At 35.6% G+C, this 71,393-nt stretch overlaps 5 protein-coding genes across 8 annotated transcripts; 3 read left to right on the top strand and 2 right to left on the bottom strand.

The window, feature by feature from the left end:
* The first annotated feature begins 33,272 nt into the window (after positions 1–33,272).
* LOC104100598 (kinesin-like protein KIN-14E) lies at positions 33,273–43,965 on the top strand. Of its 3 annotated transcripts, none has more exons than XM_009607863.4 (24): positions 33,273–33,450; positions 34,104–34,357; positions 34,481–34,553; positions 34,724–34,855; positions 34,935–35,173; positions 35,292–35,619; positions 36,544–36,643; positions 36,720–36,901; positions 37,013–37,128; positions 37,297–37,399; positions 37,819–37,971; positions 38,070–38,216; positions 38,323–38,523; positions 38,837–39,001; positions 39,076–39,180; positions 39,282–39,422; positions 39,511–39,705; positions 39,999–40,125; positions 40,249–40,451; positions 40,553–40,735; positions 41,018–41,113; positions 41,260–41,457; positions 43,030–43,301; positions 43,487–43,965. In XM_009607863.4, the coding sequence occupies exons 2-24, from the start codon at positions 34,212–34,214 to the stop codon at positions 43,677–43,679; spliced, it is 3,798 nt and encodes a 1,265-aa protein (XP_009606158.1). In that variant the 5' UTR covers positions 33,273–33,450; positions 34,104–34,211; the 3' UTR covers positions 43,680–43,965. The 3 variants fall into 3 exon arrangements, with proteins under 3 accessions (XP_009606158.1, XP_070051429.1, XP_018627762.1); XM_070195328.1 differs by having other exon boundaries at positions 33,273–33,525; XM_018772246.2 differs by lacking the exon at positions 33,273–33,450 and adding an exon at positions 33,627–33,645.
* Positions 43,966–46,472: 2,507 nt separating this feature from the next.
* On the top strand, positions 46,473–48,505 carry LOC104100597 (2-oxoglutarate-dependent dioxygenase DAO-like). 2 transcript variants are annotated; one of them, XM_009607861.4, is made up of 3 exons: positions 46,473–46,939; positions 47,592–47,928; positions 48,025–48,505. In XM_009607861.4, exons 1-3 carry the CDS (start codon positions 46,599–46,601, stop codon positions 48,271–48,273), a joined length of 927 nt encoding a protein of 308 aa, XP_009606156.1. In that variant the 5' UTR covers positions 46,473–46,598; the 3' UTR covers positions 48,274–48,505. The 2 variants fall into 2 exon arrangements, with proteins under 2 accessions (XP_009606156.1, XP_009606157.1); XM_009607862.4 differs by having other exon boundaries at positions 46,475–46,939; positions 47,613–47,928.
* A 1,573-nt stretch (positions 48,506–50,078) lies between these two features.
* Positions 50,079–54,437, bottom strand: LOC104100596 (probable L-type lectin-domain containing receptor kinase S.5). Its single transcript, XM_009607859.4, has 2 exons — positions 52,967–54,437; positions 50,079–51,137 (listed from the first exon to the last, which is right to left on the bottom strand). Exons 1-2 carry the CDS (start codon positions 54,204–54,206, stop codon positions 50,311–50,313), a joined length of 2,067 nt encoding a protein of 688 aa, XP_009606154.1. The 5' UTR covers positions 54,207–54,437; the 3' UTR covers positions 50,079–50,310.
* Positions 54,438–60,046: 5,609 nt separating this feature from the next.
* Positions 60,047–63,590, top strand: LOC104100595 (uncharacterized). The gene is made up of 2 exons (XM_009607858.4): positions 60,047–60,240; positions 62,976–63,590. The coding sequence occupies exon 2, from the start codon at positions 62,995–62,997 to the stop codon at positions 63,436–63,438; it is 444 nt and encodes a 147-aa protein (XP_009606153.1). The 5' UTR covers positions 60,047–60,240; positions 62,976–62,994; the 3' UTR covers positions 63,439–63,590.
* A 171-nt stretch (positions 63,591–63,761) lies between these two features.
* On the bottom strand, positions 63,762–68,397 carry LOC104100594 (subtilisin-like serine-protease S). Its single transcript, XM_009607857.4, has 11 exons — positions 67,932–68,397; positions 67,691–67,788; positions 67,484–67,581; positions 67,199–67,357; positions 66,482–66,593; positions 65,878–66,406; positions 65,707–65,801; positions 65,364–65,606; positions 65,171–65,285; positions 64,727–64,916; positions 63,762–64,630 (listed from the first exon to the last, which is right to left on the bottom strand). Exons 1-11 carry the CDS (start codon positions 68,010–68,012, stop codon positions 64,068–64,070), a joined length of 2,283 nt encoding a protein of 760 aa, XP_009606152.1. The 5' UTR covers positions 68,013–68,397; the 3' UTR covers positions 63,762–64,067.
* Positions 68,398–71,393: the final 2,996 nt, after the last annotated feature.

Here is a 71,393-nt window from a genome sequence, read left to right as displayed (position 1 = left end):
AATTGATTTTTTTTTGAATTTTTACCTTCCTATACACTATTTGAAACCTTATTACCCTTCCGACTCAAGTTTCAATTTAATTACATGGTCATATAAATTTACCAATTATATACAAATAAGTTTTAAATGAGTATCCCTTTATATTATGAATTGAATAAGGAATATCAGTTATTTCCTTATCCCTTTATACTTGTCCACTCTCTCTCTCCGTCTCTCTCTCTCTTCGTCTCTCTACTCTCCTTCTCTGTTTTTTCCCCCAATTTTTCATCATTTGATGTTCTCAGTTTTTTTATGTTTTTTTGTTGTATAGAGTTTTAATGGAATTCATCAATGGATTTCAATTGTTTTAACTTAACAATTTCTTTTCATGTTGCACAATTGGTGTTCAAATTGAAATTGTCAATCAATAAATTTTGAAGGTATTTGACTCTCCACCATTGATAGTCATTAAAAAGCTTTGAAGCTTTGAAATCGAATTTGGGTTTTCAAAAACCATTATTTGTTTGGATTGGGTGTTGTTGCAAACAATTGGAAATATTGTTTGGAGTTTATATCTCAATTTTGAGGGTATTTTGGTGAAGATTAGACTTGATTTTGGTTGAATTTCAGATTGAAACTCGAAGAAGAAAAAGAACACATGACATCAATATACTTACGAAATTGTAGTAAAGTTGTATTATAATTGTATGTAAATTGTACTCTGTTGTAGTTATATATTTTTATTATTTGAATGTTGTATGAAAGTTGAAAAATAGTTGTATAATGTATGAATCGTTGTATAAAATTTATATTTAAGTTATCAATACTATCTTTTTACATAAAGTTGTTGATATGTATCAAAATTATATTAAGAGAGTAAGTTTTGATTGAAATTTTAGAGAGGAAGAAGCACACACCACAGGCAAAATATATACAAATCAGATACAAAATATATACAAAATATATACAAAAGACATATTGTATAAAATTTGTATTTAAGTTGTATGATATTGTAGTTGTATTTAAATGGGTAGAAATAATGTATGAAAGTTGTAGATAAGTTGTAAATAAGTTGTATAATATATAATTAGTTGTATGAAATTTATTTTTACTATGTATAAATCAGATACAAAGTATACAAAAGACATATTGTATAAAAATTATATTTAAGTTGTATGATATTGTAGTTATATTTAACTAGATAGAAATAATGTATGAAAGTTGTAAATAAGTTGTATAATATATAATTAGTTGTATAAAATATATTTTTACTATGTATGTTGTTGTACATATTTAAATTTGCGTTAAATTTGTACAAAATTTATTTTTAATTTGTATGTTGATGTACCATATATTATTCTTAGAGATAGAGATTTTACGTGTTTAGTTTGAATATAAATATGCAATGAAGTTTAGATTCAGTAGAAGTTCTCTTTTAGATCTTGCTAAAATCCGTCCCAAATTCTCCTTAACTTTCTATATAAAACAGTTCACAATATGCAGTTAAAAAAACTAAAAGCAAAATGTGCATCTTTTTTAATAAAAAAATTTAAAATAAATAAACTTGCAAACTTTATTAATTTGCATGTGATTCTTCTTCAAAAATATCTATGAAATAATAAGCAAATTTATTTCAATGGTAATGTAAGATACTATATGTGCTATCAACAGTGAGCTTTTTTCTTTGGGATAAGTCACTGTTTACCCGAAAAATCGGATAACGTTAGATTTGTGTATGGTTCTAAGGATATGCGATACAATTTGATATAAATCGTGTAGAGAAACAAAAATACGTGTATTCTTAACTATGAGAATGAAAATAGTGAGTAAAAAGAATGAGTAAAACAAGCCCCAGGGATTATTTTTTTTCCCCCGTGATCTTTTGTTGCCATCCCTCTTATAGTAAAGGGATCCTACTTTATATACAATAAAAAATACGTAGTGGAGAGCCCATGATATATTGTCTTTTCCTCGATTTCCGTCAAGATTCTCTCCCATAGTGCGGTTGCATCGGCCCTAATCTGCGAGCTCGATACTGGCTCGAGCTCGGTGTTAGATCGAGCCCTCGGCCTTGGTCCGAGCTCGATTCTGACTTGGGGTCTCGGTATTCAGGGTGAATGTTGGTTGGTCCATGCATCTTCGATAATCTCCGCTTTGCCTCGTAGTTCGATTTGGATATAGGCTCGATAATGATATTGAGCTTGTCATTTGATCGGTCTTAGAGCTTGAAGTTTGCCGCCCTTACTTCGGATCTTGACCGAGCTTGTCATGCAGATATCCTTTGATCGAAACATTATCGTCTCGATCAGTCCGTACGACTGACTCGAATCAGTTTTGTCCGTATACAGATAGTCCCCTTGTTTCTCAGAAAAGGATGTGGCGAGAAACGATATGATTTCCCAACAGCTCGATCAGATATATACTAACATTTTCATCGATCCCGACCATGACGTATGTGATAGTTGTCCCATCGGTTCGGTTTTATCGAGGCATTTAATGTGTCAGACGGTGGTCGGCCACCTCTGATATTGAACCGTCTTTGCTTCAATTTATAAATAGCCTTTCCTTCCACCATTCATCATTTTATGTCTTCAGTCTTCCAAATTTTGCAAATTCCTTTTTTGAGTTTTCTGCTTGTAAACCTGTGAGTTTTACTGCAAATTCTTCCATAGAACACCAAATACTTCTGTCCTTTGTTTATGAAATTTTAAATGGCAAAAACGTCTAAAACTGTTCCGTAAAAAGAGACCGCTTCTTCATCTCGACCTACTGGTGGCGACGATGTGGAAGAGCCCCGCCCTGAGGAATTCGTTCCGATTGGGTGTTCGACCGTAGGCGATTTTAAAATTGAAAAGCCTTCTCCGATACCGAGTCGGTGTGAGCCGATGTCGAGGTATCAATGTTCAATCACGAAAAAAGTTCTCGATAAAGTCATATAAGAATGCAACTGGGATAATAAATTCGTAGTAATCCCATCACCCGATGAATCAATTACTACGTAATTCGAAGGGTTCTTAAGTGTTTATACTTATCCTTTCACGCTGGGACCCTTAGACCCTGTCATCGTCGCCTTTTGTAAGAGGTACGATGTGACCCTCGGCCAAATCCATCCTTCCTTTTGGAGGATAGTGATTATTCTTCGATTTTTCTCGAGCAAGGTCGAGGGGCGTGTCTTCACCCTCGATCATCTTATGCGTTTTTACAGTTCCCGACTTTATCGAGGAGGGCTGATCAAGCTTGCTCGTCGAGCAACCAAAGCGCCTTTCTCGAGCATAGACGAGACCCGGGATCGGGGTTGGATGGGCCGTTTTGTTCGAGTCAGAACCTCGAATCTGATCCCTGCCGATAACTTGCCATTTCTCGAGAAATAGAATATGAGCCGTGAGTAAACGTTTCTCTTTGCCCGTTTTGATTTTGTGATTGCTTTCTATTTTGCTGATCCATTTTTCCTTATCACAGTCGTAGCTCGAATGCCGGAACCGATCCCGGATCTTAGACAATGGGTCGAAAGCCTGGTGTTGTAGAGACCGTACTCTGAACGTGCTTGGGTCGAATTATCAAGGGGCCGATGGGAGGCCAGCAGTCATGGTAAATCTTTTTGTCGATTTGTCTCTTCATCAGTTTGTATGGTAAATCTCCCTCTTACCTTTTGTAGGACTTGGGAAAGATGTAGTCATGAGGCCGCCGTCCGGTGGCGAAGAAGTTCCTGTCCCGAAGCAGGTGAAAGAAAGGAAGAGAAAAGACGTATCGGGCTCCTCGAACTCGAAAAAGAAGAAACTGGCTAAGAGATCTCGGAAGCCGAAGGAGGGCCCTGGTGTTATGTCTTCGGAAGCGGTCCGCCATTCAAGGGACTAGCCCGAAGAAGAAGAGCAGAATTTAGCCTGCGTACAGGCTAATTTTGTGATTCAATAGTCTTCCAATTTGGTGGAAGCAAATCGGGGAAACTTGGCCATAATCCCACAACAAGAAGCCAAGATTATCCCTTCTCGAGCTAAGATGATTAGAAGGGATACCGAGGGTGGATCTTCTCAGGCAGTAGAAGATATTTCAAGGGATGAGTTCAGGATAGTTGACATTGGCGGATCCCCTCAAATTTCGGATGCCATGATTCGAGAGGCCGTCATGTTGGAGGATCGGTCCTATGAGGGTATTCAGGAGTCGGCCGATATCCACGATTTTCTAGAGGGGCTCGAGTCAGGTGCCTCGGAGGAGGTACCTAGTTTCGGTGGAATGACGGTACCCAAAAAAGCATCGTGGTCGGGTTCCACCAAGCCTTCATCGACTCATAAACTGGTGGACCGATTTTCGGTCCCGAGTATCGATCCCGACCGAAGGCGGAAGATAGTGCTCTCAGTACCTGCGGATACCCGAATTTTTTCTTCCCCTATGGGGATTGCTAGTTACCTTCGGTCCTTGGTGATCGAAGAAGATCAATCAGTGATGAACGCGGTGGGGTCCGCCTGCCTCTTCAATGAGGCCCAACATGCTTTGAATCGGGTAACTCTGATGGCATTTTTGCCGCTTCTTTTACACAGAGTTGCAGGTAATTTTAATGTTTCTCCTTTTGTTTGCAAGCTTTGGTGTTGCATCACGAGGCCTTTCTTCGAATCATGGAGGAGCATGATGCCGAGGTTCGGAGCCTCACTGAGAAGAGTGACTCGTACAGGCTTCTTAGTGAAAAACTTCGAGCAGATTTGACAGCGGCTCGGGAAGAGCATGAGGAGATGGCTGAGCAAGTATTCCGCATGTTCCATGATAGTGAAGATGAAAAAGAGATAACCACTAACGATCCGATTCTGCAGGTGCGGCAGAGGATCGAGCAGATTGGACGGCTTAACTCACAGGTAGATGCGCTGATGGCCTAGGCAGAAGAATTTAAAAAGTGTATGGATAACCTTTCCTCGAAAAAGGAAGCCGTCGAAGCTCAGTTGGAGCTGTCAGATGCCCAACTTCGATCTGTGAAAGAAAATGTTTTGGGGCTGATTGAAAAGATAAAAGAGCTTCAGCATCAGTTGGATTTGGCCAGTTTAGATAAAGTGGATTTGGCCAGTTTAGTTAAAGCAGATTTGGCCAAAGAACTCGAAGTGGCCAGATCTGAAGTAGTTGAGGTCAACAAAAGAGCCGATGCCAAAGTGGCTTAGTTCAGGATCGATGTCGAGGTTAATCAAACCAAAGCCGCGAGCATGGTCGAACATGAAAAGTGGCAGGCTCGGAGAGAGGCTCTCGAGGAGGTCATAGCTCAGGGCTTCGATGTTGGGGCCGAGATCGAAGTCACCAGGGCGGAAGAGAACAAAGCTCGGAGGTTGGCCTTTCCTAAGGAGGACTCCGATGACTCGGGGGAGTCTGAAGACGAGGATGATGCCGAGAATACGGCCTCCGATGAAGATTGAGTCATTTAGGGCCTTAGGTTGATCGATGTGTTCTTTTGATACCGCTTTCGGCTTTTGTATAAAGAACTTCCCTTTGGAAGAGTACTCGCCTCTGTAAAAAAATTGTAAATATAAATCTTTCTTCTTTTTGAAGAAAAATAGCCTTTCAAACTGAATAGAAAGTTTGAATTTAAATTACTGTTGCCTTCGGGCTTTGTGGGTAGTCCCCTTCGCTTTATCGAGCTCGAACATCCTTTAGCTTAAATAGTCAAGTGTTCGTTTTAACTCAAATAAAATGAGTAGTTTTGCTCGAAATAGAAATAAAAGTAGCCCGCAGGCTTAGTAATAGAGTAAATGATTCGAACTCGATACAATGCAGCCCGTAGGCGTAATGATCGAAGTAGCCCGTAGGCTTAGTGTTCGAGTGAGTGCTTGCTCGAACTTGAAATAAAAGCAGCTCATAGGCTTTAGTAGTCGAGTGAATGATTCGAACTCGAAATAATGTAGCCCGTAGGCGTAATGGTCGAGTGAGTGCTTGCTCGAACTCGAAATAAAAGTAGCCCGTAGGCTTCAGTAGTCGAGTGAATGATTCGAACTCGAAATAATGTAGTCCGTAGGTGTAATGGTCAAGTGAGTTCTTGCTCGAACTCGAAACAAAAGTAGCCTATAGGCTTTAGTAGTCGAGTGAATGATTCTAACTCGAAATAATATAGCCCGTAGGCGTAATGGTCGAGTGAGTGCTTGCTCGAATTCGAAATAAAAGTAGCCCGTAGGCTTTAGTAGTCGAGTGAATGATTCGAACTCGAAATAATGTAGCCCGTAGGCGTAATGGTCGAGTGAGTGCTTGCTCGAACTCGAAATAAAAGTAGCCCGTAGGCTTTAGTTGTTGAGTGAATGATTCGAACTCGAAATAATGTAGCCCGTAGGCATAATGGTCGAGTGAGTGCTTGCTCGAACTCGAAATAAAAGTAGCTCGTGGGCTTTGTAGTCGAGCGAATGATTCGAACTCGAAATAATGTAGCCCGTAGGCGTAATGGTCGAGTGAGTGCTTGCTCGAACTCGAAATAAAAGTAGCCCGTAGGCTTTAGTAGTCGAGTGAATGATTCAAACTCAAAATAATGTAGCTCGTAGGCGTAATGGTCGAGTGAATGCTTGCTCGAACTCGAAATAAAAGTAGCCTGTAGGCTTTAGTAGTCGAGTGAATGATTCGAACTCGAAATAACATAGCCCGTAGGCATAATGGTCGAGTGAGTACTTGCTCGAACTCGAAATAAAAGTAGCCCATGGGCTTTGTAGTCGAGTGAATGATTCGAACTCGAAATAATGTAGCCCGTAGGCGTAATGGTTGAGTGAGTGCTTGCTCGAACTCGAAATAAAAGTAGCCCGTAGTCTTAATGGTCGAGTGAGTGCTCGATCGAACTCAAAATAAAAGTAGCCCGTGGGCTTTGTAATCGAGTGAATGATTCGAACTCGAAATAATGTAGCCCGTAGGCATAATGGTCGAGTGAGTGCTTGCTCGAACTCGAAATAAAAGTAGTCCGTAGGCTTTGTAGTCGAGTGAATGATTCGAACTCGAAATAATGTAGCCCGTAGGCATAATGATCGAGTGAGTGCTTGCTCAAACTCGAAATAAAAGTAGCCTGTAGGCTTTAGTAGTCGAGTGAATGATTCGAACTCGAAATAATGTAGCTCATAGGCGTAATGATCGAGTGAGCGCTAACTCGAACTCGATCCTGTTTGCATAGTAAGTCTTGAACATAGAATATCGGTAAAGAAGAGGGCTTTCTTTGCAAATCATTATACATGGGTTCATGTTTTGCGTCAGGGCTCGGGCCAACTACATAAGCATGGTTCGTTTTGACCATTTGGCTCTTACAACGTTTCCTGTTGAGACGTTGTTTGTCATGAAATAATGAAGTAACTTCCTTTGCACCGAACTTGATAATCATCACAGATGCGTTCAATGATAAAGCCCCCTAGTATACGAGGTTGATTTTAAAAAGGCCTCGGATACTCAGCAGTAGTATCGTTCCCATTATATGGCTGGTATCGATCTCTGGTCGACTTTTACTTTTTCGTAACGGACCTAGAAATCAACTGGTCATCTTCGACTCTTATTTTGGATTGATATCGATTGTGCACATCGGTCCAAGTAATGGCTGGGTACTCGATCAGATTTTGCTTCAGCCGCCGTGAAGCCATCGAGCTCCGCTCATTTAGACCTTGAGTGAAAGCTTGAACAGCCCAATCGTCTGTGACTGGTGGCAGATCCATTCGTTCTATTTGAAAACGAGCTACGAACTCCCTTAGCATCTCGTTATCCTTTTGTATTACCTTGAACAGGTCCGACTTTCTGGTTTAGACCTTTATGGCTCCGGCATGTGCTTTTATGAAGCAATCTGCAAGCATAGCAAAAGAATCAATAGAGTTAGATGGTAAATTATGATACCATACCATTGCCCTCTTTGACAGGGTTTCACCGAATTTTTTCAATAATACAGATTCGATCTCATCATCTTCCAAATCATTGCCCTTGATGGCACACGTGTAAGAAGAGATGTGCTCGTTGGGGTCGGTCGTTCTGTTATATTTGGATATTTCGGACATACAGAATTTTTTGGGGATTGGTTTTGGGGCTGCACTCGAGCGAAAAGGCTTTTGAATGATTTTTTCCGAATCTAGCCCTTTTATCATTGGTGGAGCTCCCGGGATCTGATCGACCCTGAAATTATATGTTTCTACTTTTTTATCGTTGGGTTCGACTCATTTTGTGAGTTCCTCGAGCAATTTAGTAATTTCGGGAGTAGTCCCCGATTCTGGCTCGTTTGACTTCACTATGGCTGGTTCCGTTCTGTGGGTGATTTCTCGAAGCGGATTGGTCTCCGGCCTGCTTCGTTCCTGAGTTTGGCTCTGCAACTGAGCTATCGTTATTTGCTGGGCTTGTAACATCTCGAAGATCACCCGTAAGCTGACTTCGATCTCCTCCACGTTATGGGTGTCTCGAGCTACGGATCGAATACCGCCCTGAATGCTTTTTTCTAGTTCGGAACCTTGGTTCGCCTCAAGAGCCACTTGTGAATGGACATCTAGCGGTACTTCGACTCGAGCTTTGGTGACATCATTAATTCGCCTTCCGGCCCTGGGTGTCAAGTCGTTGGTTTCATCTTGAAGGTCGGCTTCGTGGTCGATAGGTATAGCCATCAATCGAGGGTTTGCCATTATTGATCTGAAGTTGTAAACTGGTGTGTATTGCAGATTTGTATCAAACAACCACTATTACCCTTATCCCCACGGTGGGCGCCAAACTGTTTACCCAAAAAATCGGATAACGTTAGATTTGTGTATGGTTCTAAGGATATGCGATACAATTTGATATAAATCGTGTAGAGAAACAAAAATACATGTATTCTTAACTATGAGAATGAAAATAGTGAGCAAAGAATGAGTAAAACAAGCCCCAGGAATTATCTTTTTTCCCCCGTGATCTTTTGTTGCCATCCCTCTTATAGTAGAGGGATCTTACTTTATATACAATAAAAAAATACGTAGTGGAGAGCCCATGATATATTGTCTTTTTCTCAATTTTCGCCAAGATTCTCTCCCATAGTACGGTTGCAACGGCCCTAATCTGCGAGCTCGATACTGGCTCGAGCTCGGTGTTGGATCGAGCCCTCGGCCTTGGTCCGAGCTCGATTCTGACTTGGGGTCTCGGTATTCAGGGTGAATGTTGGTTGGTCCATGCATCTTCGATAATCTCCGCTTTTCCTCGTAGCTCGATTTGGATATGGGCTAGATAATGATATCGAGCTTGTCATTTGATCGGTCTTAGAGCTCTAAGTTTGCCGCCCTTACTTCGGATCTTGACCGAGCTTGTCATGCAAATATCCTTTGATCGAAACATTATCGTCTCGATCAGTCCGTACGACTGACTCGAATCGGTTTTGATCGTATACAGTCACAATGAAAAATTTTATACTCCCTGCATCCTATTTCGTTTTTACTCCTTTGTGTTAAAATTCGTCCCAAAATATACAATTATTTGATTTATTTTGTGGAAAATGTTGACTATTGAGAGTATCTTTTGTCCAAATATTCTGGAGATAAGTTGTTTTTGGAGTAAACAACCTAGGAGTATTTGTTATATTTGCAATGAATAAATTAAAGTTAATATGGTTAATTTCATTGTTAATTAATGCTAAGAGATAAATTCATTAATATGTGTGAAAATAACAAAAAAAATATCAATTGAAGTGGACGTGAGGGAGTATGTAATTGTGCATTGATCTTCTAAAATCAAATGTAATTTACTTAGAAACTCACCGAAAGCCACAAGCCTTTATTATTCATTTTTTTCGTCTGCAAAAGCAAAAATACACGTCAACACTGTTGATTATAGACTATAATGGAGTAAATACTGAAAAAAAATCAAGGATGTTATAAGAAAAATTAAATTATGGTGGATGTCTACTCTTTCTCCATGATCTTCTCAAATGCTTAATGACATATTCAATGACATATTTTTATGCTTAATGACATATTCAATGACATATTTTTCTTCACTTTTCATGCATATATAAAGGCCTTGTAATAGATAGAAAAATACACACAATTGAAGAAGAAAATCTCTTCCTTCTCTCTATCTCCATTTCTTGTTCATGTTTTACTAAATTGCTTTTATTTCATAACAACATATCTTGTTCATGTTTTACTAAGTTATTTTTATTTTATAACACGTTATTAGTACGATGCCCTAATCAATTGAGTTACTTACATCTACAAAATTGTTCCACATCATAAAAGGCATGTTCCTGCCATGCCTAATATTCATTTTGAAGAGATAAGCTTTTCTTTCTCATTTAGCAATTTCAAAGAATGGTATCAAACATAACTGAAGTAACAATAAGGTTGAGGATACCAGTACACTGTGATAAGGCATATAATGCTAATGCTAAGATACGTTTTCTAATCCTTTTTATTAATTCATTTTCTTATTCATTTTTCTCATACGTTCTTTATTTGTTATGAAAGTTTCCAATGCTAAGTATTTTCTTCTTACAAATCCATTCATATTTTTAAGTGTTTTACTTTATAAAGAAAAATACTTAAATGTAAACTAATTACTACTCCATATTTTACTTATTTTATTTTGTTGCATTATCAATATCCATTTCAATGAACGAGTTTCTAATATTTGTTGTAAGTTTGATCTGATCTCTTTCATCTCGTATCCTGGTTATATAGATCTTATTATAAGAATCAGAAGTATATAATGATGCAGTCAAAAGTTACGTACTAAACCAAAGACCAAAAGAAGTACAAGAAATTGGGGAGCTCCAACAGCTTTTGCAAAGTCATTTGAGGAACTTTGGTTCCTAGGTTAAAAAAAGCAAGAACCTTATGTAAAGTTTCACTTAACTAAACGTTTTCCTATAAAATATATGCTTGACCATCATGCGCCATTCTAACTTTTGAAAAGGTAATGTGAGGTAAGTTTCTCTCGGGTAATCTTAATAGCATAACTAGCATACGTTATTGATAAATAAATATACGATCCAAATGGAAAAATATTTTGAATTAGCATTGGCCGATCAAAACTTTTAATTCTCGTATATTGAAAAATTGAGTGAGTTTGTATCTCTGCAACCCAATTTTTTATTATTTGTGCATGATATTCTTAGTACACTCCATTAAATAAATAAAATAGGGGTTTAGTTTCTTGTGACTTAAAATACATAACTGCTCCTATTTTATAACTGATGCGGGAGGCAACAAGATGGTAGAGTCATTCCAGTATTGACTTTTTCATTAATAGTAAAAATATTGTCAATGATTTTTTCAATTAAAGGTTCTGCTATATCTCTTTGTTTTTCTAGAGAGCATAATACTTAGTTTCCTTAAAAGTGCATGGTAACTAGTAGTACTATATTATTCTATTTGATACATTATTTATCTTTAATGTTCTAGTCATATCACTTTCATCTTGAAGTAAGCTTATTGTAGCAAAGACCACATGTGAATTTTTAATATTATTTTGTATTTTCATATATCTGTTTGACACTAAATACTTAGCTGATTTGAGTAAACGAAAGTCTATTATTGAGAATTATATCCAAATGACATTATGAATAGTTTAACTCAAGAGGTAAACATTGCCTTCACAATAATAATAATAGTTCTTCAAAATGTGAAGGCAATGTTTACCATCAAATTGGTATGCAAAATAATAAAGTACGCCGAAGAGAATGTGACTTGTGATAAGCATTGAGAATGCAGACCCATTCCTAAAGGTGAATATTGTAATATGTGATAAAAGTAATGAATAAAGACATGCAATGCATGATTGGATGAATACCACACAACTCACCTACGAGGGAGGTTTGAGTGAAATAAAGAGAATAAATATTCTTGTGTGGTTACATGAATATGTCATTGGTCGCGTACATGTGATACGCCAAAAAAAATATATATTTTGTTGTGCCTTATAGAAGGTTATTAAAGGTAAAATTAAAGTAAAAAATGACTTTGCTTATGATGATTTTGACAATGACAATTTATTATGATATAATTTTCTCCATGAAGGAGACATTTACTATATGAATGGTGTGACAAAAGATCTTGTAGTACAAAAGTTGTTAAGAGCTTCGGAAAAATTAATTTGTTACTACCCGGATGAATAAAAGTATTCACGACATTGATATTGTAAAGTCTCAAAAGAAACTTTTTGAGTTTCAAATGTATAAGTCAAAGTGGTTGGCATATTGAGACTATATGTCACACCCCTTTTCTACCCCCAAAAGATAAATGTGTTATTGATTGTGGGTTAAAGAGTTTTTCTAATTAAAGTAATAATTTTTGAAATAGGAATTATTTTATTTACAGAGTCGTCACTTGAAATTGATTTTTTGCTGGTGTTCCAAGTCACCTTTTATTTGAATCCCTAGTCAAAGGAAGGTTTGACTCCTTTATTATTGGTCTGCAAAAACAAAGTCTGGATAAGGAATTCTGTTGACCGAGGAGAAGGTGTAAGGCATTCCCCGAGTCTCGTGGTTCTAGCACGGTCGCTTTATTGACTACAACTTGGCTTAAGTTAATTTTGGATAAACTGTGATTTATTTATTTTCACGTTTTATCTATCCGCTTTTAATTATTAAAATATAAAATTATCTTTGAAACAAATCAAGTGTGTGAATCCGTTTTGTTTATTGTGCCGAAATCATGTTACGCGTACGTGTACATAATTAATAACATTTTATTATATAAGATTGTTTTTGCCCAAAGTTGCGCGAACGCATACTTCTATTTTAATTTTGAAAATCTCAATTATGTCATACGAACGTATGCATAATCACGATGATAGATTTATTAATACTAGCGATTATTATGAATTATTTTTCCTAAACTAATTTTGAGATTATTGTGAGGCATGAGAATTATGGAGCAATGACTGTGGATAAGACGCGTATGATCAGCTCTTGATACATTAACAAGTTCAATTATCTTACTAAAGCTAGGAAGATTCGGACGATTTATTAATTTATAAGGAATGGACTAACTAATATGATTTGTTATTACTCTATGCCATAATAATAATCCCTTTAACCCAAATGCTTTCATGACCAAACAATATTATCTTTATTCCTAGTTTTAACTCCAACGGAAAGAAATCAACCAAACCGATTTATAACATCTGTTAATTCAACTTAACCAAACGGACAACTTACATCAATAATGAATCCGCATAAACCATATCTAACATGAAACAAGATACTATGACAATTAATGAGAGCAAACAAACACTTAAAATTTCATATTGATTCTGCAGTTAAACAAGAAAATATCACAAATGGAAGGCTCAAAATATTAGTATCACATAAGCAGCAAAACAGAAACAAGCGAAATCAAATAAAACAATTCAAACACCCACGACACAAGATCTGAAAATTAGAAGATAAGTAAAGTTATAGTATGACCTTTTAGTAGCAACTTTCTTTATTTTAAACATGAAGAAACTCCATTGGAGGTCAGATTTTTGAATCAACGATCAAAATAACTGGCCAGAAAACTTAAGCTAAATATACGGGGATCTCAAACCAAGATCGTAGCTCGAACGACGGCGACGAACTCTACTCGATTGGAATGGAATACCACCACTACCGACCTGGACGATGACTATTTTCGTGACTAGTTTTAATAACTATTTAGGGATTATCGGCAGCTGTGTATTACCGCTTTTGATGGTTGTTTGGAGGAAGAAAAAAAGTATTTTTGGGGCTGATTTTCAGCAGTAACACAACTGAGTTTTGGGGTATTTTTTGGGTGATTTGAGGCTGGTTTCAAGGGCTGTTTTGTTGCCTTTTGGGGTTGGAATTTTCAGCTGCGATTCGTCGCTTTTTTTGGCTATTTTTGCAACGAATTTTTGCTGGAAAAGGGTTGTTTTTCAAGTTCTTTTGGAGCCGTTTTTGGAGTGATTTTCGGCTGTCTTTAAGCTGGGTTTTTGGAGGTCTTTTTGTTGGTTTTTGACTGCCTTTTTCTTGCTTGTTCTTAGAGGAAGAAAAGGATTGAGCTCCTCTCCTTTTTGGGGCTCCTTTGGTCCGTTTTTGATGAGGAAGAAAAGAGTTAGGGGTTGTGAGTGGGGGACAAAGTGTGGGGGATAAAGTGTGGGGGACAAGCATGGGGGACAAGCGTGGGGGACAAGGAAAAGTGGAGTGGGAACACGCGTGGGGGACAAAGAGTGGGGACACGTGTGGGAAGATGGGAGCGGAAAATATTCAAGCACGATAAAAAATTAGGTGCTCACAGCATGCCCCTCTTTACTTGGAAATATTTAAAGTTTTCAGGCAAAGATAAAGTGAGCCGTGTGACTAAGTTTAGACCATATCGTTATTCATAAGAGGAAGAAAATAAAAGAAAAAGGTGCAACTGAGTCCTGGTTTTGGACAGCCTACATATCCCGGGTTATAAGGGAATCAGGTCGCGTGTAGTTCAAGAAAAATGATGGAGTGATGAGTTGGAGAGTCGAGTCAGGTTCCGTCGAGGCTCCTGTCCGTGGTCTTGCTATTACATCAAAATTGAAAGAAACTAAACAAGCCTATCAACTATGAGTTACAAGATTCCTATCTATAAGTCTTTTAAAGCTTGATCTTGAATCTTGACTGGTTGTTCATGCAAGCTCTGATCTGAACCTTGATGCTTGCTAGTTGTATGTGCTAGTTCATTCTTCTACGGCTTCTTTTGAGCAAAACGGGAAATGTGAAGCTCGTAACTTCAGTCATGTCTTGAGTAGTCCATATCTTTTCCATCTGCTTCTGCATTTGGATTCACTTCTTTTCCTTTTCTTTTCTTTATTCTGGATTGAGACTTTTTCTTTTGTTCATCTCGAACACTGTGCCTCGTGGTAAAACCTACTCAGACATCACAACAAATAAACGAACGAAATTTTTCTGCCCCAGTTTTCACTAGGAAAATTTCGTGAGTTATTGTAATAAAAATTCTAAACTACTTCTTTATTGAAAGAAATAAAAGAACAGGAATGGTGTATCCTGCATTTAAGCTCAAATCAACTAGGGAATGAAGTATCCTATATTGGAAAACACAGCTAGGGATTGGTGTAACCTATACTGGTAAGGAGATCGGGGATTGGTGTACCCTATACTGAAAAGGAAATATAATTAGGGGTTGGTGCCATGTATTACTGAAAAGAAAATGTAACCAGGGGTTGGTGCCCTGTATTACTTGGGAAAAAGAATATTGAATCCTCTTGGTGAAAAAGTTCTACCTGGTTAAACTATGAAAAACAAAACTAGACAAAGAGTACTTCCACCCGGAACTATGAGCTGGATCCCCCTAGGCGAAAAGATTCTACCTGGGTTAAGCTATGAAAAGCAAGCTTAGGCGAAAAGTACTTCTACCCGAAAATATGAGTTAGATCCCCCTAGGCGAAAAGGCTCTACCTGGGTTAAGCTACGAAAAATAACATGGGCGAAGAGTACTTCTACCCAGAACTGTGAGCTGGATCCCCCTAGGCGAAAAGGTTCTACCTGGGTTAAACTATGAAAAATAACGTAGGCGAAGAGTACTTCTACCCGAAACTATGAGCTGGATCCCCCTAGGTGAAAAGGTTCTACCTGGGTTAAGCTACAAAAAACAACTTGAGCGAAGAGTACTTCTACCCGGAACTATGTGTTGGATCCCCCCTAGGCGAAAAAGTTCTACCTGGGTTTAGCAACGAAAAACAACCTGGGCGAAAAGTACTTCTACCCAGAACTGTGAGCTGGATCCCCCTAGGCAAAAAGGTTCTACCTGGGTTAAGCTAAGAAAAACAAGCCCGGGCAAAGAGTACTTCTACTCGGAAACTATGAGCTGGATCCCCTAGGTGAAAAGGTTCTACCTGGGTTAAGCTACAAAAACAACCTGAGCGAAGAGTACTTCTACCCGGAACTATATGCTGGATCCCCCTAGGCGAAAAAGTTCTACCTGGGTTAAGCAACGAAAAGCAAGCCTGGGCAAAGAGTACTTCTACCAGGAACTATGAGCTAGATCCCCCTAGGCGAAAAGGTTCTACCTGGGTTAAGCTACGTAAAACAGCCTGGGCGAAAAGTACTTCTACCCGGAACTATGAGCTGGATCCCCCTAGGTGAAAAGGTTCTACCTGGGTTAAGCTACAAAAACCAATCCTGGGCGAATAGTATTTTTACCCGGAAACTATGAGCTCGATCCCCATAGGCGAAAATGTTCTACCTAGGTTAAGCTACAAAAACCAATCCTGGGCGAATAGTACTTCTACCCGGAAATATGAGCTGGATCACCCTAGGCGAAAATATTCTACCTGGGTTAAGCTACCTAAAACAGCCTGGGCGAAAAGTACTTCTACCTGGAACTATGAGCTGGATCCCCCTAGGCGAAAAGGTTCTACCTGGGTTAAGCTACAAAAACCAATCCTGGGCGAATAGTATTTCTACCCGGAAACTATGAGCTGGATCCCCATAGGCGAAAAGGTTCTACCTAGGTTAAGCTACAAAAACCAATCCTGGGCGAATAGTACTTCTACCCGAAAATATGAGCTGGATCCTCCTAGGCGAAAATGTTCTACCTGGGTTAAGCTACCTAAAACAGCCTGGGCGAAAAGTTCTTCTACCCGGAACTATGATCTGGATCCCCCTAGGCGAAAAGACTCTACCTGGGTTAAGCTACGAAAAATAACCTGGGCGAAGAGTACTTCTACCCGGAACTGTGAGCTAGATCCCCCTAGGTAAAAAGGTTCTACCTGGGTTAAACTACGAAAAACAACGTGGGCGAAGAGTACTTCTACCCGAAACTATGAGCTGGATCCCCCTAGGTGAAAAGGTTCTACCTGGGTTAAGCTACAAAAAACAACCTGAGCGAAGAGTACTTCTACCAGGAACTATGTGCTAGATCCCCCTAGGCGAAAAAGTTCTACCTGGGTTAAGCAACGAAAAACAACCTGGGCGAAAAGTACTTCTACCCGGAACTGTGAGCTGGATCCCCCTAGGCAAAAAGGTTCTACCTGGGTTAAGCTATGTAAAATAACCTGAGCGAAGAGTACTTTTACGCGGAACTATGAGCTGGATCCCCCTAGGTGAAAAGGTTCTACCTGGGTTAAGCTACAAAAAATAACCTGAGCGAAGAGTACTTCTACCCGGAACTATGTGCTAGATCCCCCTAGGCGAAAAAGTTCTACCTGGGTTAAGCAGCGAAATATAGCACGAGCAAAGAGTACTTCTACCCTAAACTATGAGCTGGATCCCCCTAAGCGAAAAAGCTCTACCTGGGTTAAGCTACGAAAAATAACCTGGGCGAAGAGTACTTCTACCCGGAAATATGAGCTGGATCCCCCTAGGCGAAAATATTCTACCTGGGTTAAGCAACAAAAAACAGCCTCGGCAAAGAGTGCTTCTACCCGAAACTATGAGCTGAATCCCCCTAGGCGAAAAGGTTCTACCTGGGTTAAGCTACGTAAAACGAGAGGTATGAACAATAGTTATGCATGCTAAAAATAAAGGAAAGTGGAGATTTTGAGGAAACTTACCTTTGGTGACATTCATCTTTTAGAAATCATCATTCTTCACTGTTTTGTTCATGCTGCAAACAAAGAAAAATTGTGAGTTTTGAAAATAGTGGTTAGTTTGTGGCCCTGATGTCTTTGGAAGCTTGGCTTTGTGCCCATCTTCTTTTGATGATGATTTCAACCTGCCACTAGATGTTTCCTGAATACCACTAGCATGTCTGGCCCCAGAGAGCCTTTGACTTTTCAAACTTTTACATGACGGTTGGTCGCGTGGGAATTAACCTTGTCAACTTTGTTTTGCCTTTGTGGAATTTCACTTTCGACTTCTTTCCTCCGAAACTTTCAATTTCTGAGAATTGGGGAACCTTTAGCTTTTTCAAACTTTGCTAAAATGGTTAGCCACTTGGGACTTAACCTATTCAACTTCATTTTGCCTTGTAGGCACTTTCAATTTGATTTCCTCTTTACAAGAGTTTTTGATTTCTAAGCATCAGCCGCCATGGCCAGTCGGGATCGACTTGATGTCGCTGCCGAGTCTGGGTAGCTTGTATCAAACGAAAGCCCTGTAAATCAGTCTTGTTATCCCTTCTTTGCTTTAGTTTTGGAACAGAGTTAGACCAAAATGGATTCGAAGAAAAACAAACAATGGAATGGACAATGAATTTAGACAAGAGGTATCCCTTTCGGGGAAGGAAAGAATGACTTATCTGGAGTATATGCGGACTTTAATGAACATGACATGCCTTTTGGACTTGATGTTTGATCTGTGTAAACTGTCCGACTCTTAGAAATTCATCACAACTTTTGCCTCGAAACCTAGAAACCTTGCCCAGGATTATCAATACCAATAGCTGTGAAGATCCTCTTTTCGATCAGTAGTGCCCTTTGCGGGTTTTCACCAGCTAAAATCTCTCAATTTTCTTCTCAACATCGCCTTATAGTGCCCTTTGCGGGTTTTCACTAACAAGACTCTCTCATTTTCATTTTCTTTGCTCGTCATCGCCCTATGGTGCCCGTGAGGGTTTTTCACCAATAAGACTCTCTTATTTTATTTCTCTCATTTTGGTGGCATCAGATCCAAGTGATTGTATCCTCCAATTCTTGAACATTCTCGTTGATTGATCGGAAGGACTTGAAAAGGATTTGGATTGAATTACAACTTTGGAACCTCTCAGGCGAAACCATCGCCGAACCATTATAACACGTGCCCCAGTTTCAGCTTTTGGGGGAATGTAGATTTTTATTTTGGTGTGACTGAACCCCAGAGAGAGGCTGCCTACGTATCCTCTCGGAATCAAGTCGGACGTAGTTTGATTAACATGAACTTGTTTGATTTTTTTTTCATTTTTTTCTTTTATTTGTTTTTCTTCTTCTTTTTTTAAAAAATAACATCTTTAGGTTACAAAGAGGGTAATCAAAGAAAGGTAACCGGCTCAAAAGGGTTAGCAAAGGGTTGATGGTGTTTGGATAGCGAGAATGAAAGTCTCCATCATCCCAATCAGAAAACATTAATGCTATATAGAAGGTCAAACATAGTACCTTTTGACTGCATCCGCGTTGACGGTTGTTTCAGGGACACTTTCTTCATTGCTTCCCAGGTACAACGCTCTCTTTTGCAGTATTCTCATTACAATGTATGTACCTTTCCAATTTTGAGCCAATTTTCCTTTAGCTTCTTCATGAGTTAGGAGGATACGTCTCAGAATGAGTTGTCCTATTTTAAATTTATTGGGCCGCACTTTCTTATTGTAGACACAGACCATTCTTTGTTAGCACAAGTGCCCGTGGCAAATTGCGGCCAATCACTTTTCATCTATCAGTGTCAATTATTTCAATCGGTTCTTGACTCAATCTTTATCCTCAATCCCGGCTTCAACAATGATCCGAAGAGAGGGAATCTCAACTTCGTTCCAATTTTCTATTTATTTTCTTACAAGCTTTGTCTTCAAAATATTTTGTTTCTTGATCTATTATTTCGGGGTCTGACAACGTTTTAGGATCTGGGCATGAAGTCCGCAAGCATGTTATGTCATTAAAATCTGCATTAACAGAACTAAAAAGAGAATAAGAAAAGTGACAAGATTAAGAAAAGAAACATTCCCCGACAATGAAATATTAATTTCATTTGATTTTTTTTTAAAAGAGTTTTTAAGATAGAAGGGTTTACATCAGAAAGCAAAGCAGCGAAGTAAAAATATTTGGATTAGATCCTGAAATAATTCGGACGCAGAAAAGATAGCAAGACCGGCTACCGAGACTCCCATATGACTGAGAACTTTTCAGGTTTGGCGCCCGTTTTTAGGTTTCTCTTCTGTCTCTTCAATGGCTGCAATGGCCTTCAGTGCTAGATCAAATTCCTCATCTTCACAGATCATTCCGACTACTGGCCGATTGGTGTGAGTAGACAGAGGATTGTTCATCATATTAGGGGCCTCTTCATCCCTAAGCATTATTGCCTTGACCTCGATGAGGTCTTCCACTGCTCTCTTAAGAGTCCAACAGTCTTCTGTATCATGTCCCACTACTCCAGAGTGGTATTCACATCTAGCATTAGCCGGTGCGAGGGGGACTCAGAGTTTGGCCGGTTCAGGGCTATTGGCTGCAGTAGACCTAGCCTGACTAGCTTTAGAACAAGCTTGAGTATGATTCACCAACAGGGGTAAACTGATTCCATCTCGGGGGGCTCTCTTTTTTCTTCTTTTTTTCTCTTTTTTTTTCTTTTGTTGTTTTCGCTCTTTGTTTTTCTCTGTTATTTTCTGTCACTCTTTCTTTCTTTTTCACTCAATTTTTTTTCGATTTTTTTTTACTCAATTTATTTATGGCTATGATCGAATTCGATGGGGATTGCCTATGTATCATGACGCCGCATGAATCAGATCATTACGTAGTTCGGGATTACCGGGAATAAAGTACTTAAGCTAGCTCTTTTTTTCTTTTGGAATGTTTGAAAAGAAGAATTCTTAAAGGAGAAAGAAAATATATATATTTTTGGATTTTGATTATTTTTGTTTTTTGGATTTTTTGGGAGAAAGACTTCTAAAGAAGAAAAAAATATATTTTTGGATTTTGATTTTTATTTCTTTCAAATGAAAGACTTCTAAAAAGAAAGAAAATATTTTTGGTTTTTTTTTTTCCGGTGAGAATCAGACCCGTGTAGTTCGGTGGATCAGAAATAAAATAGATAAACTAACTCTTTTTTTATATACAATTAATCCGACAAAATTTTCTAGCAAAAAAAATATATATATTTTTTTTTTGATTGTTTTTTTTTTGGAATTGGTGAAAGAAAAACTTCTAAAGTAGAAAAAAAAAATGGATTTTGGGAGAAAGACTTTTTAAAAAATAAAAAGGAAGAAAATATTTTTGGATTTTTTGTCTCAAACAAAAAGGAAGCTTCTAAAGAAGTAATTAAAGGAAAATATCTTTTTGGATTTTTTTAAAAATTGGGGGCCGAAACCGATGAGGTTTGCCTATGTATCTCACATCCGGTGAGAATCAGACCCGCGTAGTTCGGTTAAAATTGACTATGTACTTCTTCTTTTTTTTATATGAAAATTAATCTTTAAGAACCATTTGCACTAAACCACATTATTTTTTCTCTCTTCGTTCAACCGATATATGCTAAAGTCGGTCGACATGCAAGTCTCACAAATAATGCAACAAGTAGCACATAACATGATATAATGGTTTCAACAAGGTACCTGTCCTAAAACAGAACTCGGCCCGTGAGTCGAGCGCTGCTAAGTCAAATGCACATGATGCAAATAAAGCGTAGCCTACTAGGGATATTCATTACTTGTGGCTTGTTCTTCTAAGTTTGTAAATCCTAAAGGAGATGGTATCTAGACCTGGCTTACCCGGGCGGACAACCCGAGCCGAGGAGCGTCAAGCGTCACTAGTAGTAGAACAGCACTGGCTAGCTAACGGCTCTCCCGCCTAAACACGTGTGACTAAATCCTTCACCAGAAGCTGGTAGGCTAACTGGCTTTATCTCAAAACAGAAATTTTGTGATGCTGGTAGGCAAACACAACATAACTAATTATCAGAAGACTCAGAGAGATGCGAGAGAAGATACAATTTATATGTACAGTTCAACAATATCAAAACGGTAAAAACTCGATAAGTAACACATTAGGCCCAAGTAAATCACAATATATACAAAAATTAATAAAGCCAAATAAAGTCAATGTACAAGCTTGAATTCTTGAAGTCCCGGGCAGAGTCGCCATAGCTGTCACACCCCTTTTCTATCCCCAGAAGATAAATGTGTTATTGATTGTGGGTTAAAGAGTTTTTCCAATTAAAGTGATAATTTTTGAAATAGGGATTATTTTATTTACAGAGTCATCACTTGGAATTGATTTTTTGCCGGTGTTCCAAGTCACCTTTTATTTGAATCCCTAGTCAAAGGAAGGTTTGACTCCTTTATTATTGGTCTGTAAAAATAAAGTCCGGATAAGGAATTCTGTTGACCGAGGAGAAGGTGTAAGGCATTCTCCGAGTCCCGTGATTCTAGCACGGTCGCTTTATTGACTACAACTTGGCTTAAGTTAATTTTGGATAAACTGTGATTTATTTATTTTCACGTTTTATCTATCCGCTTTTAATTATTAAAATATAAAATTATCTTTGAAACAAATCAAGTGTGTGAATCCGTTTTGTTTATTGTGCCGAAATCATGTTACGCGTACGTGTACACAATTAATAACATTTTATTATATAAGATTATTTTTGCCCAAAGTTGCGCGAACGCATACTTCTATTTTAATTTTAAAAATCTCAATTATGTCATACGAACGTATGCATAATCACGATGATAGATTTATTAATACTAGCGATTATTATGAATTATTTTTCCTAAACTAATTTTGAGATTATTGTGAGGCATGAGAATTATGGAGCAATGACTGTGGATAAGACGCGTATGATCAGCTCTTGATACATTAACAAGTTCAATTATCTTACTAAAGCTAGGAAGATTCAGACGATTTATTAATTTATAAGGAATGGACTAACTAATATGATTTGTTATTACTCTATGCCATAATAATAATCCCTCTAACCCAAATGCTTGCATGACCAAACAATATTATCTTTATTCCCAGTTTTAACTCCAACGGAAAGTAATCAACCAAACCAATTTATAACATCTGTTAATTCAACTTAACCAAACGGACAACTTACATCAATAATGAATCCGCATAAACCATATCTAACATGAAACAAGATACTATGACAATTAATGAGAGCAAACAAACACTTAAAATTTCATATTGATTCTGCAGTTAAACAAGAAAATATCACAAATGGAAGGCTCAAAATATTAGTATCACGTAAGCAGCAAAACAGAAACAAGCGAAATCAAACAAAACAATTCAAACACCCACGACACAAGATCTGAAAATTAGAAGATAAGTGAAGTTATAGTATGACCTTTTAGTAGCAACTTTCTTTATTTTAAACATGAAGAATCTCCATTGGAGGTCAGATTTTTGAATCAACGATCAAAACAACTGGCCAGAAAACTTGAGCTAAATATACGGGGATCTCAAACTAAGATTGTAGCTCGAACGACGGCGACGAACTCTACTCGATTGGAACGGAATACCACCACTACCGACCTGGACGATGACTATTTTCGTGACTAGTTTTAATGACTGTTTAGGGATTATCGGCAGCTGTGTATTACCGCTTTTGATGGTTGTTTGGAGGAAGAAAAAAAGTATTTTTGGGGCTGATTTTCAGCAGTAACACAACTGAGTTTTGGGGTATTTTTTGGGTGATTTGAGGCTGGTTTCAAGGGCTGTTTTGTTGCCTTTTGGGGGCTGAAATTTCCAGCTGCGATTCGTCGCTTTTTTTGGCTATTTTTGCAACAAATTTTTGCTAAAAAAGGGCTGTTTTTCAGGTTCTTTTGGAGCCGTTTTTTGGAGTGATTTTCGGCTGTCTTTGAGCTGGGTTTTTGGAGGTCTTTTTGTTGGTTTTTGACTGCCTTTTTCTTGCTTGTTCTTAGAGGAAGAAAAGGATTGAGCTCCTCTCCTTTTTGGGGCTCCTTTGGTCCGTTTTTGATGAGGAAGAAAAGAGTTAGGGGTTGTAAGTGGGGGACAAAGTGTGGGGGACAAGCATGGGGGGCAAGCGTGGGGGACAAAAAAAGTGAAGTGGGAACACGCGTGGGGGACAAAGAGTGGGGACACGCGTGGGAAGATGGGAGCGGCAAATATTCAAGCACGGTAAAAAATTAGGTGCTCACACTATAAATGAAAGGAATATTGAATATTTTCATATTTCTATAATCATAACGGATAAATATAAAAGATTACCCGATTTTCTTTCTATTTGTACTACACAAATATAAGCATGATGATGAAATCATATGTGACAAGTAAACTAGAGGTTTACTAAAATAAATATTAGTTGGCATGACCGGTTGACCATCTCGGTTCAATTATAATGCGAAAAATTAATTGAGAATTACATTGACATATATTGAAGAAATATAAGATTTTTCAAAAATTCTCTTGTGCTGCTTATTCTCATGATATATCAGTTAAAGTTGGGATTGAATCCTTTGATTCCTGAAACTAATAAAAGGTGATAAATATATGGGCCCAATCACCTGCCATGTCGACCGTTTACTATTATATGATTTTAATAGATGCATCTATTCTTTGGTCACATGTGCATTTGTTATCAACTTGCAGTTTGGCTTTTGCAAGATTGATTGCTCAAATTATTAGAGCACAGTTCCAAAATATAAATTATAATTATTTATCTTGATAATACTGGTTTAAATCCAAGTTGGTTTAGCAGAAATTATATGCCTCCAATTATAGCTAAACCATTAGTTATGAGAATAAAATTGCCAAAATAAAATTTGGTATGTGATGTATTATTTAATATACAACAACACTTGTACGCATCTAGCCAAATTAAGATAAGTTCTCCCTATCACAATCGGTTCAGGATCAAAAACTAAATAATTTCCATCTAGAAATATGAATGTGCTATATGATTTAATTGTTCCACCACAATGCACAAAGATAGATCCCCAAATAAGGCTAGGGATATGTGTTGGTGATCCCAACAATAGGGGGAAAAAATGGGCAGCTGAAAAAGTAATGCATGTAATGAATTATTATGACTACATCGAGATCCTCGTACGAAAAAATGTGAACTTGAAGTTCAAGTGATAAATCATTTGTAAAATATTGCCAGTCGTATTTGCTGACCCAAAGCTAAATGTCATATTCAACTGCTAATGCTCCAAATAAAATAAAGTTCATAATGAATAGAGTCCATGGAATGCATAAAGCATAATAGACTAATCGGTTCCAAAAATAAAACTCCTTGAAGAAGGAGAGGAGCAAATGTTCAAGATGGTCATAATAAGGAGGCAAGTGCTCTAGAAGAGCACCACGACATAACACTTTATAAAACCTCATGGGAGAGGCTCAGGTACCTGAAAATAATAAGATAAAGAGATCTCAATAAGTTATGTCTTTATTGGGTAATAGTAGAACCGATATAAAATAATCGTCGACGATATTGTTAATATAATGTAGCGCTCAATATTATTTATATTTACGAGGATCTTGAGCTCAAATCTGTCATGAAATTTGGACAGATAAATGATTGGCCAAATAAAAAATACGCAATGAAAATTGATTTCACATGAAATATATGAAGTTGGACGGATAGTGCTAACATCTGAAAGTATAAAGCCAGTGGAGGTATAAATGTGTTCTTGTGCGAAAAAAAGGGTCAAGTCGATAGACATAAAGACGACTTGTGTCACAAAAAGATTTATAAATATCCTGGCATTGATTATATAGAGACATGTTCTCCTGTGGTGGATGTCGCCATTTCAGGTTTTAATCTGGCAATACAAGAAAAACGTAATATGCGTATAATGGAAAGCATTGAAGGATTTAAATTGTTCTAAAGCATATTAAGGTTTCCAAGAAATTTATTAAATAAAACTTCAAAAATCCTTATACGGATTAAAACAATCAGGGCGCATGTGGTATAATCGCCTGAGTGAGTACCTGTTGAAAGAAGGGTACAAGAATGATTCGATTTGTCTTTGTGTCTTTATAAAAAGATCTGGATCTAAATTTGTTATAATCACTGTGTATGTTGATGATTTAAATATCATTGGAACTCCTAGGGAGCTTCCTAAAGCAGTAGAGCTTCCTAAAGTAGTAGACTATTTAAAGAAAGAATTTGAAATAAAAGATCTTGGAAAGACAAAATTTTGTCTTGGTCTATAAATTGAGTATATAAAAGATGAAATTTCTGTCCATCAATCAACATACACTAAAATAATTTTAAAGCGATTTTATATGGATAAAGCACATCCATTCCGACCTCATGAAAATAATGAAAAGCTTCTTGGTCCCGACGTACCATATCTTAGTGCAATTGGTGCGCTAATGTATCTTTCTAACATTACAAGGCCTGACATAACTTTTTCAGTTAATGTCTTAACAAGATATAGCTCTGCTCCTACAAGAAAACATTGGAATAGAATCAGATACATATTGCGGTATCTAAAAGGGACTACCGGTATGGAATTATTTTATGGCAATAATTACAGTCCTGATCTTGTTGGTTATGCCGATGTTGGGTATTTATATAACCCACAAAAGGTTCAATCTCAACATGCTATGTGTTTACATATGGAGGCACTGCCATATCTTGGCGATCAACTAAGCAATCAATCGTGGCTACTTCATCTAATCATGCTGAGATAATTGCTATTCATGAAGCAAGTCGAGAATGTGTATGGTTGAGGTCTATAATACACCTTATTCGAGACAAATATGGTTTGAAGTGTAACAAACTACCCACAATTTTGTATGAAGACAATGCAGCATGCATAGCCCCGTTGAAGGGAGGATTTATAAAAGGGGAGAGGACAAAGCATATTTCACCAAAATTATTTTTTATACATAATCTTCAAAAGAATGGTGATATCTATGTGCAACAGATCCGTTCAAGTGATAATATGGCTGATTTGTTCATCAAATCTCTACCGACGTCAACCTTCAAGAAACTAGTGTACAAGATTGGGATACGAAAGCTCAAGGATGTGAATTGATGCTCTCATCAGGGGGAGTTAATACGCGTTGTACTCTTTTTTCCTTACAAGGTTTTGTCCCACTGGGTTTTCCTTGCAAGGTTTTTAACGAGGCAACCAAAAGGCGTATTTCTAAACATGTGTACTCTTTTTCCTTCACTAGGATTTTTTTCCCATAGGGTTTTTTCCTAATAAGGTTTTAACGAGGCACGTTATCTATGGACATCCAAGGGGGAGTGTTATAAAAAAAATTAAATTATGGTGGATGTCTACTCTTCCTCCATGATCTTCTCAAATGCTTAATGACATATTCAATGACATATTTTTATGCTTAATGACATATTCAATGACATATTTTTCTTCACTTTTCATGCCTATATAAAGGCCTTGTAATAGATAGGAAAATACACACAATTGAAGAAGAAAATCTCTTCCTTCTCTCTATCTCCATTTCTTGTTCATGTTTTACTAAATTGCTTTTATTTCATAACAACATATCTTGTTCATATTTTACTAAGTTGTTTTTATTTTATAACAAAAGATAATTAATCTAAGCAGGCTGCCATAATGAACACTAGATTGTCTTTAAACTGTTATACAATAGTCAAAATAAAGATTGTCTGGCCTACAAAATAAAAACTACCAATAAAATATTTAACGTGAAAGCTAATCTTATCGCAATATAATATTGACTTAGTAATCAAAATGAATAAAAAGGTATGCCCCCAACTTTCTCATGTTTGTCTTGAATACTTGCACTCTCAACTTTGACTTTTTATGGTATATTTTCCCCACTTTTAGTTGTTGGTACTATTGGTTTTTGCCTAGTCATGGCCTGCCTTCCTCTAAGAGAGTCACATCTTTCATATACCTAAAAATAAATAAATGGTTTAATGGCATTGCTGGCTAAGTAGTGGACATAGGGGAATACTCGTGAGCTTATTTAATTCCCCTAACAATTACTCCATTATTTTTTGATTCCCCCAAAACCCAATTCATTCGTTTATTCCTCTCCATTTGGTGTTTTAGGTTTTTTGAGGACCTGAAGCCGGCATGGCCGGCAATCTAGAGATAATTCTGTAGATTCTAAATTGACATATTTTAACTGTACTTTCACTTGTATATTATTGTATTCGTGTGATCTATATATTACGAGTTCGAGTCGTGGAAGTAATTACTAATAATTGCGTTAGAATAAGTGGTCTACATCAATACCCCTGTGCACGGCCTTTCCCGAGACCTTGCGTGAATGTGAAATGCATTGTGTTCCGAACTGCTATTTTTTTACCCTCACTTGGATATTGATGTCATATTCATTTCCTTTAAGAAATTGCTACTCTTTGTAAATAATAAAGTAAATTGGGACAATTTAAATATTACACAATAAATTTTATTTTAAAAAAATCCACCAAATAGTGATTAAAAAATTGAAAAAAATTAGGAAAATGAAGATTTAAGTAACTGGTAATGCTATCCCAAGTCGTTTCATTACTGGTTTGATTACTTGTGATGCTAATTAACGTAACGATCATAGGTTGTTTGTTAATTGATGAGAAGTGATACTAAAACCAAGCAGTTGGAATTTGGATAATATGCAAATATTGGAAAATTAATTTCTTGAAAATGCAGCTCCAGAATTTTCATGGGGTACGTGGCATGTACTTACTTATTCATCTGTCATTATTAAGATAACCAGAATAAAAGGGCAATGCAGCTTTAAACTATGAAAGGGGAATTGTAACTGTCAAAGACCCAAGAGAGTATTTATTAAGCTCCCATACCTAGTATTGTTGCAATACCATGACAAACTATTGAGAGAAGTGAAGGATGAATAGCGCATGTCATTGATGCTCTATGCGGTCAATATACCACACTTCTCGTCGTTTGAGTCCAAAAAGACCACACTTTAATTCCGGACGCTTTCACAGTGTACAGTACAATTTCTCAAAATTATTTGTATTAAGATCTGGGATACTTTGTTTCCTTTTTGAAGGAAACTTTCCAGGTTTTCACTACGAAATGACAAATGTTTGTGAATTTCGGAACGTTATTAGACAGAAAAAAAGGGGGGGGGGGGGGGGGGGGTTGGGGTTACATATTGAGAAAGAAATAAAATCTAGTCCTGCATGATTTACTTGATGGTTTGATCATACAAAAAATCTCGATAATAAACATTTTTCATTTTTCCAACTACAAGTCTTCCATTAACCTCAACAACTAAATAAGTATTTGTGTGAGAATTTCACTTGCAAATGAAAACGATTCAGCTTGAAGGTTGGCATTTGTTTGTGAAATTGTGAATGAAATTTAACTAGAAATTGAAAAAAAAAAATCAAGTTGAAGTTGTTTTCCAAGTGAGGTTTTTTTTCCGAATCTTAACTTCCACTTAGAGCTCTCAACTTTTACAAATTTCTTTTTCCAAAAAAATCTATTATTTTAACACAACGTCAATTTCCACTAACTTTTTTTTCTTCTTCTAAATTTAACTTTAAATGATTTTTTCAGCTTCAAATATTTGTTCAAATGGGCAAGAACTCTTGCTCCAACGAAAGGTAGATAAATAAATGGCAACACCAAGAAAAGATGATCGAATCACCTATCTCTTTTTCTATATTGTGTACTAAAATTTATGCTAAAAGCACCGGACAATCTAACAGTATAAGAAGTTGGTCATACTCATTGCTTTCATCTTGAATCCCAACCTGCATATGTATTTACGAGGAACAAAAAATGACAAATCATTTCCACTCTAATTCCACGTACACTAAATTGAAGATATTTCTTTTACACTCATTATTACAAGCCAGATAAGAGAATGAAATAATTCCCCAGTTTAGAAAATAAAAAAAATAAAAAAATTAGGAGTCTTTTTCAAGTTCTTTTTAATTAGTTGGTTTCATTCTTCGAGTTTCGTCGTAACATGGACTTGCAAACATGTCTCTTTGTCTGTTTTGAGATTGAAACTTTCAAATTTCTCCAACTGCACTCGGTTATGACTTATGGCATGATTGGATAGTTCCTAACTTCCAAGATACCTCGACAGTTGGCTAAAAAATTAATAGAGATTTATTAGGTTAAGTAATTAGTTTAATTTTATTTTTCATGTTGCAAATGTTTGAATATGGTCGAATAAGAATTGCAACATTCTCTTCCTTTATATTAGTGTTACTTTGTAGCTTTGATCCGTAGTTCCAATAATCTGATTCCCTTAATACTCATTTTCAATGGCAGGTTTTTAATTAAAGAACTAGGAGTAATTTTCAAAGTACCCTTTTCACTTTTGGGGCAAAGAATTTACTTACATCAATATTTGATCTTTTTATCCAACTCTTGTTTCAAATTATCAATGTCGTCGTTTTCGTCCTTTTTTCTTTTCTTTACTGTTCTTTTCACCCTTTTGTGTAATCTTGGAAATCTCAATAATCCCTTCCTCAAAAGCTGAACGAGTCCAATGGATTTATGAGTAATAATTCAGAGAAGTATACTTTTGTGGGAACACAATTATAGGATAACTAGAATATACTTTTGTGGGAACACAATTATAGGATAACTAGAATTAGGGGTGTTCATCGATCGGTACTGTACGGTATTTAGATATTTTATTTCGGTATTTTCGATATTCGATTTCGTAAAATGCTATACCAATACCATACCTAATTAAATTCGGTATGGTTCGATTTTTCTACTTTCGGTTTCGGTTCGGTAACTTCGGTTTATTCGGTATGAATACTAACTAGTACATAGAGTCTTAAACGGTAATATTTTTAATTAAAGTACTCAAAAATACAAAACTAAAAACGTTTGTTGACAAAAGTTTTGTCCAAAATCAGCAAATACCAACCTAGAGAGAGAAAACTTAGAGAAATATCTTGTTATTTGCTCAGAGTTAATTGATGAACTTAGAGAATAAAGGAAAGTAAAATTTTAGATTTCTTATATTTATGTTATAATTAATAAAATGTGTATTGTGTAATATAATATATATTTCGGTACGATATCGATATTTCGGTATTTCATTTTAAAATACCAAATACTATACCTAATACCAATTTTTTTAAAACTTAAATCAAATACCATACCGAATACCAAAATATCGAATACCGAATACCAAAATTTTTGGTTTTAATACGGTAATTCGATATTTAACAAATTATGCACGACCCTAACTAGAATATTGTGGTAGTTAGGTATGCTCCAAACCTAAACTAAAGTATCAAATAATACAAACTACATGCTACCCAATAACCTTAAGGTCCCAACGAATGGTGCCCAAGTCTCAATCCAATATGTCCTGTGCTTATAGTTCTTCAATAGGATTGGGTAATATGCTTGAACCCTTACAAATTAGGGCAAGAATCTTTCTTTGATTTTTCTTTTCTTTTGCCCCCACGGTTTTTTGTACTTTATCCTTTGATTCCTTTAGTCACATCCAATGAATTTTTACTTTCTCGATATGGAGTAAATTTTATGAATTTTGTCATTCTTGTTCATTATCCAAAAGTAATTTTTCTTTCTTTTGTTACGTAAAAGTTATTTAACTTTGTGTTCATTACCCAAAAGTCAATTTTTTTTCTTTTGTTACACAAAAATTATTTTACTATGCTCTAGCTATCACAATAATCACTTTGACTAGATTTTACAAACTTTTCACCTGAAAAGTCTATTATGCCCTTGACATTATAAATCCTCCCATTTATGTAATAAATTTGTACATTTTTTTCTTAGTATTACTTTTCAAGATATATAAGTAGCATTATTAAATTTGTCAGTAACATTACCGTAAGCAAATCTCAAGTACACATTCTTAATCATGCTTAATAAAATATATTTAATAAAAATTTAAAAAATTAAAGCTCATTGATTTTTTAGCCAAGTCATACCCATTAATTTAATAAATAAATTATTCATATTTAGCAAAACGATACATCAGGTTAATACTTTCAAATAAATAATACTAATAGATAAAGCTTTAAAAAACTTAATATTAAACACAAATACATTTTTTTTAAAAACAAATATGTTTTTGTTATTTTAAATAAATATTAATAAATAATTTTTTTAATCATTTTTATATTTAAAACGTGTTCATGTTTGAATATGATTAAACATTTGAGTGCCGTGAAAAAATTAAACGTATGGATATATTATAAAAATAATTAATAAAATAATTTAAAATTATTTTAATTATAAGTAAAATAACTAGGTAAAAATATATTATATAGTATATAATATATATGTATTACGTAAATGAGAGGATTAATGTCAATAACATAATATACTTTTCAAGTAAAAGTATTATAAAATCTGGCCAAGGTGACTTGTGATAAATAGAGCAAAATAAAATAATTTTTGTAACAAAAGAAAGAAAAGTGATTTTTGGGTAATAAAATTGAATGATTTTTACGTAACAAAAAGAAGAAAAGTAACTTTCGAGTAATGAACACAAAGTTCAATGACCACCCATAAATTTACTCCTCGATGTCAAACCCAACATTGCAATTTTTTTCCGTTTCATTTTTTTCGACTTCGGGTCTGAGAAAGATAATGTGTACGCAGTTCTTATTTCAACCTTGTGAATATAGAAAAATTATTTTCTATAGAATAAATGTAGTGAAGAAGCCATGCATGTTGAAAATAAGAAAAATAATTTGCCTGTGGACCGAAAATTCAAGATTTTACCGCAGGAACTTCCACAATTTTCGTTCAATAGCTTTTGTTTCTTATTTCAATTTTCACTTGCAGCTTATTTGTTTCCCCTCTCTTTTCATTTGGAATGCATGCATAATTTATTCGTTTTAGAGAATTGAGTTACTGAACTCAAAAGAAGCCGAAGCAACAGTGCCGTTATGGTTGCACAAACTAGTAACGTAAATGCTATTCTACGCTTAACACTTATTTTCTATAGTCTGATGGTATATCAAAACAAACATTAATCTTTTCCTCGTACAATTTAAGGCAATTTCTACAAATTTTTAGAATCATAATAATTAGGTGTCACGCATAAGTTAGTAAATCAAACCTCGAACGATAATAAACTATACAACAAAAGAAAAATATAACAAAAGAGACACAAACATTTAACGTGGTTCGGTCAATTTGATCTATATCTACAGACGGAGATGAACAATCCACTAAATAAAAAAGAATTTCGTTTATATAAACTTTATGAAGATTTAATCTAACTTGATCCTTAAATACCCAAAATTAGATTAAGATGTTCTACTAGGGGTCTCAAATTGTCCAATTTTGTTCGTGTACCAAAAGGTAAAAAGTTTTGGAAACCAATATAAGCCCTAGAAAAGAAAAGGAAATATGGAATTATGCCTCTTATCAGATACAAGATATATTCTATCTTTGTTACTTTTTATCACAAATAAAATAATACACAAAATTTTACGTATTAGAAGTACAGAGTTTAATAAGGTCAATCAGATGCTATACCCCGAATTAAATATAGGATTTGTACAATCAAACATTATATTACTAATGTGAAATTTTATAGGTTGGGATTAATTTTTATTAATACGTAAGTCAAAGGACAGGAATGCTTATTGATATGAAATTTTCATAAAAAGGGCATTAACTCCTATTTAGGCAAAAGGAAAAAAATGCAAGTATTTATAAAATCCCAGAAGAAGAAAAAAAAGCAGACAGAAAATAGTTTGCTATCAAAATTAAAAACTTCATTTAGCAAAATCTACCAAATCAGGACCAAATGCAATAAGCAGACAATTCTGATATTTTATAGTATAACTCTATCCAAGTTATTGGAACACCATTTCTAATTTTCCTTTTATATTTTGTCATTTTCCCCTTGCCAAAAAAGAGCTTTGAAATTATTTAAAAACCTCTCGTGACCCTCCACACCATCTTCTTTCTCCCTCCTTCACTCCACCACCATTACATCTCTCTTTCTATTTTCTCTCTCTGGTGGTGGCGATCTTTCATTCTAAGGAAAGCATAATCCAAAGCTTCTTCTTTTTTTCATCATTTTGCTTTGGTATTCTCATATATCCTTCACTTGCCCATTTCTAATTTATGAGCTTCTGTAATTGTGAACAGCATTTGTGCTTAGGTACACAAAGTCCAAAAAAAAAAAAGACACTTACCCAGAAGTTTTTATGTTTTTATTTCTGAGCTACAACTGATATTATGCTGTTTTGTTACTGGGTTTTTGTGCTTTTGATTTGTCATTGTGGGTTTTCGATCTACTCCAGTGGTTATGACTTCTTGTCTTTTTCCCCAATGTGTAATCTTATTCCCAAGTTTGAAATTTTCTTGCATTTTCTGCAGTTTTTTGCTTGTGATTCTGTGGATCTCGGTGTATAGAATTAGTCGGTTCTTTGTTTAGGAGAAAAATTTGTTGGTCATTTGGTGGCTGCTAGGGAGCTTGCTACTTATCTAATCTTTTGAGTATTCTGTGAGCTTTGTAGCATATGGTGCAATGTTAATAGGATTTTTGTGATTCTGTTATGGTTTGCTCCGGTTAATGATGCTTATGGTTTTGGACGTTTGTTGACTATTTGTTGAAAGTGGCACCTTCTCTAATGTGTGATTTTCTTTTTGGGGGAATCTGATTCAAAATTGGTGGATTAATTTAAGCTTTTGGGCTTCTTTGATTTCCAATAATCATGATGTTATTAATTTGGTCAGGTAACTGAGGAAGCAATTGAAGATTAAGGGTCAGCAAAATATTGTTTAATTGAGGAGTTGGATGGTCTTTCTGATAGTTGTATAGACTTGAGACTATAATTTTGGAACATGACTTCTGATATGCCACCAGTTAGTATGAGATCAAACAGGTCTTCTTTTGGCTCAAGTAACGGATATGAAACACCTTCGCACTATTCTTTTGCAACCTCAAATGGGGATGATTATGATAGTGATGGTTCCAATTTTGCTCCACCGTAAGTCTCTCCTTTCATTTTTTCCAGTAGATGTACTTTGGTATTATTTTACGCTTCGATGAAATGGGTAGTGTTGTTTGATACTATATAGTAACTTACAAGTTTGCCTTGTGCAATGTGTAGCACCCCAACTACTCTCTCATCAGTTCTGTCACCCGAACTTGCTGGTGCGATACCATATATTGACAGATTCCAGGTGAGGCATGTCTTTCCAAAAAAAAGAAAATCATTTCAATCTGTATGCACACAACGAAGACTGGAGTTACTTTTTTTTCTTTTCTGAATTCTATTAAGAATGACGTGACGGACCTCAATTCTGTTTTTCTTCTACTATAGAGAGGTAATATAGATTCTTTGTTGTTATAGGTTGAGGGTTTTTTGAAGGCTATGCAAAAGCATCTTCAATCTGCTGGCAAACGTGGGTTCTTTTTAAAAAAAACTGTTGGGCCACAAGTTCGGGAAAAGTTCACATTTGAGGATATGTTGTGTTTCCAAAGGGTAAGATTAAGCTCTTTATCTGTTTACACTTTTAATCTCTTTGGCTTGTACAAACTAAAAACAACTTGCATCATGACAGGAACCCATTCCAACATCAATTCTGAAAATAAATGGCGATCTTATCAGCAGGGCAGTTAAGTTATTTCAGTCCATTCTGAAGTATATGGGTATTGATTCCTATGATAAAGCAGTTCCAATCAGCTTGGATGAGCGAATCGAGCTTGTTGGCAAGCTATTTAAGCAGGCGCTGAAGCGGTCTGAGCTTCGGGATGAAATGTTTGCCCAAATTTCAAAGCAAACAAGGAATAATCCGGAGAGGTACTTTTGACATCAAGTTTATTAATTGATAAACGGGATGCTGATATTCTCTTCTTCCTGTTCATTCTATTGCTTTTTACTTGACAATGTTCCTCACATGCTTGCTTCGTAAATACAGGCATTCTTTGATTAAAGCATGGGAGCTAATGTACTTGTGTGCATCTTGCATGCCTCCGAGCAAGGAAATTGGTGGATACTTGTCAGAATATATTCATACTGTTGCACATGGAATTAATACTGATTCTGAGGTTCAAGTTTATGCAATAAATACTCTAAATGCGTTGAAACATTCTATTAAGGCTGGACCTAGGCACACGATACCTGGTCGTGAGGAGATTGAAGCTCTCTTAACTGGTAAAAAGCTTACTACAATAGTGTTTTTCTTGGATGAAACCTTCGAGGAAATTACATATGACATGGCCACAACGGTAGCTGATGCTATTGAGGTATTGCTGAATTTCCATACAGTATACATACGACAAAATATGCATGGTATTTATAATGTGGTAGAACTTAGCAAGAGTTAGGAGATCCTTGTTTTTATTCATCACTCTTTTATCCAAGAGCGAATGGCTATGTCTGACTCAGCATGAACTTTACATGACAGTTGGAAAATCTCTAGGCATACGAGGAACATGTAGGGCTCACTAGTTATCCTATGGTATTCGGGTAAAGTTTAACGAGAAATATTGCACAGGAAAGCGGGATAAATGTAACTTGTTTGGTGTAGACAATCTGAACATCCAAGCTAAAACCCTAAGATAATATTGGAGCATCCTGGGCCGTTATAAACCCTTTGGACTTATACAACCCATGTGGGACATGTTCTTTAACACCAAAACTTGCATTGCATGTTTCGCTCTTTTATCTCTTCCTTTCTTCTTTGTTTATGGTTCCTTTATCAGTTTTGTGCTTCCTTCCAGCATACATCTCATGTTTATTGTGTATTTGTTATTTGCTTGGTTCAATGTTTAAGGAGTAGCTACTTTATCAAAAAATGCTTAAGGAGTAACAAATGACTTCTGATCAGACAAATGAACAGCTTCTTATAATCTTCTGGAACCTTAACTTTTGGGCTATCTGTCTGTTACTTCTTTTTCTTTTCTCCTTTTTTTCCCCTTCTTCTCATAGACTTAAGAATTTCAAAGGCTGATTTATGTATAGATGGCTTAGTCCCTCTAACTCTGATTTTAGAAGGGTTCTAAGATCATTTGACATGGTTTATTTATCACTTTTCAAATTTGACGGTCTTGATTTAAGAAGTTTCTCTTACTGGATTCTAGTTTCTTTGGGAAGCAGATAAATTTAACAGTGGATATGATGGTGATATTTTCCTTTGTAATTTTTGTGTGACATACTTGCTCTTTCAGGAGGTTGCAGGGATAATCAGATTGTCTGCTCATGCTAGCTTCAGTCTGTTCGAGTGCCGTAAGGTTGTTACTGGGTCTAAATCTCCAGATCCTGGAAATGGTACTGATTCCTTTCCACTTTATAAATTCTTTAAAGGTAAAATGTTTTGCATTTTAAGCATGTATGTTTTCTGTAGAGGAGTACATTTGTTTGGATGAAAATAAGTATATTGGAGATCTGTTGGCGGACTTTAAGGCATCAAAAGACCGAAGTAAAGGGGAGATTTTGCATTGTAAACTAATTTTCAAAAAGAAGTTGTTTCGTGAGTCAGATGAAGCTGTTACAGAACCAATGTTCGTGCAATTGTCATATGTTCAAGTATGTCAGTTTGCTTATAGTGAATTGATATGCTAAATGTTTAAGCTCATTGGTATACCTTCAAGTCAAAGTTGATTCTACTTTGTTATAATATTTGTTCTGTGGTCACAGTTACAACATGATTACATAATGGGCAATTATCCTGTTGGCAAGGATGATGCAGCACAGATGTCTGCTCTCCAGATACTGGTTGACATTGGATATGTTGATGGCCCTGAATCTTGCACGTCAGTAGTTTTTTATTAACTTTTCTTTCAAATTATGCCTCATTTACTTTTTTCCCAAATTGGACTTGTCCCCAGTTTCTTATTTCACTTTACTAGTACTATTTCTTTCAAAGACTGAACATGCTGTAGTATTTATGCCTGTCCTATATGCTAAGTTGTTTATTTCAGTGACTGGACATCACTGCTGGAGCGTTTTCTACCCAGACAAATTGCAATGACACGGGCAAAGAGGGAGTGGGAATTGGATATACTTTCTCGTTACAAATTGATGGTAAGAGCTTTATCTGGGTTTCCTTGGTCAAGGAATCATGTTCTAAGAAACTGAATAGAAGTTTTTCTATCTACATTTTCCTTAATGATGTTTCTTTATGCTTAATATACATTTTCATTCATAATATAAGGTGTTCTCCAAGCAATATTAGATGATTTTTGCCTCCTGTATTTCTCAATGCCTCTTTTTGTGAGCAGGAAAAAAGAACTACCAGCAGTGCTTGGCTTTTGTCCTTGAGTTCCTTTCCAGTCGCTCATTTTCTTTCTATTTGTTTTTTTTTCATTTCACTGTGGCAAGTTTACCAATTAGCATCCCATGATTTATGTTGAAACTCCTTAGATTACTTTATGCATGAATTTCCTTTGTTTTTGTGAACTGATACCATGTCAACATAAGGTTCATTCTTTTAATCTCTCTAGGAAAATCTGACAAAAGATGATGCCAAACAACAATTTTTGCGGATTCTGAGGACGCTTCCTTATGGAAATTCAGTTTTCTTTGCTGTTCGAAAGATTGATGATCCTATTGGACTTTTGCCTGGGAAAATCATATTGGGCATTAATAAGCGTGGGGTAAGATGTAATTCATAGTGATGCTTATCAGGTTGAGAAGATGGATCTGTATTTACTTTACGTAACAGTTTTCAAGTATGATCTTTTGTTTTCCACAGGTTCATTTTTTCCGTCCAGTTCCAAAGGAGTATTTGCACTCAGCTGAGTTGAGGGACATAATGCAATTTGGTAGCAGCAACACTGCTGTGTTCTTTAAGATGAGAGTTGCTGGTGTCTTGCATATCTTTCAGTTCGAAACAAAACAGGTTCAAAGCTTGTCTATTACGGAACATGCTTATCTTATGTGTTTATAGATGGTTGATTCAATCTGGCTCACTATTTTACATAGCTTGACATCTTCATTATATGCAGGGAGAGGAAATTTGTGTTGCTCTACAGACACATATTAATGATGTGATGTTACGCCGCTACTCAAAAGCCCGTTCTGCAGCTAATGGTTCCGTTAATGTAGATGTTCCAAATAATCTCAAAACTGCAAACACTGACATTAATGAAAGACGCATTCAGGATTTGTCTCGCGCCCTTGAAGAATCTCAGAAGAAAGTCAATGATGTGAGTGGTATTTGTTGTTGTAGAAGAAACTTTTATGCTTTATGAGAAATTCGAACAGAAATGTTTAACATACAAGGTATATGCTGCTGGTAATATGTAAACGGGAACTGTTCTTTTCTATTAACATAAGTTGAAATAATGGAATTCCCAACTCCTTCTATCAGTTGTGTCTGTGCTGAAATGTATATGTCACCCATTTGCTCTACCTGCTATGCATATATCTATCATTTCAATCACAATACAAAGATACAATGTGATGTATTTTTGGCACACATTTGCTTTGATAGCTCATGGTCGTTGTATTGATAAGCAGTTGCTGGAAGATTTACATGAAAGGCAAAGAGAAGAATCGAAGATGCAAGAAGAATTGGATAGCTTAAAAGATAACTTGAGATCAGAGAAGCAAAATTTAGCAGCTGCTGCTTATGATTGTGAAAAATTTAGATCTCTATGCAATGAAAAAGATGCAGAGCTTCAGGTGTTTGTTAAATGTGCTTAAATTTGATTTATTGAGGCGGCAATCATCTCATTATATTAGTGCCTTCTTTACAGGCTGCCCTAACGGAGAAGCAGAACTTGGAAATGCGACTTTCAAAATTAAGTTCTAAAGGTTTGGAGAAAAATATTACGAAGGAGTTGGTTGAAGCGAATAACCAGGTAGAGCTATAAATATGTGTTTGGCCTTAGTTATCTGTCCAAATTAGTTAGTGAGTTTGATCAACCTAAAAAAACACAAACTTATGTGGCTTTACATGTAGGTCTTACAGAAGATCCAGGAAGAGTTGAGAGCTCGTACTATGGAGTTGCGCACTGCAGAAGAAACAAAGAGGAAGCTTTTGAGTGAAAGAACATCACTTGAGGAAAAAATCATAGGGCTAGAAAAGAAGAAATCAAGTGAGGTATGTTGCATTCCATGTCTTTGTGTTTAACATGCATTCTGCATTTATATTGATTTTTTGTTGATTTGCACTGATATTTTGGGTACAGATGGAAAACCTTCAGAAAGATTTTGAAAAAGAATGCAAGGCGCTGAGGCTCCAAGTCTCTGAACTTCAAAGGAAACTGGAAGAGGCCAAACATGATATGGTTATTGCACGGTCAGGGCTTGAAGCTAAAGACAGGGAACTAGAAATGCTACAGAATAATTTGAAGGAGCTCGAGGAGCTAAGAGAAATGAAAGAGGTGAATATCTTGTACAAAGTATTTACAACAATAACTATACCTTCCCAAGCTAGTTGCGATCGGCTATATGATCCTCAATATCCATTGGTTCATTATTGAGGATTCATTTTAAATTAACTAATTTTATGTTGATAGTGAACTTACAGAATCCTCCTCCTTTATATGTGTTTGGAACTAGCAATGTGGACAAGCTCTCCTAGGCGGAGTTTACAAATATTTGTGTCAAAAAATATATTTATTATGCTGCATGGAATATCATATTTTCTTTTTTATTTGACACTTACTTTACTCAGGACATTGATCGAAAAAATGAACAAACTGCCGCCATCTTGAAAATGCAAGGGGCTCAATTAGCAGAAATGGAAGCACTTTACCGAGAGGAACAAGTTCTAAGGAAAAAGTACTTCAACACAATAGAAGGTAAAATTACCTGCCTTTCTTTATTTTGTGCTACTGACATTGCAATTTTGAAGGTCCTTGTTTATTTTTTATTTGAAATTTCTTTTTTAAAGTGTAATATTATGGACTTTACTCATGTCTCAGATATGAAAGGCAAGATCAGAGTCTACTGCAGATTAAGACCTCTTTGTGAAAAGGAAATTATAGCGAAGGAAAGAAATGTAATGAGAAGTGTTGATGAGTTTACTATTGAACATATATGGAAAGATGATAAAGCAAAACAACACATGTACGATCGTGTCTTTGACGGAAATGCCACTCAAGATGATGTGTTCGAAGACACTAAGGCAAGCAAAAAGTCAATTGTCCTCTTATAGAACTTTGCTAGGATCTAATATATGCATATTGCCTAGCAGCTTCTTAGTTTGACATGTTGTTGTTGTTGCAGTATTTGGTGCAGTCAGCTGCTGATGGATATAATGTTTGCATATTTGCATATGGACAAACTGGATCTGGCAAGACATTCACAATCTATGGAGCTGATAGTAATCCAGGACTGACACCAAGAGCTATATCTGAACTCTTCAGAATTATGAAGCGAGATAGTAATAAGTTCTCTTTCTCTTTAAAGGTAAAATCTTCTAATGCTTTAAAGGTTATTGTAGGTTTTTATTCCGTCTTCAGTTAATATAATTAGTGCATTAATCATGTTTCAACTTTCTGAATTCCGATTCTCTGGTGGAACATCTAATTATAAAATTGTCAAACTATGAGTAATACAGTGTTGTCACCTTCCTTGTTTTCTTTTCATATGATTTCTCTCCTTATCCGGTGCTTGTGAAGTGAATAGATGTACGTCCTGAAGGCCCATTCTAAACCATTGTAAACTTATGACTGATGTGAACTTTTTCAGGCATACATGGTAGAGTTGTATCAGGATACATTGGTGGACCTCTTATTGCCAAAGAATGCAAAGCGCTTGAGATTGGATATAAAAAAAGATTCAAAGGTGATTGTTTTAGAGCCTCACAAATTATCAATACTTCTCAAGTCTATTTCTTTTGCACTTCTCTTTTCATTATGTCCAAGCTTGAATGAGCTTATGTTTAGATTTTTATTTTGCCTTTAACAATTAGCAAAATTTGGCATAAGCAGGGCATGGTTTCCGTGGAAAATGTGACAGTGGTGTCTATTTCAACGTATGAGGAACTTAAGACAATAATTCAAAGAGGATCTGAACAGCGTCATACGACTGGAACCTTGATGAATGAGCAGAGTTCAAGATCTCATCTTATAGTTTCAGTTATTATTGAGAGTACCAATCTTCAAACGCAGGCAATTGCCAGAGGGAAGGTGCGTGCATCACACCCTTCAACTTTCTTGTGACAATGTGAACTTGTACGACTTATACAATATTGGCATGGGTGACTCAACAAAATGTGGCCTAAAGCCAAGTTTTAATAAGAGGCTTTAACTTTTTTAACAGAACTTTTATATATACACGCCAAAAAAATAGTGTCGTTTTTTTACTTGTTATTTATACTGTAATATTCTTATAAGACAAAGTCTAATTTCACAACAAACATATGATAGTAATATCATTATTATTTCTATTGGTAAGCGCTAGTTCAAGTTAATAAGATGTTAGCCATGTGTTTGCAATTAGGGGTGTTCGTCAGTCGGTACAATTTGGTATTTTGGGTATTTGATTTCTTAAAATGTTATACCAGTACTGTACCTAATTAAATTCGGTATGGCTCGGTTTTTCTCCTTTCCGTTTATTCGGTCTGTTAACTTTGGTTTGTTCGATTTGAATACTAACTAGTGTGTAGAGCCATAAACTATAATATTCTTCATTAAAATACTCAAAAATACAAAAATAAAAATATTTCTTGACAAGATCTTTGTTCAAAACTAGCAAGTATCAATCCATTGAGAGAAAACGGTACATAAAGGAATAAATTTCATCATTGAAAATGTCTTGTTATTTGCTTAGAATTAATGGCTGAACTTAGAGAACAAAGGAAAGTAAAATTTTAGAATTTCTATATTTATGTTATAATCAATAATATGTGTACTGTGTAACATACTCCCTCCATCCCAATTTATGTAAAGGTGTTTGACTGGACACGAAATTTAAGAAATAAAGGAAGACTTTTGAAACTTATAGTCTAAAACAAACCATAGAAATTTGTGTGGCTAGAAATCATCTCATTAAGGATAAAAAGGAAAATTTAAAGGTGAAGTCTTACTAAATATAGAAAGGTGTCATTCTTTTTGAGTCTGACTAAAAAGGAAAGAGTGTCACATAAATTGGAACGGAGGGAGTAATATATATTTCGGTACGGTATCGGTATTTCTTTTTAAGATATTGAATACTATACCTAATACCAATATTTTTAAAAACCTAAACCAAATACCATAATAAATACCAAAATTTTTGATTTCGGTATGGTAATTCGGTATTTACTAAAGTATGCACAACTCTATTTGAAATCAATTACCTTGGATCTTGTATTTTGTATTTTTTTATGTTTTCTATAAACTTCAATATTTTTTTAAGAAAAAAAAAAAAAATTTACTATAAAAAATTATTTTGGCCCCAAAATTTTGGGGGCCTAAAGCAAAAGCTTTAGCAGCCTCCCTCTTAAGCCGCCCCTAGATATTGGCCACTATGCTTTTCATTCTTCGTTTGAGGAGGAAACTTTTAATATCCTAAGTAATACTTTGTTGGAGTAGCTCAAGTTTTATTTCTTAGCATATTAAGGTAGATTTCATTAGTATATCTAAATCTTGTTTTTTACCCAAGTCCCTTGTGACTGTGCCAATAAGTGTATAATCTTTAGGAACTTTACCAATATAGAATCACAAAAAGTGTCCTTTGTTTCTTTAGCTTCTGCTTTATTCTTTTTTATGTATGTGCAGCTAAGTTTTGTGGATCTTGCTGGCTCAGAAAGAGTTAAGAAGTCTGGCTCAGCTGGCAATCAATTAAAAGAAGCTCAAAGCATTAACAAGTCATTGTCAGCACTTGGTGATGTCATAAGTGCATTATCTTCAGGAAATCAACACATTCCTTATCGAAATCACAAGCTAACTATGTTGATGAGCGACTCGTTAGGTGGAAATGCTAAAACTCTTATGTTTGTAAACATCTCTCCAGCAGAATCAAACTTGGATGAGACTCACAACTCCTTGACGTATGTTCTTACTTGTGCATATATTCTCTATTGTTGAAATAGGTCATATTGTTTTATTTTTTGATCATGTTATTCTGATAGTTTTCCTTCTTAAATTGAAATGCTCTCTTTTAAGCCTTATTTGCTCATACGATGGAGCCGACTTGTAATCAAGGTATAACTTTAAGTACAAATTTGGTTTCCAGGTATGCATCAAGAGTCCGTTCCATTGTAAATGATCCCAGCAAAAATGTTTCATCTAAGGAAGTCGCTCGGTTAAAGAAGCTAGTAGCATATTGGAAGGAACAAGCTGGTAGAAAAGGGGATGATGAGGATTTAGAGGAAATCCAAGATGAACGGCCAACTAAAGACAAGACTGATGGTCGTCATTCGATGTAAAACATCTAGAATTGAATGCGAGGAACGAGTGAATCAAGTTGAGCATCTTGTTTAGTTGCCTCCAAAATATGAAGAGGAATGGTGAATATTTGAACTGCTTGTTCAGCTGGTTTGTACTGCAGCTAAATGGTTGAGATTTTCCTTCCCAGAATTTTGTTGTTATATAGGGAGGATTAAAGTATTTAGCTTAGGGAGTCCTCAATCCTCATGTTGTATAGAGCTAGCTATATGTGTATATTGTACTTAACAATCAATCAATGGTTACTTCATTCTTTCTCCCCAAAAACTTGTTATCTTTGTTTCAGATGTGTGAAATTCCTTATTGTTGATAAATAGGCAAAGCAGCCCCACTTACCAACTGTATTAATCTGAAGTAATTTCTTTTCTAATTTCGCTTTTAAATGTTTGGATCTGAATGGAGTCTCCTAGTCCTCACTAGATACTTACTGATCTCAATATATAACTGGAGTCTGTTCTCTGCTAATTGATTTTGGTCAGATTGTTCAACCCAAAAGAATTGATTCTTATGTCAACATTTTTGTTTGTGAACCACAAAAGAGATTTTGTGTGTGGGAAGGCAGTGGTTTTTCTTCCTCTTTTTTCCATCGTTAAGTCAAAGTTCTCACAAATCAGAATCTTTAACAAAGACGGTATTATAGGACTGTTAGCGGTCGTTTGGTAAGCCGGGATAATAATCCCAGGATTATAATCCCCTCAACTATTTTATAAAATAATCCCAAGTTTGATGGATTATCCCAGGATTATAATCCCTGGACTATTTTGTAAAATAATCCCAAGTTTGATGTGATAAGGTGGTATATCCAGTCTGGGATAAATTTATACCATGTTTGATTGATGGTATAAATTTAATCCCTTTATCCCACCTTATCTCTGTGTACCAAACGAACCCTTAGTCTGTCCCTTTCGCTTTCTGTTTTACCTAATCAAAACTCATCCTCAATTAGCAACTTCCCTAATTTCAGCAGAATGGTCCCCTTTCCTATAAAATTCTCAACATTCTAACCAACTTGCTTAACTTTTATGTACTTGGACGTTTTCCTCTGCAAGGCTGATAAAAATTTCCCCTAAAAGGGGTTAGCTGAATAAGAAATACTTCGATTGAGGGCTTTTGCCTTATAAGGGGGCTTTAATTGTTTTATGACCTATAAAAGCAGCGTTAGATAGTCCTAGTTAGGGGTGTCAATGGTTCGGTTCGACCGGTTATTTTATAAAATTTGTATCATACTAATTTTTCGGTTATTCTATTATGTATAACCAAAATTAAACTTAATGAAATCGTCCCAATCATATCGGTTTCTCTTCGGTATCGGTACAGTTCAGTTAATTTTCGGTATTTTTTAAATGTTATGTAAAAGTCACTAGTAAAAGTAGAATGCAATAACATAAATACTTTTATAAGACTTAGCAAAACTCTCTAGGCAGTTTTACTGTTTAAATGGTGATGAATTATGAAAACATGAAAGATGACCAGAGTATAGATCCATCATCTACTCTACATCTGCGTAAAAGAAACTATGCAAAGACAAAGAAAAAATAAATCACACAAGTAGAAAGATATTAACCAAGTTGGGACTCAAGAATAAAGTCTATAGAAGATTAAATATTTAAAAAGATAAATCTAAATCATACGAAAGGAAACATATTCAATACATTGTAGTTTGTTACTCATAATCGCTAGAATATTTTGTGTCTTGCTAGTGAATATGTTATAAATAATTTAGTTTAAGTAGGAGTAGCATAATATGTTTGGGAATTAGGATTTTGATCTTAATTACTTTTTGGCTTGTAACCATTTTCATAATTCCAAGACCCAAGAAAAAATTTAGTGCTTTATTATTTCTAAACTTAATATATAAATATATTTTTCATATGTAAATTTATTCGGTACGGTTGGGTATCTTTTCGGTTTATTTTCATAAAAATAAAAAACCTACCCTAATTATTGGTACGGTTGTAGATTTATATAAAAACCTACGGTTTTATTAAAAGAAACCTAAAAATCTGTTTGGTGTGATACGGTTCGATCGGTTTAGTCGATTTTTAAATATCCATTGGCCTAGTACACCGAGTAAACTTTTTTATAATGTACATGAGCGGAAACTTCTGTAATTTCATTTCCTGATTTTTGTCTCACCAAAAAGATAATTTTATGTTTTACAAAAACAAGCTTAATAATGTGATAATAAAGACATAATCCAGCACGGGATTGACCTCTAATCATGAGAGTGACGATAAGGGCAACTTGTGATCGTTTCTACTTTCTAATAAAGGGAGGGGTTGTAACCTTTTTAGCTATTATGAATAACAATAACTATTAGTAGTACATAATGCAGCTTGAAAAACAGATTAATAATTTGATATAGCTGGTTATTGTTGTTTTAAATTACGAGAGATTATTTTGTTCGCGGACAAAGTTATCCTAAGATTATAATCTTTGGTTCATTGAGCTAAGAATAAGATATACTGTATATAATCCAAAGCATGTGTTTGGTTTGAAGGTGGATAAGCTTGGATAATATTTTGTTTCCTATTTTAACCTTGATTTAAAAAACAAAAAGGTTGCAGTGAAAACTGAAAAGGATTACATAATTTTATAGTATTAGTTATCCCACCTAGAAAATGGGATAATTTAATCCTAGTTTGTGCTATGATTTTATATCGAGATAAATTTAATTCTAAATTTTATATCACCTTAGATCCAAACGACCCCTCAGTATATTATCCATTTCATATGTTTCAAGTGTTTGTATTATGTCCAATAAAGTGGCGACAGTCCTGCGGAGAGGCCGAACATGTGTTTCCTCAAAAATTCAACGCATCCAAATTCCTCACGTCTTTACTTGTTCATTATAAAACAGGTACGCCCGCTCGTCCACAGGATCAAATAAAACTAGCAAAATGGAAACTGAAAATTCAGTGCCAGTAATTGATTTACAGGATTTTCCAAGGCAATCATCAAAGTTCATTAAAGTTTGTGAAGAATGGGGATGCTTCAGGATTTTGAACCATGACAATATTCTTCCAGTTTCACTCATGGCAGAGATGAGGGAAGTGGTGAGGACATTGTTCGATCTTCCAACTGAAATCAAGAAATGTAATAAGGATGTGATAGCTGGATCTGGGTATATGTCCCCTAGTGAAAAGAATCCACTTTATGAGGCTTTGGGTCTCTACGATATGTCTTCTCCTGAAGATGTTGATGCTTTCTGTACTCAGTTAGATGCATCCCCGCAACAGAGGTTTGCTTTCTTTCTTTGGCTTTTACTTTTTCAGTTTCTTGATTATGAAAAGTTGAGTTCTTTCTGCACTCATTGTTGAAGTAAGAAAGTGATTAGCAATAATTAGCTACTAATCAGCTACATTAGCAACTTACTCGTGGGATCTGGAAGTTACTTATGTGTACGTAATTCTTATTTGAGTTTAATAGTCGGGGGAATTTAGATGATCTGTGAAGCTAATAAAGAAAGCTAATCTTTCCTGGTACAGGATACAGTTAGTGTAGATAGTGCAGTTCACTCTTGTTGATTTCATCTCCCCTCTATTGTTGAAGGGCAACCAGTGCACAAAGCATTTCCATGGCTTGAACCTGGGACCTATAAGTCATACAGAGACAACTTTACCGTTGCTCTAAGACTCCCAATCTATTGTTATGCCAAAATTAAACAATTCCAAGAGCATAAGTTTGCTAGACCTTAATTTTGTAGAAACAATTAGAAGGGCATATATCGTAGGAGTGGAACACAACTTTAAGAACCTTTTGAGCAAGGTGTTACTAAATTTGTATTTGAATGAACGCACATCCAAAATTTTCGGACTTTTTATCCATCGTTGTGATTTTCTATAATTCCTTTATCAATTCACATCTAAAAGATTGATTCGTACTGTAAACAGAGAGATTCGTACTGTAAACAGAGAGACAATCAAGAAGTATGCTGCAGCAATTCATGGACTAATGATGGACATCATGCGAAAAATGGGTGAAGGGTTGGGACTGGAAAATGTTTCCTACGAGGATTGGCCTTGTCAGTTTAGGATTAACAAGTACCACTTCACTCCAGAAGCTGTAGGTTCCTCTGGGGTTCAGATACACACAGACTCGGGATTCCTTACTATTCTACAGGATGATGAAAACGTCGGTGGTCTTGAGGTAATGAAGAAATCTGGTGAATTTGTTGCAGTTGATCCCTGGCCAAATACCCTCCTTGTGAATCTTGGAGACATAGGCACGGTAAGTATGCTGCTGCTTTACCTAGTTCATTTTCAAGATTTGACTTGTTCCAGCTATCTTATGCTGTTATGCATACTTGCCTTTTGCTATGTGAAGGTATGGAGCAATGGAAGATTTTACAATGTGAAGCATAGAGTGATATGCAAGGAAGCAAAAATACGGTGGTCTATTGCTTCATTCCTCTTGGGACCTAGAGAAATAGCAGTGGAACCACCACCGGAGCTGGTTGATGCTGAACACCCCCGTGTCTATGTTCCATTCACTTTCCAGGATTATAGAAAGCTCCGGTTGTCAACAAAGTTGCAGGCGGGTGAAGCTCTTGATCTTATGCGCACTAACTTGTAAAACTTTCCCAAGTATCTTATGGCATCCTTTATACATACTGATTAGACTAATGAACCAGGAAGTAGGAAGGGGAAAATAAACCTTGTGGGATTTCTTCTACGATGGTCAGCGATCTAATACTAGAATAGCCTCTATAATGGCATAATATGCTTTGCGTAATTTATGCATATCAACTAAGCATTTGTGATCCATCTTTATATTGTGCTCTTCTGTTATCTAGTGCTTTTTTAAAGAGTCGAACAAGTCTTATCTCTACGATTTAAGATCTTGGAATTCTTTAAGTTGTATGTAGTAGTACAGTTTATTTTTGAAGTGCTTTGACCTACAGAACCCAAATTATGCTAGAGATTTGGCCATCACAAGTGTGAATTACATGTGTTAAAGGGACTCAAAGGAGGAGGACGATTTGATACGAATTAGTTGTTGTCATATGATATAAGTCCTCAGAGAAGTAAGGTGATATCTTCCTAAAACTTCCAACCAAAATTCTACATACCGACAGTTATGGTACACACAAGTACACAACGAAGTCTTTACGTTGTATGTATCAAGACATGAAATTGTTGCAGTCACATGAAGGAATTAAAGCAGATGCTTCATATTTATAAATTTGAGCTGGAGACAATGAAGATACTTTCCCACCACTTCATTTTACAACAACATACCCAGTATATTCTACAAGTGGAGTCCGGGGAGGGTAGTGTGTGCGCACAAAGGCTTATCCAGCTTGAGGGGTATGGGTTCACGTGAACCCATACTCTTTTTCCTAAACCATGTATAATAATGTTATATTTCTTCAAAATTACTTAAATATATGTGCGTGCATTCATGCTCAGACTCATATGTTGTAATTATTATTGGGTGCATCTTTACAAGTGATATTGGCGATTCAAATCCACTCTGAACGGTTTTATTTTCAGCATGGAGTATAAATATATGTAAAAATTACTAAAATTTCAAAAAAGAATATAATTTTGAACCTATAATTTCAAAACTACAATGAGTTCATGGTAAGAGACAAAAGTTAAACCTGTCAAATATAAATTCTAGATGCACCTCTTTACAACAGTGCACCCATCCTCTTGAAATCCTGGATCCGCCTCTGAATGCGCAGACCTTACCCCTACCTTGTGCAGTTAGAGAGGTTGTTTCCGATATAACTATGGCTCAACAAATACACTGTATCGTTTTCTTTGTTTATTCCAATTTGGTTCGACAATAGTAGGCAACATGATTTACTTTTACACAATTTTAGTCTAAAAGACTACCAAACAATGATATAATGACTTTTTTGGACATGAGATCCATTTCACAGGGGATGTTTTCCCCCTTAAAGAGTGCCTTATGTCCAAGTACCCCTTAATTTAAGAAGCATCATACACACCAAGTAGTTTTATAGGGCAGAAACAACATAGAGACTAAAAGTTCAGTGACAGTGATTGATTTGCAGGATTTCCCAAGGCATGTAAATAATGGCGTTGCTTCAGGATTTTGATCCATGTGCAATATTCTTTCAGTCGGCCGGATAAGAAGGGTTCTAGATAGAAACATGTTAATTCCTTTGTTTTGTAAAAGAAACCTAAAGGTAACTGGAAAAGCAAATCTGCACTAGTATTTTCTTTTCCCCTTGTTGAGCTTTATCGCATCTGGAATAGAATGAGACTATAGAATCAAATGGATCTATAGGATTCATATGACTGAATTCAGTTAGTTTGGTATTCAGAACCTTGCAATTGGTTTCAAATGTTAGTTACTCGTTTTAAATCAATCTCAATATTATCAATATATCAACGAAAGAGCAACAGTAAATAGGACATACTGTAACACTACTGAGTTAAATGATGTACATGGGCTGGTCTGATCTTCTCATCCTTCCCCATTAACAAATTGAAAAAAAAACATCAAAACAAAAAGTAAAAAACTGAAAGAAATATTTTTACCTCCTCCCCAGAAAACATAATTACAGTAAATTAAAGAAAAAATAGACAACCAAAAAAAACAATTTTCCTTTAGGTAAAAGTTGTTTTCCCTAAGTAACTACACCAATGAGTTGGGGTGGTCTGCATATGATGGGGTCTCCCTGCTTTGATAGTCAAGACTCCATCCTGAATTGAAGTGAGAAGTTGTTATAGATGTTGTGTCCATAACACTAGAGTCTATGTCCATTGGCATCATAGATGGCCATACAAATGCCGGCTTAAACGGTGGAACTTCTGGTGCTGGTGCTGACCCTGATATAATCTGAACTATTGTCTGTGTTTTAGGCCTCTCACTTGCTATTGGATGTGAGCAAGCCAAACCTAATAGCAGAAGTTTCTTTGCTTCTTCAGCAACATAGTCATCTCCAAGCCTTTGATCAACAGCTTCTAGGATACGGCCATCGCGATGCAAGTACCAAACCCAATCAACAAAGAATTGAAAACCATTAACCTTGATTCCAGGTCTTTGGCCACATACAACTTCCAACAACACGGCTCCAAATGCGTAAACATCAGATTGCGATGTGGCTTTCCCGGTGTGGAAACACTCTGGTGCTATGTATCCCATTGTGCCAAGTACTCCTTCAGCCTCAGCATATGAGGTCCTTTCGTTGTCAAGGGCTCGTGCAAGGCCAAAATCCCCAAGGCGTGCATTGAACTTGGAGTCGAGCATGATGTTACTTGCCTTTAGATCGCGATGGACCACCCTCTGCTCGTACTCATTGTGCAGATAATGCAACGCTGAGGCGACACCTTGCACAATCTTGTAGCGGACATGCCAGCTCAGCGGCTGCTTATCTGGCCCCGAAAAAAGGTGCATATCTAGGCTGCCATTAGGCATGTATTCGTATACAAGCAGTAGCTTTCCATTCTTGTGGCACCATCCTGTTACCATAACATTCAATTATAAGATGCTTATGTCAGTAAGGTTGTTTTTTATCAGTAAAAATTATCCAGTGATTCAGTAACAAAGGTGTATAAGTTCATCAAATAGAGAGCAAAAAAATTCCAGATGGTCAACTATATTCTGTAGTTTATAAAAGAAAAAGTCACGAACTTTATCTCTTTGTAGGGTCAGATGACACAAAAGGATAGGTGTTTGAAGATAATTGTGTACTAAAATACGAAGTTGATGTCCTTTTCAGTGGATATAATTATCATCTTTATATTTAGCATTCCAAAACTTGTCTCAATCATTGACAATGCATTGAAAGGTATGTTGTGACAAAGAAGGAGGCTTCCTCAAAATATTGACATATATGGCATAAAAAATTGGTTTGACGAATGGCTGCTTAGGGCATTTTCCATGGTCAGCGAAAGATGATCATCTTCTTTTTGTTCTCTTTCAGAAAATCAAATGAGGAGATTCAATCTTCTAAATTGGAGGGGACATAGCACTGTAGCAGCAAGTTGGTTCTTGGTCAAAACATTTAAGTCATTCCATTAGTTTTTCCTACTTCCATGATGTTATGGCATAAAATGTCACTTACCAAATGGGAGGAATCAACTATTAAGACATTCACCGTCTAGGAGTGTGGTAAGATGAATATGATCCCTTTCACATCTAACCAAAAGTTTCGGTTTCAAACCCTAGGAATGGAAACTCTTGGTAAGGAGCGTTTTTCACTTCAGTAGGCTCTGTGCAGCAAGAATCCGGTTAGTCAGGCCACTAAATTTTGGTTACGCTAAATAAACGGAGCCTTAAGGAGAAACTTTGACAAATCCTTGGGATGACTCGAGAATTCCAAGAAAGAAAAGAGAGATTGAAGACAAAAAGGACGACCAAGTTAAGTACAAGGGTTCAAGAAGGCTTTGATTCTTCAAACCGACAAATCTGCTTCTCAGAAGATGATCCAACTTGTAAAATCCCAGCATGCTAAATGTCAGACTAGAAAAGACTAGTCCCATGTCAAAACTCATAATTTACACAAATTAGATGAATAAGCATGTAAGTTCACGGATCTCTGAGTGGAAACTTACTGGAAATAGAAAAGCACAGAAAGATAAGGCTTCTGCTCATTGGATTACAGCCACGCGGTTAATGAGTCTATTATGTGTTTCAATTTATGTGAACTTATTTCCTCTTTAGTTCGTGCCAAGAAGAATGACCTCTTTTCATATTTGAAAACAATTTACCCTTATGCAATGATTTATAGCCACACAAAATATATGTTTCTTATTTTACGCCACAAGTTCAAAAGTCTTTATCTTTTTTCTTAAATTCCTTGTCGAGTCAAATAAGTTCACGTAAAGGGTGGAGTATTAAAGTTGATATCCCACCAAGCTTTGGCTTTAAATTATCGTAGTAACTTTTACAAGGTTTTTGGAACCATTCACTCAAGTCACATCAAGTTGGCTCCACCTAGTTTATATCAATGCATTTACAAATGAAAGCAATGAAATTCAATGGAAATATTTGAAGTGGGCCTTATTTATGACTCAAGGGTTTAGCTAAAAGCTGTGTGCGCATACAATCTTTGCCATTAAAAGCTCATTCTCTTGTACTATCTTATATGATGAATATTTATTACTCCATTTCCCTAACTGCTGTTGGGCTTAATATGTGGTCATGCTGAACCTACTACAAAGATCATAACGAGAACAGGCAGAATATAACTCTAGCACTCTACTCAAACAGATGAAATTCATGGTATGATAAGTAGAAATAAGTGTTCAAAATCTGTGCTCTTAACCAAAATAAAAAAAAGACTTACCAAGCAATTTGACAAGATGTTTATGCCTGAGACGATTAATGATAGTAAGTTCAGCCAAGAAATCATCTTCCCCTTTGATGCTTTCCCTTGAAAACCACTTGACTGCAATATCTTTATCCTCGGCAACTAAAAAACCTCTGTAAACCACTCCATATCCCCCCTGCCCAAGCTTGTTCTTTTCATCAAAATTGTTGGTAGCTTTTTTCAAGGCCTTGAACTTATACTCTTGTGGGGTTCCAGGCAAACTCTTTAGTGCACCCAATATGTTTGACTGTGACCTATCAATTCTTCTCCTGTGATAAATATACCCTAAATATGCTGCCCCAAGTAGCAATAACACCACCACTGGAACCCCAACCCCTAAAACAACCTTTAACCAAGGATGCTTTTTATCTGGAAAATACTCAACTGTTAAGTTCCACCTCAACACACAGTTGAGTTGATAATTACTCCCAGTTGATGCAGAAAATCCAAAATATGATTCTTGATTCACATGATTTTTTAAATCAAGATTATATGTTAATATAGGGTTGTTTGGCCTAGGTGGTGTAGAACCATTCTTTTCAGCTTGTTCTGCAATATACACATCAAGAATTTTCTTGATTCCATCATATTGTACCCAAACATTATAGAATCTTGCACCAATAGGAGCAAGCTCAATCCCATGGGATGACAAAGATTCATACTTTACAGATCTAATACTGTGAATATCTATACCAATATGGTTATCATCAGGGTCAAAGGTCTGCTTAAAAGTATCAAGCTCAACAGCAATAACTTTATTGGTGGCATTTCCATCAGTGGTAGCATTTGTCAAACCCAAATACTGCCCTTGGCTGTTGAGTGGTTTCTCTAAATCTGGAGAAATCAAGAATGCTAAACCTTCAGCAGCTGTTTCATTCTTTGGCCTATAAATATTTACAAGAAAAGAAGAGTTGAAAGATGCAACCCTGCTTTTATTGTTTGAAATATCACCATCCCATAGCTTAAATGGCTGTTTCAAGAGGATTCTTCCTGAGTTATTGTAGAGGTTGAAATCAGAAGATGCAGAGTCAGGGGTTACCTGAAGAGCAGCGTTGCTGATTGTTGCAGGTTTTTCAACCTCAAATATGTTAAAGAAAGTTTCATCAAAAGATGGATACTCTTTATTGAAAGTTTTCAGTTTCTGGGCTTCAAGTTTGAGTTGAAGACAGCAGAGAAAGATGAAAATGGTGAGTAGTTTTGCTGTCAATAATCCCATTTCATCAGCAGGAGAGATGGTGAGTAGTGTAGGGGAAGTAGATTTGGAGATTGGACAAGAAAACAGGGGAAGAAAGAATCTAATGAGGAGAAGGTTTGAGGCACGTTGGGGTTGTCTTACTTTTTTGTAGATATAAATAAAATAATTTATCAATGAGTGAAGAAAATGAGATGAGATACTAGTATTAGTGCTGGAGAGGTTTGAAGTTTGAACAGGTTTTTGGGTTGGTCTCACACTCTTTCATGTCATTACCTGGAACTTGCCCCTTCGCTGATTCTTTATTATTATTATTTTCATTTTTTTCTGCATTTTATTTGATTTGCATGAGTTTTCTATTGAAATGACAGGGATCAACTTTGGCTGTACATCACATGCCCTTCAGGTCACCATCTTACTAGTTGGATTAAAGAAATTTGAGGGGTTCTTTGGTCTTTCTACTCTTTTATATGGAGTATTTGATATAATTTTGGACCCACTTGAATTATTGTATACTAAAATTCGGTGCACGCTTTATTCATCAATATATGCTCTCCTTTATCTAAAAATAATAGTTGGATTCGATATATATGATTTAACGTCACAAAAAGAAAGGGGAAAAAAAGGATAAAGAAGCACTTGCAAGTATTTAATTATCACTATAAAGATAATTTAAATAGAAAAAATGACTCTACAAAGACCTAATGTATTTATTTACAAATTTCTCGTGTTAGTCTTTACAAATCTCATGTGAAAAAATATCATAAATCTAAGATAATAATTTTAAAGGACTACCAAATCATAGAAGGATTTATAGGAAAAAAAGTGAGTAATTATTAAATGAAATGTCCATAATGCACCAATACTAGTGGACAGGGGCGGGACAGATTTATAGGCACGGGTACATGAACTCATGGTCTTTCCGCAAAATTAAATATTGTATATATATATTTTTTAAAAATAGTATAATATTGATTGTTGTCACTTATGCTCCAGAAGATTGAATTGTGCACTTAGATGAATGTTGAGTTATTTACTAGGAGAGATAACGATTAATTCCCAAAAATAACTTGATAAAACTTGTTACACCCAGCGTTCTAATTTGTTTGTCTTGTATATCTTTCCAAGATGTAATCCAACTTTTTTCAAAGGAGGAAATTTTACTAAACTTTTAAAATAGTAAGTACTGTATTAAAAAAGAATTGATTAGACCAATAGCTGTTTTCGTTTTGAAAAAGGTGGCTTATAAATGAGAGAATCTTAGGTGCAATGTGGTACTACGACAGGGTGCCGAATCACATATGATTGACATTTGACCAATGTAATTAAGTTATTTGGAATTTGCAGTGGACTTCATCAATGCAACTGAAATGTTGGACCTTTCTATTTTCTCTAAGATAGGTTTTGTCAAAGCCACAAAAGTTTACCATACTTTACTGTAATTTTATGGTAGTTAGATAGTAAACTCCTCATAGTAATTGATGATATTGTTTTCGCTTCTTTAGAAAATAATAGGATAACTTGCTTGCTTTCAAAATATATGAAAGAATTTGGAGTATACGGTCAATCTCTCTAACTTACGGTTTCAGTTTAGAAACCAATTTCTTAATTTTTGAAAGCATTGTACAATTACATTTTTTATTAACTATATAGAAAACACTATAAGTCATAGATTTTTATCATTTTAAAATGTAAGAAATGCATTAAAATTGAAGTCAAACAAAAAAATTGATTTTCAAATAGGTAGTAATTAATTTTATGTTAAATGAAACAAGATGGAATTTATATAATAATCACTTGACTGTAGTATGACATTTTAATTTCCAAATTAAATAAAGGGAGGAAACATGTATATTTTCCTTCACGTTTGATTCTGTAAAAGGCATAATTTTCATCATCTTTCTAATGTTGTGTACGCTTTAACCTATTTCACCATTTAGATAACACATACATGTGGATATTTTAAAAATGGTTTCATCACCGTTGCAGCTATAAATATTAATTACCCATAGCAACGTACGAGTGGAAAAAGTCCAGGAAGATCCTTGGATAGAGAGCGTGGAACGGGTTTTCCAAGCATAAAATAATCTTTTACCTATACGTTTTATGACAACACACATAAAACGATTTTGTTTGTTCTTAATCCCAAACACATTTTCATCTTTTCGTTCTCAATAATCTCCAAAAAAAAAGACTACGAGATTTCCAAGCGAATCGAGAAAAAATCGAGGCATGAAAAAACTTATCTATGATCCGGTTATTTCCACCCCTACACCATCCGAGCAGTGTGATAAGATTAGTGGGATATTTTGTTAGACACACATGGAATTTGATAGGCTTTAGGCACACTTACTACTGAACGTCTGAATGGCCAGATAGTTGTTTATGACTAAAATATTAATTATTGTCATTATATTGTTGCGTGTGTTTGATTTCTTTACTTTATGTTGTGTTTCTATACGGCGATAAAAATGGACATTGCATTATAGCGAAACTTATGACTTGTATCAATGTATGTTGTGCTTTTTTTTTTATGCTTCTTTTTATATGGTAAAAACGAGGACTCGTCACTTTCAGGATCTTCCGGAGTACCAGAGAAGATGTATAGTGAAGAAAAGAAGATATATGGAACAACTTTAAAAAAAAAAAAAAAAAATTATGATGATTGATGGGTAGATTAAGCTGGTGTTTTTTTTCATCTTTCAAAAATGGGATTTCACCCGTTTCCTGTGTAACTTCTTACTGCTGGTAAGTGGTAACACAAAATATGAAATTAATAGGGAGGATATATATATAGTACGTGAGAGGAAGTATATGTCTTACCCTTTTATGTGTAATTCTCCATGGTAATATGGTATGATTGTTATCTTTCTCTTTTCTCTGATCCTTTGTAAAATTTCTCCAATGTCTCTGCTCAGATACATCCTACAAGTTGAAACTACTGAAGATTCATTATTTGACCGAGTAAACGGTCAACCAAATTTTGCACATTAAAATGGATATGTTATTAGCGTAATGCAGTTCCCACACATTCTGTTTTCTCTTGACCATGGAGACGTGGGAGGTTTTAACAATACTTATCTTTAATCATGAGAATAATACTAAGCTAACATGATAAAAAAATAAACATTAATTACAGGAAATTGGTACGTGTAACCCGTTTTCAGGGTTTTTAATACCAACTTACTTTTAAACTTTTGCTTAATGTAGTCAACCCATTAGGATGTTGTTCGTATAAAATAGTAAAAGAGGAAAATTATCTTTAAGCCGAAGTTATATTATGATCATTTGCAAAGTCTGTAATTAATTTATTGTATAATTCCTTAAACAATATACTTTCGCTGGTCTTTTCTATTTGTCACGTCAGCCAAAATATTTGATTCAAATACTTGTCACTTTAGAAATCAAGAAACTATATATCCATTATTTACTCATTTCAAAAAGAGAAAACGATAATTTAGTCAAAACTCCTTATTATTAATATTATTAAATGATTTTATATTAAACGTTTAAAGAACAAACATAAAGGATGGGATGGACTATGGAGTATGAAATCTTTACCCATCACAATTTAGTAATACTTCTTGTTGTTTATTTTTTATTGATTGGAATTTAATCCCCACTTGGTTTGGCTACCCACCAACCGCAATTTCCAAGGACCGAGGTGCTTAAATTGCGCCATACAATAGGATTTTCAAGCTCAAAGAAAAGAGAAAATAATATGCTGTAGTTGATATTTTATTTTATTAATGAGGTTAATTGCCTTATTTTAACTGTATGAAACTATGAATGATGAGTACAAAGTCTTTCTAAAATGAAAAAAAACTTATGAGACTCTTTTTGTCTCGGTTGTTCTTTTGACCTTTTTCTCATATTATTATTTCATGTATTTAGAAGACAAGACACCGCAACGACAGATAAAAGTATGAGTTATCACCAAATTCACCGCTTAATTACGTTCAAACCAGTATTTTACCCTATCACTATACTAACTTGTTAGAGAAGGTTAATTGCCTTAATTTTTTCCAGATATTAATTTAACTTATTATCGGTAATTATTAATAATTATATTTTAAATGACCATAAAAAAGAATTAAATAATATTTATTTTGTTGGACCTAGCTAAGAGCAAAGAACACAATAGAAGGTTGTACGATCGGACTGTGATCTGATTTAATTACTATTGCATACAACTTGAATAAAAATATTTCAATACCCAACGAACAACTCAAACCAGGTCGTTTTGTTTTCGAATGATTGAAGAGAATAAATTAAAGCTCCATTTTATTGTTTTTTTTAAAGAAGTTGCTTCTAAATTAAATCCATATTTTTCTTCTTTTTTTCTCTTGACAGCAAGCGTTCACACATCCTTTTGATTTAAGTTATTGACTTGGAGATAACATATGAATAATGAATCTACATTGATCGTAGTGTTGGTTAAATGATTAAAAAGCAGACCACATATACCCTTCTTTAATAAAAGGACTTTTTATCCAAGAAAAAGCAGAATGATATGATTCCATTACATAAAGAAAGAGATAAATTTAAAGAAGTAGCTTTCAGTTGTATAATGTTCTGCGTGTTGTAAGAATTTTGTAGGATTGTGGACCTTTAGTTTTTTTTATAAATGTGGATATGCATGCAATTCAATCATAAATTCATATCCTATACGTAAAGCAAATCAGCATCGAATTATTGATAGTTTTTTTTATGTAAAGAATTACACATAGGCCACATGAATAAAGCAGATATTAAGTGAAAGAGTAACTGTACTTTATATTGAAGATTATCACTAGCTTAGTGAGTTCCTTGCTTTTTCTAAACAAGCTGTTATTCTCTTTGATATAAAATTATTAATTTTCTCATGTTTCTATTATTCCCATTGTTCAAAATTTCCTACTCCATTATATATTGAAAAAGCGTTTACCTAATTTAAACGAAGAAATCCAAGAATACTCTTATTCTTAGCAAATTTTCTTAATGCCAGGTTGCAGAATGCAGAGTATTCAATTATCTACAGTGCCTATATTTCCCCCCCAAAATTACTGCTCCTATTTATATCCCAGCTTATTTGTCACTTTCACGTGGTCATTCACCAATTATTATCAAATTAAAACGGATACTGATCCACTTAGAATATTTGAAGAAAAAAAAAAGGATATTTAAAAAGATTGTGAAAGGTAGTATATACTTAAAAAGTAGTAAAAATTTACTTAGACGACTGACTCTAAAAAGTGAAATATGAAAACTATTTTGAAACAGATGAAGCATATTGGTCAAATATTTGTATATTACTAGCAATGAAAGGGAACTGGATAAAAGAAAACATAAGTAGAAAACTATACAGTTGAAGAAGAGAGCTTAGTTGCGCTCTGGTCAAAGTACCACCGGCTATTGGACCTGTTCAAATCATGGAATATTGTGCTAAATTGGAATTCTCAACACTTAAAAGAATGGAGTATTATATTTACTTCAATTAAATTAATTATAAATCCTCCTAATTTAAAAAAAAATTTAATTATTGTTGTACTACCTTCTAAATGTGCTTTGTACGCGTCCATCGAGTTAATTTAACAAGTGTAGTAGAGTAATGTTTACCAAAAATGTCCCATGTTAAGGAGAAGAAGCCACTGGCTAAATCCACATCAACTTATGCATTAAATTTAATAACATACTTTTATGATCACATATTATGGCATTACTAAAAACTATACCATTTATATTAAATTTTTTCAAATTTCCTGTCCAATTAAAACTGTCAAATAAAATAAAATATAGGAAGTTAATTTAGAGTAGTATTTTGAAATAGAGGGGAGGTAAGTGTAATTACCAGAAGTGAGAAAAATGGAGAGACAAATCCGAACTAATGTCCTATGAAGATGAAAAAAAAAACGTTTATCAACTGGTCCTTTTTTCGTTTAGTACTTAGGTCCAAAATTGGAATTTGGAAACAGCAAAAACCCTCTAACCCTTTCTTCTTCGCTGTAAGCTCTGAGAAGTTTCATCCCCCGATATTTCAAGGAGATTGACAGCCACTTAATTTTGCCGCTAATTGCAGGTAATTTTAGGGGGGAAAAGAGGTGCTTTTATAGTATGATCCAATTACTTGTTTTGCTAGTCTTATTTGGGTTCTAGGGTCCTGAATTCATAGACCCAGTTGAATTTGTCTTCTCCTTTTACCTTAATTTAAGAGAATTTTTATTAGATTGAACTCGAATTAGCTTTATGAAGCTCTGAAAGATATCATCTTTTTCCTTACAAGCTGATCATTATGAATTTTTTAGGTTACCTTTTTTTTTCCTTGTAATGAAATTTATTAGTTGCAATTTATTTTCCTGTCCTTGTGTTTTGCCCGGATAAGGAGGGCAACAAGTGCCACTACTCTGCTGGGTTTTAATTAGATTAGCTTGCGGCGGATTATCCTAATTTCATCCTGGTAAAATATGATAAGCCTATTCCGAGCTTCCTAGATAAATTGGCTAAGGAATAGAAACGGTTTTTATTATTCAATTTGTGATGATAAGTAGGATTTTACCATTTTTAAGTCAAGATAATGATGTACATTGGAGGAAGAAGATTGCTAATGTTTTCTAAAAGAAAATAGAGAGAACACACTAAAAGATCGACAATGATACTTCCACGCGCTAGAGTTGATGTATCACATCTATTCAGTTTTGGAATATTCATGCATTTTCACATGTATTCATCCAAATCTTCACACATAACTAGTAAAGTTTAGATCTCCCTAGGTCACTGTCTAGCTTCAAACGCTTAGCGGTTTCGTGCAATACTCTTTTTGGCTTGAGTTCAATCCTTTTTGGGGTTTTAATCTTTTTATCTAGAGTCATTCAAGACTAAGGTTTGCACTGAAAAATTGAAATGTCTTCTCATTGAGATGCTTCCTCTTTCTCATCAAAGTCAATCTTGTTGTTCAAACTGTGAAATCTTCTCTTAGAATTCTTAAATTTGAGCAGAGAGCTTATCTTATACCACTTATAAAAATTACAGTCTCTTTGGAGGAAATTTCCTTGTAATATAACCGCTCAATTTTCGTTAATTGCTACTAGAGAGAGTTCTGGTCAAATATTGACTTTAACTTGCAGCTGTTAATATAGGTTTATTCAACGTGGAATTTTGATATTATGCCTGCATGTCTGGCATTATAAGCATTTCTAGTCTTTAGAATTGACAAATGAATTTCCTTGCTAAGCTTTGGAAAAAAGTAAAGCTTGAGTCCATTGTGGTTTGAATCTAGAAAATTGACTTTCTTATCGCAAAGATCTGATTGAAATGTCCCTCCATTATTGACTCAATACCTATTTTCTTGATTCACAGTAGGTCATTGTTTCCTCCAATGAAAAATGACATGTTATTCCAGCCACTTTATCATATTTCTGTTACATGTCAAAGAGTATTGGTCACTTGGAAATAGGAATCGTATGATTTGTGGATGTTTTAGTAACAAGCAGTGATAGCTTCCGAACCCTTCTTGCTGTTCTACATCTAACCAGAAATATGATAAAGTGGCAGGAATAACATGTCTCATAACTTACAAATTAACTTGTAATTCTTATCCTACATTCTTCTGGTTATGCTAGGAGACTTACTGCATGGCTGGGCATCATAGGGTTCATCCTCTAGATAGGCTATACATAACGCTTTATTCTTTGAATTTAAAGATTAAAACCGGTGATACAGACCAGAATAGGCGATAATATATTTTGGAAAAAATAAACTCAATAACAGTGTCACCTGGGTATCGTATGCTCTCATCTTGAAGTAGAGCATCATGGAATTATCTTGCTCAACTAAAACTATAAAATGTATGGAAAAGGTAGAAAAAATGAAGGCTTTGCTTTAGACATGGGGAAAGATTTTTCAGCATGGCCCTGAATCTAGTCTTGCAAAGTTTTGTATAATGGGAAAAATGCTATTTGTGGTGTCCAATTTGCTTAAAAATAAATGCTGTACAATGGTGTGTCATTACTCTGTATATTGAGTTGTCTGGAACAGTATTCTCTGTATCATTCATTTGTTTATTTAATGATAGAACTACCTCTTCAATTTTTCCCCTCTATGATATATTGATATATTTGAAATTATTAGAAATTGATAAAACTGGTAAGCAATTTTTGAAGTATGTTACCTGGGATTCACTTATTCTTATTTTTTGGAGGCATAGGATCATCTGTGCTTCTCTCTTAACTGTCTGATGCGATTTCAGATGCTTTCTTTTATCGGTTTTTCCTTTTAGACCTTTCCACTCCTCTGCTTGTTAGATTTCAATGCCATAACTTTCACATTGACATTATTCTAGTCTGGGCTTTTCCATTCTATGAATTGGAACTTATCTTTCATTCCTGAGTGGATCCCTCCTAGCTCCCTCTGCATCCCAACACCCCAAAAGAAATATTGTAGTAGATATTAATTAGAACTCAACGAGATATTACCTCAGAATGCATGCAGGAATTTCTAATTATCTTTTTAGGGTCCTTTTGTTTTCATGTGTGGATTGGGGTGGGGAGATGGCATGAGTTAAAATGTAGAGACTGAACAAAAGAACCTCAAAAATAAACCAAATTCTGGTTGGATGAGTATTTACCAACTCAGTACTGTTCACGGCGTTACATGAACATGACTGACTGAGCTAACCAAAATGTTGTTCTTTGAGAACTCTGCTTTGGTCCTCTACTAGACTACGACAACCAAAAATGACTTTTTTCCTGAGGAGCTGCTTAGCATGGTTGCTGATGCTTTTGGAAGTTTGATATCACTAGTTGTTTATGCTTGCAGATTAAATATAGAGAGAGATATGCAGGCTCGTAGAGGACTTGAGGAAGCTTCAGCTTCCAAAATGCGAAAAAAGAAAACATCACAACAAAAGGCTCCAGTGCTGCAAAAAGAAGGGAATAAGGCAAAAAGGATACAAGATTTTCATGCGCTGCCAATTCAAAATGGACTAAAACCCACCAAAAGAGTACCATCAAACGAAGTTTCCCCATTATTCCAACATGCCGACAAATCAACACCTGAATTCTTGCCGGATACTTCCACTTCCGGAAATGAATATCGGGCATTAAGGAGAAAGTATCTATTGCTGGAGGAAGAAAGTTTTGCTCTTGGTAAAGAATTGAGTGAAGCCGAAGATGAGATTAAGGCCCTTGAAGACGAGAAGCTTACACTCCTTGATGAACTAGTTGTGTTGGAAGGCCTGGTTGATCCTTCAGACATTCAATCCCAAGGCCAGCGATTATGATGGTTTAAATCTGTGTTTCGGTACATTGGGGATACAGATACAGAACTGTGTACAACTATCCAAGTTCTGTTAGCATAAAATTGAGATGTCATTTGGTAGTGGAGATTGTAGCGATACCTTATATAATATTGGTTGGTTGTTTATTGCGTGAATACCCAGTCTAGAGTTCCTCCCAACCCCTTCCTTAATCTTATTTTCAAGTTCTCTTTCTGGATCAAACACGGTTCAAGTTTTCTTACTCAAACTGCAGTGGAGTCTCTACAAGATATTCCATTAAAGAATGAACTACTAGTTGAGATAGAAGCAGAGTCAGACACAGAGAATGCCAAGCCATAATGTAAAATTACAAGACAAGTAAAAGAATTTGCAATATGCTGTCAAGCAGCTACGAAAAGTTAATAAGCTAACTAGGTAACAAGGACTAAAACTCAAAACTAGTGATGAATGGAATAAAGAATTACTAGTTATTCATATTCTAAAACTAATTACAAGTATTCTACTAAGAATTTGTGTTGATTTCAAGGAATTATCAAGAGTGATACTGAATTCTTGCTGCTGCAACCATTTTCAACAGCTACTTTGTGCAGTATATGTTACTTTTTACCCCAATAAATAGCACTTGACCTCAACTATACCATCATACCCATGTTGGAATGTGCCACTCTGACGACAAGTGGAGATGTTACCCATGTTCTTTTGTTCCTCCATGTCAAAGAACCAAACACATATCCCTCTGTTGGTGCAGCCACCTTGAAGTTCACTGTAAAATTCATCTTCTGGTAATATTTAGTGAAGGCTAATCTTCGGGGAACCACAGTGACATTGACACCCATTGGCGCAAAGACGACTGCCTTGTAAATGCTTCTTGCTTTTCCCACGTTAGTAACAGTTCGAGTTACTGAATATGTGCTTCTGAGGTTTGGTACTGTGATGGAGGGATAATTTAGTCCATTTGGTGACGCAAAGGTTTGATCACAGGTGCTGTTGTCCCTTGTAATCAGATGCAGAGATTTCTCATCATAACCAATTGAACAAAGAAATGCTTTGTAATCTGCTGGCTGTGCATCGTATATAAGACCAGGATCCAGGACTTTTATGGGGTTAACAAAGCCAGAACCAAAGTCAAATGGATTAGCCCTCTTCCCTTCAGGATCCACTATTATGGGTTTGTGATGCTTATCTGACAGTTTAGCTGCATTAACATTCACGAGAGTATATTATGGGCCGATTTTGAATGCACTGAAGGCTTGAACGAAAGAGTTAGATTATGTAAAAGCCTTTATTCTACCTGTTGTCATGATCGCGGATTTAATTGCAGAGGGAGACCAAGATGGATGCACAGCTTTTAACAAGGCAACGACTCCTGTTATGTGGGGGCAAGCCATAGAAGTTCCGGAGAGTATGTTGAAGTTCAACTTAGTAGAAGCTGCTGGAGACCATGCTGCCAGGATATTTAATCCAGGAGCTGCAATATCAGGCTACAAAGGCAAATCAGCCAGGAAATTACTTGCAAGAAAAAGCCAAATCCTCAAATAAGGTAAGAACCAAACAAAATGCAAAGTAACAAAGAACTAATCCACAACCACATTGAAGATCCAGGAAGTAAATATCAGGATGCGACATAAAAACTTTGTTGGTCTACATTATAAAGGCAAAGAGAGATCATTGTTGAAAACAAGTGGCAGTTGAAATTAAGTCCCTACATTATTACTATTTTTAGCGCACAAATTACCTTCAAAATTTCTGGTGTTAGAGAATTAGGACCTCTAGAAGAAAATGCTGCTACCCGAGGAGCAGGTTGAGCTCCCAAAACGGTTTTAGCAGAGAGAATCCTTGCCATGGGGAGGCTGTTAATATAATAAGATGTGAGATTGGGATGAGATGATAGTTAACAACATCAAAAAGTCAACAAGAAGGAAGTGAACCGTGTATTATTAATGTAAGCTAGGATCTTGTTTCCAATCCTTTTCCCAACAGTTGCTGCAGGAATGACAAAAGGGATGGCCACACCCTTGTCTGCTTCATCTATAAGGATCATCCCAACTCCACCGGCTTCTTTAACTATAATGCTTTTCTCCATCTTTGACTCACTTGAGCTTCCAGCATGTAGGCACACAAGAACCTTCCCTTTGGCCTTAGTTCTATTCAAAGAACTATCTAAGCAATAACTAATGGAAAAAAGAGAGGGAAGGAAAAAAGTAAATTAAGATAATTGTCAATGCATACATATCTACGTTTAACAAACGGCGAAAGTACCTTATGATTCACCTGGATTGATAGGGAGTGAAGTATCCAGCATAAGCTTCAGAAGCAGGTATAATTCTTGTAGATGTATTCATTTGTGATAAGCTAAGACTTTCACCCTTCCAAATATCAGAACTTAATTTAGAAAATAGAAATTGAGTAATAATATGTAAACTTGTCGAAAAGTGGGATTACCTTGAGTCGAACTCCATTTCCTAGTACAATATCAGAAGTAAAATCTCTGTCGGTTGAACTGGCTGCAACTGTGATCACCCAAGGAGCTAAATTTGTGGCTGAACCAGTGCTGCCTTCATTTCCAACTGAAGCGACCACAAGTATTCCGCGGCTAACAGCATGAAATGACCCCACAGAAATGGCATCATTGAAATAATCTCCTTGGGGAGCATCAGGGCCCAAAGATAGAGAAATGACATGAACCCCATCTCTAATTGCATCATCAAATGCAGCCAATAAATCAACATCATAGCAACCAGAACTCCAGCAGGTTTTGTACACTGCTATCCTGGCCATTGGGGCACCACCTCTGGCTCCTCCATTTGCCAAACCTTTGTAATTCATATTAGCTATGTAACGTCCCGCTGCTGTAGAAGCTGTGTGACTCCCATGACCAGAACTGTCCCTAGCAGACTTGTATAACATGGTCTTCCCATTTTCTTCTTCAGCTTCATAGCCGCTCATATAATATTTAGCCCCAATTATTTTCCTACATAAGACAAATTGTTATTGCACTTATCATCCATATAACAAAAGAAGAGATGGTTGGCAAACAAAAGAAAACCTGTTGCATATAGAGGCATTGAATGCTTCCCCTGATTGGCACTGTCCTTTCCATCCAGCTGGCACTGGAGGCATGTTGGTATCACTAAAACTTGGAGACTCAGGCCAAATTCCTGTCTCATTATACATCTTAAGAGCTTAACCTCAAGTTCTAATTCTAATTAGCTCGAAAAACAAGGGAAAGAGGGAGAGCTGGGGACCAGGTTGAGGATAAACTGATAAGGTTGTGAACAGAGTTAATATTTGCATTGAAACATGTCACTCTAATGGATAGTGGCTCTTCCCATAAAGTAACATTTACAAATAGTTCAAGAACACTATCACGCATAAATGCAACTGGTAAAATATGGGAAGATGTGACTAAGAAGAAATGGGAAGTTAAGAAATTGCATAAACTTGAGTTTTAAATAAAACCTAAGCAAACATATTTCATCATTCGAAAATGATTGAAACAAGAATTGATTGATGAAAGGAACTACTTTCCCCGGGTTCAGCCATACGTACTGAAATGACAAACTTAGCACTTTTTCAAAGTCATGTTATCGTACTCTTCTTAAGAAAACTTACAGAGTCAAGAGCCCTTTTAAGTGACAATACATTAAATGAAGGGAACAACTTAGTTGGTGCATTCCATCATTAAACGATCATATCTTTCACCTAACTAGGAAAAGATTGCTGGAATTTAAGATAACTAAAGCTAAAGGAACAGAGAAATCACCTGTATCAATGAAACCAATGATAACATTAACTTGGTTCTTGGTAGAAAAACCTGGGATTTCCATTGTTTCATCATCACTGAGCCCCATAAAATCCCATGAATGTGTTGTGTGCAGGCTCCTCTTAGTATTTGGAAATACAGATACCACTCCAGGCATTTCTGTTTTATTTTAACATAAAAGAAAATTTTCGCAGTACTTATTCATATTATATCATTACCTTAGTCCAGTACAAACCATTAAATATGTAATCAACAGTAAAAGAAAAACATTTGGCAGGGGCTTACTGGATATTTCAGAAGCCTGTGCCTCAGTCAACTTGGCTGCAAAGCCTTTAAAACCATGCCTATAACTATATACATGAGAAGTCTTGGCCTGTTCAACACTGTAAAGTTACCATTTCAGTTTTTTGCCAAAAGAAACAAGTGCAAACCCCAATGAACCAGCTCAAAAAAAGGGAAAAAAACTCATAGCTAAAGGTAACAAGAACTAACCTTCCTTTATGAATAGCAGTCAGCATTTGATGGTTTTGCCTCAAAATTTCATCTGGGTGTTCATCACCATCTTTGCTTCCCATGTACACCACATATAACTGGGGAAAAACAATCAAGAACACAACTTCACTAACTATTCATTATTTCAAAACATCATTCAAATAACATCCCCAATAACAACAAATAAAAACCCATGTTACATATTTCATACAGACAGACTACAGAGCCAAAGTTTATTTACCTTGGAAGAAAAGCAGAGGCTAATATCTCCAAGAAAAACACAAAGAAACAGTAAAAGAAGAGTCTTTTCTGAAACACCCATTCTCCTATTTTGTGGTATGAGGCTAGTAAATGAATGTGTTATCAACTGTGAGCCGAAAAAAGATGGGGGGTTTATAGCAGAAACGAGCAGTACAAGACAGAGAGAGAGAGAGAGAGAGAGAGAGAGAGAGAGAGTGATTTGAAATAAAGAGGAGAGAGAGACACAGAGAGAGAGAGATTATTCAGTGTCACAGGTATACTGTGCAGTATTTCTGTTACACAAAACTGGTTAATAGTATTTAGTGAAAACAGTATCCAAGAATTTGATGGCACTACAAAAACCAGGCGTCACTCCCATATATTGGAAAACTCCTCCACTCACACACAATTCACAAAGGGCAGAAAAAAATGGAAACGTGAAGACTGGACTGGAGAAAAGGGAGTTAGTGGTGAAAATGGTGGCGTTTGCTTTTTAACTGAACCAACACGAGGGACTCCACTACCTAAGGCCTAAGCAGCAACACTTAAGTCAGTAGAAGACCGTTAAAAAGATAAAGATATTCCATTCTTGTAATGATATTTAGATTAACTTGTATTATTCTATGTAATCAGTAATGTATTTTAACATAATTATGACCGGTGATTGTTTAATTTTTCAAGTTATCATTTCAATTTTAATGAACACACATATAATTAATTTTTAGTTGAGCTAATAGGGGAAATACTTTTACACTGATAGTATATAAACATTTTTAGAAAAAAAAGAGCAGGCTGTGTACCAAGTATATATACTATCATGCATTTACGCAGGATCCTGGGAAGTGTCGCACCTCAAGGGGTGTGATGTAGACAGTATAACCTAATGCAAGTGTTACCGACTACTTTTACGGCTCGAAATTGTGACCTATAGGCCACATGAAAACAAATATAGTGTTTAAAAATTACATGTGCAATATTTTAGTGCTTAGTGTCTATGAAATCGCTATTAGACGGGATTGTTACTCAAATAGCCGGCCAGATTCAATTTTTTTATAGTCGATATACATATATTATACATTAATTATGTATATTTATACATATATTATATATAAATTATACATATATTATAAATCTGTCAATTATTTTAATTTAAAAAATCAAATGAACGACTATTTGGGCTAATTCTACATTATTATTTTATATGTTAGGCGGATGAAACAAGGAATGTAGTAGTGCTACTACTAGAATAGCCCCAATTTTCCTCTCAAGTTTATGTCCATTCACCGATGTAAATTCTTCAAGGTTTCTTTCACATTCTATGGACAATTATAATTATTTTGGGTATGTTTTAGGAGACTGTCCAATCGCTCTTACATATTTCGATGTGCGACTGACCTAGGGATATACCTGGTAAGAATTCAATTTTTAATTGGAGCATGCATTTGCTCCTTCTCTTTATATGGAGAATCCCCAAAAAGGAAATAAAAAAGGTTACTTTCTCCTATTAACCCTTCTATTTGAATTTTCAAAAAAATAAATAAAGTTACTATATATAATTGACATTATGATTAATCCAAGTGGCAAGCTAATAAATATCAATAGTATATGGTAACTTTATTCTATATTTGGCTATGTTAGTCAAATACAACTATATATATATATATATATATATATATATATATATATATATATATATAATTAAAATATAATTTTGAATTTATAGATAAAGTTTTAAAATTCGAATTTAAATTAAAAATAAAATTTATCTTTTTTATCATGTTATCATACTTAATTCGGCTAATGATCATATGCAATCATGTTAGGAACTTTTGTTATCTTTTCTAATTATTTAAATACTACTTCGTCTCTCGAAAAAAAAAACTACTCCATATATGTGATGACCCAAAATGTCATCTTTAAATTTAATGATTAATTTTGTGATCTAAGCACTATTTACCATTACTCGACTTGAGTGTGCAATCCGTAAAAAAAAAATCCGGAAAGTTTTCACGTGAAAAATGGATTAAAATGTGAATTAGATGCTTAAAACACAAGTGAGTTGACTTTGGTCAATATTTTGAGCAAACGGACTCGGATCAGTATTTTGACAGTTCCGGTAGGTCCGTATCGTGAATTGGGACTTGGGCGTATGCCCGGAACCAAATTCTGAGCTCCCTAGCCCGAGATATAGAATTTTGACGAAAAAATTTAAAGTTTAAGTTCAAATAGTGACTGGATGTCGAATTATGTGCAAATGACCCCGGAATAGAATTTTGATGATTCCAATAGCTCCGTATGGTGATTTTGGACTTAGGAGCGTGATCGGAATTTTATTTGGAAGTCCGTAGTGGAATTAGGCTTGAAATGCCGAAAGTTGAATTTTTGGGAAGTTTGACCGAGGGGTTGAGTTTTTGATATCGGGGTCAAAATTTAATTCTGAAAATTTTTATAGCTCTGTTATGTCATTTATGACTTGCGTGCAAAATTTGAGGTCAATCGAACTTGATTTGATAGGTTCCGGTGTTGTTTGTAGAAATTGAAAGTTTCAAAGTTTATTAGGCTTGAATCTATGTGTGATTCGTGATTTTAGCGTTGTTTGATGTGATTTGAGGTTTCAAATAAGTTCGTATGATATTTTAGGACTTGTTGGTGTATTGGGTTGAGGTCCCGAGGGCCTCGGTGAGTTTCGGATGGTTAACGGATCAAAATGGGACTTAAACAGCTGCTGCAAAAGCTGCTGCAATTTTCTATTGGAAATGCTGCCATAATCGAACTTCCTGAGGATCGATGGCAGGCTCGAGATCCATGATCGATGGCAGGCTCGAGAGCCATGATCGAAGGCCACTGCTCGAAGGCCCAGGATCGAGAGCTATGACCAAGGCTCGTGATCGAAGGCCATAAAGATCAAAGCCATGATCGATAGCTAGGATTGATGGTTGTGATCGAGCCCCAGGGTGGAGGGCCATGATCGAAGGTCATGACCGAGACCCATGATCGAGGACCATGATCAGACTCCCATGATCGAGGTCCAGGATCGGCCCCTATGATCGAGGTCTTGGATCGGCCCCCATGATCGAGGTCATCCTAGACAGATCTGTTAGATATAAAATCAGGGGAGCTTCGTCCCATTCGCCATTTTTAACAACTTGGAGCTTGAGCAGAGGCAATTTTTGATATATCTTCAAGGAAAAATATTGGGGTAAGTGTTCTTAACTCAATCTTGGTTAGATTACCCGAATCGATCACTATTTTTAACATTTAATTAGTGATTTAAGTTGAGAAAATTTTGAAAGCCCTCTTGGATAGATTTGAGGATTTGAGGGTCGAATCGTTATCGGAATTTAGTCATTTTGGTATGGTTAGACTCGTGGTTGAATGTGCGTTCATATTTCGTAACTTTCGCCGAATTCCGTGATGTGGGCCCCACGGGCAAATTTTGAGCTAATTTCGGATTTTATTGAAA

This window comes from Nicotiana tomentosiformis, chromosome 2 (genome assembly GCF_000390325.3).
Source record: "Nicotiana tomentosiformis chromosome 2, ASM39032v3, whole genome shotgun sequence".
Classification (NCBI taxonomy): domain Eukaryota; kingdom Viridiplantae; phylum Streptophyta; class Magnoliopsida; order Solanales; family Solanaceae; genus Nicotiana; species Nicotiana tomentosiformis.
This window is presented reverse-complemented; position numbering and strand designations above follow the sequence as displayed.

What these genes read in the sequence shown, in the direction of transcription:
- LOC104100598 (XM_009607863.4), top strand. Translation starts at nt 34,212, where the DNA reads ATGACTTCTGATATGCCACCAGTTAGTATGAGATCAAACAGGTCTTCT. An exon ending in CGGTAGCTGATGCTATTGAG is followed by an intron (nt 35,620 to 36,543) that starts GTATTGCTGAAT and finishes TTGCTCTTTCAG; the next exon opens with GAGGTTGCAGGGATAATCAG. An exon ending in TTTCTCGTTACAAATTGATG is followed by an intron (nt 37,400 to 37,818) that starts GTAAGAGCTTTA and finishes TAATCTCTCTAG; the next exon opens with GAAAATCTGACAAAAGATGA.
- LOC104100597 (XM_009607861.4), top strand. Translation starts at nt 46,599, where the DNA reads ATGGAAACTGAAAATTCAGTGCCAGTAATTGATTTACAGGATTTTCCA. An exon ending in GATGCATCCCCGCAACAGAG is followed by an intron (nt 46,940 to 47,591) that starts GTTTGCTTTCTT and finishes TACTGTAAACAG; the next exon opens with AGAGATTCGTACTGTAAACA. An exon ending in ATCTTGGAGACATAGGCACG is followed by an intron (nt 47,929 to 48,024) that starts GTAAGTATGCTG and finishes TGCTATGTGAAG; the next exon opens with GTATGGAGCAATGGAAGATT.
- LOC104100596 (XM_009607859.4), bottom strand. Translation starts at nt 54,206, where the DNA reads ATGGGATTATTGACAGCAAAACTACTCACCATTTTCATCTTTCTCTGC. An exon ending in ACATCTTGTCAAATTGCTTG is followed by an intron (nt 51,138 to 52,966) that starts GTAAGTCTTTTT and finishes TTATGGTAACAG; the next exon opens with GATGGTGCCACAAGAATGGA.
- LOC104100595 (XM_009607858.4), top strand. Translation starts at nt 62,995, where the DNA reads ATGCAGGCTCGTAGAGGACTTGAGGAAGCTTCAGCTTCCAAAATGCGA.
- LOC104100594 (XM_009607857.4), bottom strand. Translation starts at nt 68,012, where the DNA reads ATGGGTGTTTCAGAAAAGACTCTTCTTTTACTGTTTCTTTGTGTTTTT. An exon ending in ACAGGCTTCTGAAATATCCA is followed by an intron (nt 67,358 to 67,483) that starts GTAAGCCCCTGC and finishes AAAATAAAACAG; the next exon opens with AAATGCCTGGAGTGGTATCT. An exon ending in AATGCCTCTATATGCAACAG is followed by an intron (nt 66,407 to 66,481) that starts GTTTTCTTTTGT and finishes TGTCTTATGTAG; the next exon opens with GAAAATAATTGGGGCTAAAT.